General features: G+C 35.6%; 1 protein-coding gene across 2 annotated transcripts; it reads left to right on the top strand.

Annotated features, from left to right (window-relative positions):
* Positions 1-42,045: 42,045 nt before the first annotated feature.
* LOC145108745 (putative serine/threonine-protein kinase At1g01540) lies at positions 42,046-44,904 on the top strand. 2 transcript variants are annotated; one of them, XM_079045852.1, is made up of 7 exons: positions 42,046-42,867; positions 43,041-43,145; positions 43,249-43,371; positions 43,448-43,618; positions 43,910-44,039; positions 44,108-44,326; positions 44,505-44,904. In XM_079045852.1, the coding sequence occupies exons 1-7, from the start codon at positions 42,200-42,202 to the stop codon at positions 44,637-44,639; spliced, it is 1,551 nt and encodes a 516-aa protein (XP_078901978.1). In that variant the 5' UTR covers positions 42,046-42,199; the 3' UTR covers positions 44,640-44,904. The 2 variants fall into 2 exon arrangements, with proteins under 2 accessions (XP_078901978.1, XP_078902048.1); XM_079045922.1 differs by having other exon boundaries at positions 42,047-42,867; positions 44,117-44,326.
* The last annotated feature ends 27,185 nt before the right edge of the window (positions 44,905-72,089 follow it).

Below are 72,089 nucleotides of genomic sequence, written 5' to 3' on the forward strand. Positions count from 1 at the left end.
CTTCTCCCTGTACTAGTTATAGTATGCTCCTCCCTATACTAGTTATAGTATGTTTCTCCTTGTACTAGTTATAGTATGCTCCTCCCTATACTAGTTATAGTATGCTCCTCCCTTTACTAACTATAGTATGAACTGAATCCCTAAACTATACCTATTATAGTTTACTAATATGTTTGTGTGAACTGTTATTACCTTGAAATAAAGACTCATTTATCTACTAAATTGTGATTGTACTTTAAAAACGGAGTTTTATAAACCATAAAGTAACATAACTTTTAAAAGAGTTTTTGCAATGATTTGATCACTTATAAACACATAAGCAATCCTTAAAACTGATGTTTATCACAAAACATTTATACAATTAATATTGTGTTCAACTTGTATTCCCCCCCCCCCCCTCCTCCCCCCCTTAAAAGAATTTAAAACATTTAAAAGATTGATTATAGGGGCATGAATTCACCTTATGTGGGTGATTCAATTGCAGATTCGCGTAAGGATGAGAAGTTCCACGAATGAATTCCCGAGACCCAATCGAGTCCTAAATGACATATAATGGCATTTATAGGTATGAAATTAGTGTTTTACACAACTAACATGCAAGAAAACACCCTTAGGGACTAGGAAACACTTGAACTAAGTGTTACAATCACATGTGATTAACTAAAGAGGATTTATGGATATGCAAGGGAGTGTACGGCCAAGGGGTGTACGGCCATGGAGTGTACGGCCGCACACTCAGAGGAAAAACATACTAAAAGGGGTGTTTGATCCATGGGGAAGCTAGTATGACAATTGCACAACAAGTGGATGAACCAAGCTTTCATTTTGGAAGGACTTGAGGTGTGTACGGCCACACCAAGTGTGTACGGCCATACACACTCCAAAATGGTTGCATTTTTGGGTCTTAATTCAAATGGATTCAAGGGTTCAAGATTTATTATGGATAACAAGAATTTTGCAAGTGTTTAAGGCTTTAAATTATGATTCTAACAAGGGTGTACGCCCATAGATAGAGTGTACGACCGTACACTCTTGATGTTCTTGAGTTTGATGATGTTTCAAGGCTAGGAATCAAGTGTTTCTCAAGCTTAACAAACAGATAGAAGAGATACTCACACTTTTGAAGGCTTGTAATGAGTTCACGGCCCAATAACAAGTAGGTGTTCTTGGTGTTCTTGGTGAAAGTTAAGAAGACTTGAAGATCTAACCAAAAGAGAAGATCTCATGGATGAAAACATGGATCTTCACTAGATAAAGCCATGTATCAACTAATCAATGGAAGGAATACTTACGTTTCTGAAGAACAAGGTGAAAAGCTTGATGATAGTTGAGAGAGAATTGACTTTCTTGACATGGAATATGAAGAAATGAATGAAAAATTGAAGGGATGGCTTATATATGGGCATGGGTTCACGACCATCTTGAGTGTACAGCCGTACACCCATGTGTGCGGCCGTACACTCCTCTTGGTGGAGTGTTTGGCTCGAGTACAACATGCAGAACCTAAGTTGACTCATCGCTAAACCCAAAACTTGAATGTACTAGGCTTAGAACACTCAAACAGACCCTAAACAATGCTAAAAGATAGCAGAAACGAGTCTGACTCTTGGTTGATTGGCTGGACTTACAAGGCAAAAAATTTTGGGTTGTCACATTATCCCCCCGTTAGATGGAATTTCGTCCTGAAATTAGCTTTCTTAGCAGTAATATTGGGGTTGTGCTACTTTGATTGGCAGAATACCCACTCGTAGACCTGGGCAACTTTTCCCTAATGTCCATGATAGTATTCATACCTGGTCCATCTATCATTACCTCGTGTATACAAGTCGTATATAATTAAGAATAGTAAGACGGTCGGATGTGCGACTCTGCCCCAGGTCCACAACCAAACAAGGAACAGGAGATAGGGTGGAAACACACATACTAAATCTACATAATCGTAATTATATACCTCCCTCGCATATACACTTAATAGTGATAGGTGGGTTGTATTCGTCCTTAGCCTCTATGCTTGAACTTGATCTGTTGGACGAGTGGTAATTCAGGAAGGTCTGCGAAGTATACGATGCTAAGGTTTCATAGGGCAAGGTACTCCTCGCCTGAGTACTTCGGGGTTTAGAATATGAGGTAGACAATTCTGAGGTCTGGGTCGGACTGTCGTTACGAATGAAGAGGGTTTCATGAATTTGACGGTTAAGGTGATGGAATCTCGAAATATATGAACTTAGTATGGTGAGGACCATGCCAATCTATAACGACTGATGATAACAGTCTCTTTACCGAAACAAAAGTTAGGCTGATTTAAAAGAAACGCTTGTTATACGACGGTGTATCCCGAGTGTGTTCGGCAATGTACTCTGTGTAAACGTTCTAGTGCTTTCTGTTTTCTCCTTGATATTACCACTGCCATAAATCGTACCGCGATGAGCGAGTACTAATAGTGCAAGTGTTTTGATAACTAGTGTCGGTACTTTATGTTTCGATCCTCTTCGGTACCTCTATGATCGCCTGGCATATACAAGTTATGTATAATTAAGATGAATAAGACGGTCGACTGAGTGACTCTGCCCTAAATCCACAACCAGACAAGGAACAGGAATTAAGGCAGAATCACTCACTCTAAGTCTGCAAAATCTTAGTTATGCACAACCCTGATGTACATACTAAGCCATCATAGTTTCCCTGAACGGATCTTTATTTCTCTTGTGAATGTTGTGTCTTGTTTAGATGAGTGAGTTATTATAATTACTTTTAAATGTTTTCCCCAAGTTTTAATCTTATATAAATATAATTTAAAATTTTAAAGTAATTCTATTTAGGAGACGTACCAAAAATTTCAAAAGCGGGGTTCCTCGTTGTTCCCTTATGTCTTGTCGTTAGATTCCTCCTTCTCCTCTGTCACCTCTCTCTGTTGGGCAGTCTCTCTTGGCATGTGCCATTTCACCACATGCATGGCATACCTGAAATATACCAGCATCAGTGGTTGAAGTGATGTGCTGAGTCGGAGTTCTACAGAAGCGAACTCCTTCGTCATTTATCTCTGTTGGACATTCCTTCCTGAAGTGTCCAGATTCGCCGCACTTGAAACAAACCTGTTTTACTTGGGAGATTGGTTGTGTCGGCGCCCTGCAGAAATGGGCAGTGTGCCCCTTCCTGCTGCAGTTGGTACATTGCATCTCTTGGCAAACTCTGTTGTGGTGGTAGGTGCATTTGTCGCACTTTTGGAGATTTCCAGCATATCGTTTGACGGGGGTTGGTGTGGCAGATGAAGTGCCAGATGTTGTAATTACTGTTGTGACCGCAGAGGTAGCCACGGGTTGTCATCTCTTGTTAAAACCTTGAGCCAACTTTGTCCCCTTTTTATCCCAGAATTTTCGTTTCTTGTTCTTAGGTTTGTGGTCTGGGGTGTCCTTGTCAACCAACACTCGCTGTTTCCCTTGATTGTTACCGCGATTAGTATAACCGGCACCACTTCCGCTTCTGCTGGTGTTATTAGCATTTAAATGTGCCATGACGGCTGTCACAGTAGCTGTGACCGCAGCCTGAAAAGTAGTGGAGTCTATCTGCTTGAATTGGTGCCTCGCCTGTTGGTTGGTTTCCTCCTTGTGAAGACATGATTCTGTTGCATAGTGAAGAATGATCTCGTGAGTAATGATGGTCATCACTAGATGTATCCCATCAACTTAAATGTATTAAACAATTTCACGCTTTACTGGATTACTCTCAATGTTTCTGTCAACATTTCTGAGATATGTCCATAATAGTAAGTAGAAGTGGGTATTGTACGAGTGATATTTGAACTAAGTTATCCTTGTTTCCTAGTGTATCTGGTTCTGAATTTCATAGGGTTCTGGAAAACAATTCATAATGGGATTCTATATATAAAATAAACTTTATGAACCAGAAGTTGTTATCCTTGAATGAATTTCTATGAACTGAATATCTGTTACTGGCTACATGAAAAGTAGTAATCTTAACACATAGTGTGAGTAGTGTATTCACTAACTCACTAAGTCAATTAAGGTTATTATTTATTAGTATGATGCATAGGAAGTTTTAGTTTCTCTGGCTTATCACTCTTTGAAAACTTCTCATGAGCCTGCTCTTGTTCCTCCATGACTCTTATGTTGACCGCTATGAGGAAGTGATTACATTTATCTGGGTTTGTCGTGCGAGAATGGAAGTGTCTAAAGAATTCATGAGTTTAAGTAAAACATTATGGGGTGATCCTTTCCGGGTCCTCTTATAATTGCGCAATGTATACAAGTTGTATATAATTTAAGATTAAATAGACCTTCGAATAAGTGATCCTACTCCAAAACCACAACCAAACAAGTAACAGGAAGTGGAGCATAGATCACAAATTCTAAGTCTATAAAATCTCAATTATATAAAAACCTTGGAAGTATACATTCCGAAATCAAAGACCTACCAGAAGGGACTTTTAAATTCTCACATAAGTTGTTTATAGTGCCTAAAATACTCCTATAGTATTTTAATGTATCGAACTTGGTATGTTTTAAACTTGTTATTGTCTTATAGTATCATAAAATACTCCAATCGTATTCTAACTTCATGTTCTGATCTAGAAATCCCTTGAATAGAGTTAGGTAAGTTTTAAGACCGTTGCAACATCACATCACTCCCAAACACATGTCGGTCACATCTCGAATGAATATAGTTGATCAGGCTATATTGATCCTAGATATGATTACATAACTGTCCAGGTTTGACCGCAGTGTTCAACCCTTAAATACTTCTTGTTCTGTTCTTCTTGTGATACTTCTTCTAGTATGTATATATGTATAAGCAATTATGTACACTTTTGTAAGGTATTGTTATATTTTTAAAATATATTATTATCCAGAGCACTTCAGCCCCATTGCATTTATAGTTGTATATCTTTTATAGGTTGATATACTTAGTTCACTATAAATAATGCTTTGATACCAATCTGTCACACCCCCAAACCAGAACGACGGAAACGTTCGGGGCGGAGGACGTCATGTTTAGTATCACAAAACACGCATCATAGTAATCAAAGTAACAAACAACCATTGTATTAATATTAAAGTGTTTACAAAGTAGTGATTCACAAATGATTGAATCCAAAAGTAAATAACAGACAAGACATGAAACTACAGTACTTCATCTTCTGAATCTCGGTGCGCGTACCTGTCTACTGGTTTCCTGATAATGCAAGTTATTTTGAAAGAGTAGGTCAGCATTTAAGCTGGTGAGTTCATAAGTATTTTAGTGATGTATTAGTATGTTGTAAGTTCTTTTAGAAAAGTTCGCCTGTTTCCTCCAGAAGATCCTATATCTTCTGATATGATGAAAAATAAGTAAAAATGTCTCTACAATCTTTTCTATGAATGCTAAATGGATACAAATTATATAGAATTCAGATCAAACAAACAATTGATTGTGTGAATCTGCCCTAAGCCCACAACCAAACAAGGAACAGGGAATGAGGCGGAAGTCACACATCCCATTGTTTGTTAGATCTTTACTGTATATAACCCTGGTGTATTCATTTGGTACTCACGGAGTTAACTGTAATACTTCCTTTATATTTGAAGAAAACATTCTTTAAGAATAACCCTTATTTCCTTTAGTAAAAATGGTAACCATAATAGTTCCTTCTATAATCACTTAGTTTATACAAGCTATATATAATCTAATATCGAATGGATAGTTAATTGTATGAATCTGTCCTAAGCCCACAACCAAACAAGGAACAGGGAATGAGGCGGAAGTCACACATCTAACTACCTATCGGATATTAATTATATATAACCTTGATGTATAAACTAAGGTTTTATAGAACTAACCAATTAAGGTCCTTTAAGTTGTACTGGATTAATAAAATGGATTAAACCTTTCACTGACAAGTTTCTAGTTTAGTTTACTCAATGTTCTATCTGAAAGTATGTTTTTGTACTAGAAAACAATGTATTGAATTTGTATACTATGACATGACCTATACCTGGTACTCCTTATGATTACTTGGTGTACACGAAATATATATATAGTTAAGATCGAATAGATAGTAGAGTGGGTGCATCTGCTCTAAGCCCACAACCAAACAAGGAACAGGAAATGAAGCGGAAGGCACACATCCTACTATCTACTGGACTCAATTATTATATATCCCTGATGTATCTACCGAGGAATCATAAAGTTAGCATTATAGGACCCCTTCTAACTGAATATTCATGTTACGAGTAAGTTATGTGGCGTTGTTCTAATATTTGGAAAATTACTAGAAGTAATGAAATTTTGTACTCTTAACGCCTCAGTCGATACTGCTGTGAGTTTTGTATATATTTTTGTGTTTTATTTATTATTTTCCGGTACTTTGTAGATGTACCCTTTATAAATAACTCCAGTATCATACTCGTTTTTGCTAACCCTGGTACGTTGTATTTGTACCTTTGTTAGTGCAAACCCGGTATGGTGTATTACCTCGTGTGTTGCTAACCCTGGTACGTGGTATTCAAACCTTTGTTAGTGCAAACCCGGTATGATGTGTTATTACCTCGTGTTTGCTAACCCTGGTACGTGGTATTCGTACCTTTGTTAGTGCAAACCCGGTATGATGTGTTTTGTATATATATTTATGTGTTTTATTTATTATTGTCCGATACTTTGTAGATGTACCCTTTATAAATAACTCCAGTATCATACTCGTTTTTGCTAACCCTGGTACGTTGTATTTGTACATTTGTTAGTGCAAACCCGGTATGATATATTACCTCGTGTTTGCTAACCCTGGTACGTGGTATTCGTACCGTTGTTAGTGTAAACTCGGAATGATGTGTTATTACCTCGTGTTTGCTAACCATGGTACGTTGTATTTGTACCGTTGTTATTCCAAACCCGGAATGATGTTATTACCTTAATTTGTTATAAACAATGAGTTAAAGATACGATATCTTTCTAGGATACTAGGAATATATAGTATAAGTGTGTAATTCATGATTTATTCTTCTGTTATAGTTATAGTATGTTCCTCCATGTACTAGTTATAGTATGCTTCTCCCTGTACTAGTTATAGTATGCTCCTCCCTGTACTAGTTATAGTATGCTTCTCCTTGTACTAGTTATAGTATGCTCCTCCCTATACTAGTTATAGTATGCTCCTCCCTGTACTAACTATAGTATGAACTGAATCCCTAAACTATACCTACTATAGTTTACTAGTATGTTTGTTTGAACTGTTATTACCTTGAAATAAAGACTCATTTATCTACTAAATTGTGATTGTACTTTAAAAACGGAGTTTTATAAACCATAAAGTAACATAACTTTTACAGAGTTTTTGCAATGATTTGATCACTTATAAACACATAAGCAATCCTTAAAACTGATGTTTATCACAAAACATTTATACAATTAATATTGTGTTCAACTTGTATCCCCCCCCCCCTTAAAAGCATTTAAAACATTTAAAAGATTGATTATAGGGGTATGAACTCACCTTATGTGGGTGATTCAATTGCAGATTCGCGTAAGGATGAGAAGTTCCACGAATGAATTCCCGAGACCCAATCGAGTCCTAAATGACGTATAATGGCATTTATAGGTATGAAATTTGTGTTTTACACAACTAACATGCAAGAAAACACCCTTAGGGACTAGGAAACACTTGAACTAAGTGTTACAATCACATGTGATTAACTAAAGAGGATTTATGGACATGCAAGGGAGTGTACGGCCGTACACTCAGGGGAAAAACATACTAAAAGGGGTGTTTGATCCATGGGGAAGCTAGTATTACAATTACACAACAAGTGGATGAACCAAGCTTTCATTTTGGAAGGACTTGAGGTGTGTACGGCCACACCAAGTGTGTACGGCCGTACACACTCCAAAATGGTTGCATTTTTGGGTCTTAATTCAAAGGGATTCAATGGTTCAAGAGTTCTTATGGATAACAAGTACCTAGCAAGTGTTTAAGGCTTTAGATTATGATTCTAACAAGGGTGTATGGCCATAGATAGAGTGTACGGCCGTACACTCTTGATGTTCATGAGTTTGATGATGTTTCAAGGCTAGGAATCAAGTGTTTCTCAAGCTTAACAAACAGATAGAAGAGATACTCACACTTTTGAAGGCTTCTAATGAGTTCACGGCCCAAGAACAAGTAGGTGTTCTTGGTGTTCTTGGTGAAAGTGAAGAAGACTTGAAGATCTAACCAAAAGAGACGATTTCATGGATGAAAACATGGATCTTCACTAGATAAAGCCATGTATCAACTAATCAATGGAAGGAATACTTACATTTTTGAAGAAAAATGTGAAAAGCTTGATGATAGTTGAGAGAGAATTGACTTTCTTGACTTAGAAGATGAAGAAATGAATGAAAAATTAAAGGGATGGCTTATATATGGGCATGGGTTCACGACCATCTTGAGTGTATTGCCGTACACCCATGTGTGCGGCCGTACACTCCTCTTGGTGGAGTGTTTGGCTCGAGTGCAACATCAAGAACCTAAGTTAACTCATCCCTAAACCCAAAACTTGAATGTACTAGGCTTAGAACACTCAAACAGACCCTAAACAATGCTAAAAGATGGCAGAAATGAGTCTGACTCTCGGTTGATTGGCTGGACTTACAAGGCAAAAAATTTTGGGTTGACACATCACGAGAATGCGATCTCAATGTTGGCAAGTTTCCCAAACTTCCAACTTACATTACCCTCAATCCATACAGCCGCTTGGGCCACCTTTCTTCCTGGCATGGGTGCGAAACTTATCCCAGTTTCAAAACTGCTCCTGTTTCTGTTTACATGATCGTTTCTCCCCCACTTAGTTTTGACTAAGTCTTTATGGCACGCGAGAATCGTAGGATTCCCATTCCTTCCTTCCTTATACGATAAACATGCTACTACCAACGCATAACATTTCTAGCGATCCTTTACTAGCCTACTCCAAAGATCGCACAATCACTGAAGACTAGATGATTGCTTTTTGAAATCCTAATACGAATGGCCCAATTGCTTAGTCTGATTTCCCCCCCTCAACCTTAAAGTCCAATTAGCCGATGCTCAGAGCAGCTTCTTCAGCGATAGACTACTTCTCTTGATGCTTCCAAAAGCTAACCCTAGCACAGAGACTGGACTTCACCGAATCTTGACGATGGTGGATAACCACCCTGCTGAACCTTGACTACAGACTGTCACGTAATGCCCGTGAACCGATCTTGACCCTAACCAAGATAATAATGAACGCTTCCGAACCAGCAAAAAGGAAATGACTTACACTAACTGGCTACTCTAAAATTCACGGTATGCAGATGGCATATAACATTTCTTGAGAATATAATCCAAATACAAACAAGGAGAGATAGACCTATAGATACACTACACTCAACCAGTGCGAGGAAACAAATCTCTAAGTACAGATAGTACTAAACTGAGTACAAGATACCAAGCTGCCACACGGCCTGCTAGAATCCTGATCTTCCTCGTCTGTCACCGCAAAGCCCTACTCACTCGTCCATCAGTAACCCTCAAGGTAGCCGGGACAGACGCACTCCCTGCTCCTCCCCTCACCGTCGGTAGGCCTGGCAATAGAGTGGGTTTTGACCCTGATTCGATCCAAACCCTTAATAATTATATGGGTTTGGAGCATACTTTTTGATCCGTTTACCCGTTAACGACCCGTACCCGCTAACCTTTTTATTAAAAGGGTCGGGTATGGATCATCACTGATCCGCTCCGTTTATAACCCGCCCCGTATAAATTTTAGAATTATAAATTTATATTTTATACAACCTAAAGTTTACTTTTAATTCTAATCAAAATTCTAAAGAAGAAAGACTAAAGACTAAACTGTTTGTACAAAGGAATCAAGGACTCTAGACTTTCAGTATTCTAGCAAGAAACATGATGTCATTTCATTTATATTTCATCAACCAAACAGTCATTTATTAATCGGAAGAAAGTTTGAAATTGTTATTCTCTATCAATGCAATCGACAGTCAAAAACCAATAAGAAGTTACTACGAAAATGATTTTAATTCCAATCGAAAGTCCTCGAGTACGTAATGTGTTATTTAAATCAACATTTGTTTTATTTATTAAATGTTATTTTGAGGTTTAAGTAAAATGTGTTTGATTATTCAAAAAACTTATGGGTTACGGGGCGGGTTTGGATATCTGTTGATTCAGCGGATAAGGGTATGGGTTTGATTATTTAAAATCTTGCGGGTTACGGAGCGGGTTTGGATCGGAATTTGAAATGTGTTAAACAGGTTTGGATCAACGTTGATTCGCCCCAAACCCGCCCCATTTCCAGGTCTAACCGTCGGGCAGTCGGCCTTCTTGTGGCCCACCTGGTCGCAATGAAAACACAATGGGCTTGCTCCCTGAGGGCAATCCCTGGTGACATGACCGACACTGCCACACTTATTGCAGCCTACACCCCTAGAATGACAAACTCCCTTGTGCAGTTTCCCGCACGTGTTGCACTGACTCCGATCATGCTCACCTTTCGCATGTTGGTCAGAAGTCTTGGGTCTCTTCCCGGGACCCTCTAAAGTATGCTCCTGATCTGACCTCCTCTTCTCAATGTTCTCCAAGTCAATCTCTCGTTTTCGGGCTCTAGAGATCATATCATTCTGGGTCTCGCACCCTGAAATACTCACGAACTTCCTAATGTCATCCCGCAACATGTCGTGGTACCTGCTTTCTTCATCTCCTCGTCTGCTACATACTGCGGTACCAACAAAGCCCTCTCCCGGAACTTGGCAGTGATCCCTGCCACAGTCTCCGTAGTTTGGCGGAGATTCAAAAACTCTTGCACCAACTGTTGTACCTCGTTCGCTGGTGCAAACTCAGCTTGAAATCTGGTCGAGAAGTCATCCCACGACATAGCATCGACCGCATCATCACCCAACTCACTACCGACCTCTTCCCACCAATCACGTGCCCGATCCTTCAACAGGCAGGAAGCATATCTGACCTTTGCCTCCTTGGGGCAGAAACTCGTCCTGAATGTGTTAGCCATATTTGCTAACCACTTCCTACTGATAATGGGATCCCTCTCCCCATGAAACGCAGGAGCTCCACAAGCACGAAACTCTCGTAAAGTTATTGTGCAAGCTCCAATGATAGCCATAACCTCCGTACGAAATGCACTCAAGCACTCATCCATTATCTCTGAAACACAGCGAGAAATCTCTGATGTAATGAAATCTCGCAACCGCTCACTAATCGGCTCAGCATCTGCACCTGAGCCAGAACCCGAACCTGGACCATCTCCCTGAGAGCTCATCTCCAACTGAAATACGACATTCCAAAAGTCAAAACATAACCAAGGGTCCTTTCCAATAAGCTTCTTAGATTCTCCAAGACTCTCACCGATTCGAGTATGGATCCTGTGCTTTCAGTAGTACGGGCCCAATACTACCTTCCACGCCTATCCATACTTTCCTCAACAATCATCTCGAATCCTCTAAGTCACTTTCTCAATAAAATCACTAAGACTCACTACACCGCACCACTAGGCTCACTGAAGCATATACTAGGCTTTCCTAGGTTCCCGAACCCACCCAGTCCTCAGCTACTGAAAGACTTTTCATAATGCCAATTAACCACTACATGAATACCATCACATGTGATGAGGCTCGGATAATCCTTCGAGTAAAGGACTCGTCCCCACAACGGTTAGACTCAAACGAGAGTTGCGCAATAGGGTCAAATCCAACACTCTGAGATTATTCAACCCCGGTCACATGTGACTTAACGTATTCATCTAATAGCTAATTCCCATCACTCAAAGTCTCACAAAGCACAGAGCAAGCAGCACTCAGACAAACTTAAAATCTAACCAAAAAAGCCATTAGATCCTCTTATCAGGAATCTATACTAGCATGTAATTCAAAGGCTCATATAATCAGACATAACCTAAACAGGCTATCCTACCACTTCCTGATCAGTTCTAGCATGCAATTCTACAAGCTCATACAAACATACAAGGCATCTTTACTAGATCCTTAGCTCTAATCTAGCATGAGAATCACATAATCATATCATATCACATAACAAACATGTATTGGTATTTTGGAACCCACTTACTTGACCTCGGCCGATTGCATGCATCACATCCCTTTCTTTTCAAAGTTCTTTTCTCTTTTCAAATTCCTTTCAAAATTCTTTTTATATAAAAAAATGATTTTTCTTTTGAAAATTTTCATACCAAGTCCTCAGTTTGAGTACAAACACACCCGAGAGTGTGCCCGGGTCCCTCAAACCAAGGCTCTGATACCAACTTGTAACATCCCAAAATTCAAGACTAAAAATTTCATTTTTAATATAAGGAAAACACTTAATAACTTTTTTCTGGACATTGAAAACATTTCATTTTAAATAAATATCAGAGTCTAATCCTAAAGATCACATAATACGGAATAATATGGGTGAATGCGATGCGATCGTCCCGAGCTCCTTTTATTGAAAACTGAAGATACCTGAAACCGAAACTATAAATCATAAGCACGAAGTGTCACACCCCAAAACCAGAACAACGGAAACATTTGGGGGTGGAGGACGTCATGTAGAGTATCACAACAATGAATAGTAGTAAACAAGCAACAACATCATCCATTACATTAATAATATAATTTAATACAAGTGTGTTCTGTGAAGTGTAAGACACTAAAAATGTAAATCAAAATAAAAGATGAGTCTTGAACGAGCACCATCATCTCAAAACCTGGCACTGGTACCTGTCTACTGGTGACCTGAGAATACAAGTTATTTTGAAAGAGTTTATCAGCTTTAAAGCTGGTGAGATCATAAGTATTTTAGTGTCATTGTTTGTATGAAAGTGTTTGTAAGTACTTGATGTATAAGTTTGTAAATGTTTGTAAAATGTTTGTAAATGTTTGTAAATGTTTGTAAATGTTTGTAAATGTTTGTATCTCCTAGAAAACCCTATGTTTTCTACTAAAAGTAGCCTTCTACCAAGGCATCAAATGAAATGAATGAAAATGTTTGTATCTCCTAGAAAACCCTATGTTTTCTACTAAAAGTAGCCTTCTACCAAGGCATCAAATGAAATGTATGAAAATGTTTGTATGTGTATCTCTTGTAAGAGTATGTATTTTCCCAATTCTGACTATCATTAACCAAAAATATAGTTTTTACATTACTGTTCATTGTAGGAAGATCACAAAGTGAATGCAATGGGGAAATAAAATAGTATTCTAGTGTTGTATTAAGTAACTACTGCTGTACTAACTACCTTAAACCAATTGTTATTTAAAGTACCATGTGATATGCCTGTACCACACTACCAACTAAAAACACGACGATGAAAGACGTCGGAAGAAATGACATTTGGCACCCGTAGACTTGCAAGTCCCACTGTAGCGAACAGCAAGGTGTAGGATAGTCAATCCAGTATAGATCTATACACAAATTCAACGCTCTCCAATTAAGGAGACTCTGGATACAAAACGAGCCATGACAGGTGATGCCATGCCCCGTTACGTGGCTCACATAACTGTTGTAATGTACTTGTATATGTATTGTGTGTACTAGTTGTATTGTATGTTCTCTCTGTCTAGTATGTATGTATGTTCTCTCTGTTTCTCATAATAGTATGTTCTCTTGTATAATGTATAGTATGTACTAGCTGTATTGTATGTTCTCTCTGTCTAGTATGTATGTATGTTCTCTCTGTTTCTCATAATAGTATGTTCTCTTGTATAATGTATAGTATGTACTAGTTGTATTGTATGTTCTCTCTGTCTAGTATGTATGTATGTTCTCTTTGTTTCTCATAATAGTATGTTATGTTTGTTTCTCATCACTATATGTTATGACTCATGAATGAACTGACTCATTGTATGTTTCATTGTTCTAGTAATAATATTTGTAACTTCCTAAACTATACCTATTATAGTTTACTAGCAATGTTGTTTGTATAAATGAACATGTTTCTATACCTTTGCTACCCAAAGGCATTGAACTGAAAGAAGGAACTTTTGTATCTATATACATATACATAATATATAACTAAGATTCAAACGACCTTCGGACAAACAACCGATACCCTAAGACCACAACCAAACAAGGAACAGGAGGTAGGGTGAGTTATCAGTCCTAAGTCCTTTGAATCCCACTTATATAACTATATCTAAATAGATACACATTTAACAAAATATATTAGTTTAAAAAACAAAGAAGTTTTGTAAAACCTTTTGAAGAGTTTAAATAAACATTGATGACTTATTGTCATTTCATAAAATGATTTCAAAGCAGTTTGGCATAAAGAAACAAGTTGGATAAAGAGTTTAACATGTAAAGGAGTTTGATAAGCATTTGAAGTAGTTTGTTTGATAATACAGTTTGAAAAGTAAGAAAATCCATATGTTTAATAGTTATTAATCACATGTGATTGATATAATAACTATAATAGTTCAACTTGTATCCCCCCCATAAAAGCATTTAAAATCATTTAAAAGGTTGATTAAAGGGTATGAACTCACCTGAAATGAGTGATGCGAATGTAAGATCGGAAAAAGGATGCTAAGTGTCAAGTGAAGACTTGAGCACACACGGATCCTATTTAGCATATAAAGACACATATATGAATACAATTAGTGTTTACTCAACTAATCAGGTAAAGAATAACACCTTAAGGACTAAGAAATCCTTAAATGGTAGTGTTATAATCACTTAGGATTGCATAAGAGGGTTGTAAAGCCACTTAAGGGAGTTTTCGGTCCAAGTGGTATGTTTCTTGGAGTTTTCGATCCATATGGTTTTCGGTCCATATGGTTTTCGGTCCAAATGGTTTTGACCGAAAACCCATGGTCTTTGATGCATAAGGTGACTTTCAAGGGCTTTCAAGTATGTATAGGGGTTTTAAGTTTCATCCAAAGCCTTATGTGAGTTTAAGGTCTTAAAGGCACCTTTCTTTAGGGTTTTCGGTCAAGGGAGATGCACTTGACCGAAAACACCTATTGTTCTTGAGAAATAGATGTTTTCAAGGCCCTAAATCAAGTATCCTTACTAGATAACAAGTATAGGAGATAGATACTTACAATATGGAAGCAAAGAAGGGTGTTTTCGGCCCAAAACACTAGTGTGTGTTCTTGGTGTTCTTGAAGATCTAACCCGAAAGAGATGATTTCATGGATGAAATCAAAGGGTTGTACTAGATAAAGCTTTGTAACAACAAATCAAATGGAAAGAATTCTTACAATTTTGAAGATCAAAGTGAAGAACTCGATGATACTTGAGAGAGAATGGATGTTTCTAGCTTTGAAAAGGAAAGAATGATCCAAATGATCATGAAATATATATGTAGGATGGGGTTTTCGGTCACCTTGACCGAAAACTCTAAGGTCTTGACCGAAAACTCCTTTTTGAGGAGGTTTTCGGTTTGCTTCATGACTAGAACTTCAACCAATTCATCCTAACACTGATTCCTTTGATGTACTAAGTTTAGAATACTCGAATAGACTCCAAATAGGGCTAAAAGTTAACAAACAAGACTAACTCTGATAAATTTGAATGTTTATACAAGCTAGAAATTTCGGATTGTCACACGAAGCTTAGTGAGTTCCCCAAATACCACATACCATACATATCTACTAATCCATACATATCAAACATATCCATAATCAAGTAAGATGCTATGTGTCGCACATAGTCTTGTCGTTATGCCACGGGCCGCCACGTGGTCTTTCTTGCCAAGCTGGGGGCCACCCCTTGGGTCTTACAGACAAGTTCCAAGAGTCGCCTCCTGGTCTTCCATGCAAGTATCACAAAGACAGCTAGCATACATACTACTCTACTTAGATAATGAGCATATAATATGTCAGGAGCCACCTCCCAGTCTATCATGCATATTGCCTACGGCTAACCCCCGAGTCGTCCTACCATACATAATAACATATTGTGTGCCAGGAGCCGCCTCCTGATTTTTCATGCATGAAAATGGTCTTAACTCTTTCATGAGCCCATTAAGACCACCAAGATGACAACTTTCTGTCTTGGGGAGTCATTTAGCACCAAGGGTGGCAACCCTTAGTCTAGGAATCGGATTTGGACCATAAAGCTTCATCCTTGGGACCAAAAAGATCCAAAACTCCATCATAATAGATCTAAGCATTCAAGAGACAAGTTCAAGACTTTATACCTCAAGAAATCCTGAAATGAAGCAATAACCCTAGATCTATATCTTCTCCTTTAATCTACCACCTTGCTTTGCTCTTCACTTCCTTGAAAAATGGATCCAAACCACCAAAATGCTCTCTAATGGCCTTATAAGCTCCAAGAACACTCAATGGAGAATTAGCGTTTCGTGGAAGTTGCTTTAGGGTGAGAGGAAGGCTGATCCTTGAAGCATTATGTTCTTTATATAGTGTCAAACCCTAAAATTTAGGGTTTTGGTCTGAATGGAGTACGCCCTGCGTACCTCTCTATACGCCCGACGTACTCAAGAACCACCCGCGCCCCTTTAGCCTTATACGTTGGGCGTAACCTAGCCAACGTTGGGCGTTCCCAACCGGACACGTGCATGCACCCCTTGCATGCATGGGGTTTATCTACCAAACATCCCCATTAAGGGCCAAAAGTGACAATAACTTCAAAGTGCTATAACTTCTTCGTTCTAAGTCTGTTTCCGACGAACTTTATATCCATGAAAATGTGGTGAAAAGCCCTACGCTCCCAGCTACACACTCGAGCCCTTCAACCATCCGAATAAGACACGAGACCCATAAAATACCGAATCGCCACATTACACCTATATCCTTGTCCTCCGAAGCCATAACCGAGTCCTTTCAAAACCGGGTGTTACAATTTGAGTTCTGGTTTGATGGGAATGGAGCAAATCTTAGGGTAGCCTAGGATTTGAGTTATGCGATAGTTTGTGAGATATGTTTTGTTCTGGGTAGAATTAAAGTTATTAGGTAGAGCCTTGGGAAGGTAAAGGTAGGTGTGGAAGGTAGTATTGGGCCCGTACTACTGAAAGCACAGGACCTGTACCTGAACCAATGTTAAATCTGGGAGCTCTAAGGAGACCAGCATGTAGGAATACCTTTAAAGATCCTGATCATTATATAGTATATTTTACAGTTCAAAATGGTGGTGACACGTCATGGAGCAGGGGGATCAAGATCAGGATCGGGATCGGGGTCAGGCTACGATACCGAGCCCATTGACGAGAGGCTGCGCGAGCTCATCGCTGTCGAGGTTACGAGGGGCATCCTTGACGCTACCGCAGTGATTTTCGGGACCGTCAAGGAAGGGATGATGGAGATCATGGAGGATCGGCTCAGGTCTTTTCGAGCCGAGATTGCTGCGGGCCAACTTGGGGCCTAAACTCCCTCGTTTCAGGAGTTCAAGGCGTGCAGAGCACCTGAGTTCTTCAGGTTCAGGAACCCCATAGCTAGTCGACGTTGGGTGGCAGACATGGAGAATGCCCACTGCATGAGCTTTTGCCCCGAGGCAACAAAGGTGGGGTTTGCCTTGAGTATGTTGAGTGACCGAGCCAGGGATTGGTAGGAGGAGGTGACTAGCCAGGTGGGATCAGTCGGTGTGGATGAGATGTCATGGGAGGAGTTTTTCAGGCTCTTTGATCTGGAGTTTGCACCATTTATTGAGGTGCAACGGTTAGTGAGGGAGTTCCAGGAGCTACAGCAGACCGCCGAGACTGTGGCGGAGATCACCGCCAAGTTTCAGGAACGAGCACGGTTGATCCCGCAGTATGCTGCGGATGAGGATATGAGGAGGACGAGGTATCATTCCATGCTGAGGGATGATATCCGTGAGTTCATGAGCTTTACGGGGTGCAAAACCCTGAATGAGATAGTGGAGAAGGCTCGAGAGCGGGACATGGAGTTGGAGCTTTGCACCAAGCAGAAGCCAGAGCAGGTTCAGACAGTTGTAGGTCAGGCTAAAAAGCCTAAGACCCCTGATTCTTTCAGTAGGGGCCAGCAGGGCTGTGGCTGGTGGGCCAAATGTGGGAGATCGCATGGTAGGGTTTGCTGGGTGACGGGCCCGGTGTGTTATACATGTGAGGGTTCCCATGGCAGTTAGTGAAAACCATGTGGGGGTTCCTATGGCAGTTAGTGAAGACCATGTGGGGGTTCCCATGGCAGGTAGTTAAGACCACGTGGGGGTTCCAGTGGCACCCGGTGTAAGACCTTGGAGGGTTTCCATGACATCCTTATATTTTTGTATGTATGGATTATGTGGTTTATGTAGCTTATATAGCTAATATGGATTATATGATTATGTGGATTGTGTGGGGTATGCTCTGGGGAACTCACTAAGCATTAGCTTACAGTTTGTTGGTTGTTTTAGGTACTTCAGGGTCTAAGGGCAAGAGCCCGGTATGATGGCGCGGCATGCACTCTCCGACGTTTTATTTGGGGACACTCTGATATTATGAATAAAAAGTTTGATGTTATTGATTTTGAAAACAATTGTGATTGGGATTTTATATTTTACGGAAATGATTTCGTTACTTAAAAATGAAAAATTTTATTGGAAATTTGGGTTGTTACAATCATTGTCTTGAGACAACTTCAATGACATGGATAAATTATTATGGTGCTAGTGACCACATGTGCTTCAACAAGTCTTCAATTTTCAATGTTCAAAAACTCAGCAATCCTTATCAAATAAGTTTTCCTAATTGCCAACAAACAAAAGCTTATGAAGCTGGAAGCATCACTTTAATTGACAAGGTGATTTTTCACAATGTTTTACATGTTCCTTTGTTCAAATAACCTTTTGTCCATAGGAAAACTTTGCAAACAGTTAAAGTCTTTGGTTATATTCTCTGAAAGTTTTTGCTTCCTATTGCAAGGCCTTTCTCAGAAGAGGCCAATGTCTCTTGTTAAACATCAAGTTAGGCTCTATTTCTTCCATTTAAATCCAAGGACAAACAAAGGAATTGTTCTTTCAATCACTTCAGACACTTCTCTTAATTCTTCTTATATGTTGATTTCTTATTCAAGTTATAAATCATTATATACAGATGTTCATGTTCCTGTATGGCATAATATACATGGAAATCTTCATGTGTACAAGTTGAAAATTCTTGGTTTGTTTAGTAAAGAGAATGATGATATTGTTAAATCTTGTGATGTTTTTTTCTAAAGCCAGACAACATAAACTTCATTTTGGATACAACATTATTCAAACTTCATCTCCTTTTGAACTCATTCACATTGACGCATGGGGTCCTTATTACTCTAAAACTTATAATAACCAATTTTATTTCATAACCATTGTTGATGATTTATCAAGATACACATGGACTCATTTACTTACCACAAAGAGCAATGCATTTGATGTGATAAAAGGATTTATTCAAATGTTAAAAACTTAATATGACATAAAATTGAAGATAATAAGATCTGATAATGCTCTTAAGTTAGGATCAAGTAATGAAGCCAGATGCTTTCTGAAACAAAAAGGTTTAATACACCAAAAACGTTGTAGTTATACGCCCCAACAAAATGGAGTGGTTGAGCGTAAACATTGAAATTTACTAGAGATATCCAGAGCACTCCTCTTTCAATCAAAGCTACCTTGAAAAATTTAGGGTGACTGTGTTCTCACATCTATATATCTTATCAATAGATTTCCTTCAAAATTTCTACATGACAAGACACCATTCTTTCTTCTTAATGGTAAACACCTATTATATTCTCAATTAAATGTAACACTTGTTTTCGAAAGTATATCAACTAAAGTCATAATAGGGTCAAAGTTGGGGTTTTTGGAGAAAACCATGTGCCACGACTTGGGGCATGGATGACCACGACGTGGCATGGCTTTATGAAACACGCATCAATCTTGTGAGCCATGACATGACAAGCTTATGGTCACGACGTGGCGGCTACCTGAGTGCTTAACCATAATTTCGGGGTTTGTGTCCCTATTTAAGGGAAGTGAAGGATAGAGTTTTCATACGCTCAGCCTCCATCACCTCCCTTTCACCCTAGAAGAAACCCTAGCCTCCATTGTTGAGTTCTTGAAGCTTTTGGTGGTGTTTTTGGTGTCTTGAAGGAGAATAAAACATCCTTGGTGCATACATCCAACTTGCAAGTATCATCATCATCTTTTAGCACTTAATCTGGACCATTGTGAGTGTTCAAGTTCCAAGATTTATGTTCTATGCTTCTAGATCTAGGTTTTTTTGTGCATTTTCTCCATTTTTGGGAGAGTTTGAGTGGATGGATTCCAGAAAGTTGGCAACTTTATGGATCCTTGAGGTCCCTTTGAGGTTTAGTGTTCCAGATCTAAGATTTGATTGGGTTTTGGCTCATGCATGAGATTATTTTACCTCAATTCCACTATTTTTATGACTTACCTTAGGAAAGACATGCATGACTATAAAGAAAATATTTTTTTGACTTATTGTGTGTAAAGAAGCCTTTTGGAGGAGATAAGTGTGTGGCTTAATAGATTAGGGGCTTAATCCATTAAGTTGTCCATGATCAGTTCGCACGACGTGACAATACGCCCATCACGTTGTGCCATATGAGGTTCTCACGACTATTTTGTCCGGAGATTGCCACAACGTGGCAAAGGTTGGGCTACGATGTGGTGGCTAGTAAAGTTGTCTTTTGGGATGTTGACTTTGACCGTTGACCGTTAAACATTGACTTTTTGATCAATTTGACATTTGGTCAAACCTTTGTAGAATTGAGTGTTTAGCTAAGATCTAGTCTCGGTTTGGTGCTAGGTAGCTTAAGTTAGTTGTTCAGATTGATGAGGGTTGTTGTTGAGCTTCTGCTAGTTAGCTCAGGTGATTTTTCTCACGATACTTTGTACTGCAGTATGTATCCTTGTGTGTAGGATGTTGGTATGTTGTAGTGATCTGTTTAATTGGTAAATCTGTTATGATTACCTATATTATCGGTTATTGTTTCTTTTTTTTTTATGTGCATATGTCGACATATTGTGGTTGGTTGGGTTGAGGAGGTCCTGCTTTGTGTTGTAGGCCAAGATACCCAGGTGGTCCAATGTACAGTAGGCCTTCTGAGGCGGTCTAGTCAGACTGTAGGTCCAAGGGAGTAGTTCAGCTACTGTAGGCCTTGCGAGGCGGGCCAGTAGACTATAGGCTCAATAGAGTGGTCTAGGCATCGGGAAGGTCTTGCGAGGCTGTCTAGGCATATTGAAGGCTCATGTGTGCATGCATTGTATGTGTATTATTGTATGAGGTATTTTGGGGGAAATCACTAAGCTTTGGCTTACAATTGTGGACTAAATGTTTTTCAAGTACTTATCGGATGGCAAAGGTGGGATTGTACACACGCACATCAGTCATTTTATGATTTGAGATTCTGCAATATTTTCCTGATACTCTGATTTTAAATTATGATTTATGAACAAATGGTTTGACTCGAAAGTAACTTCATCAAAAAGCGTGTTTTTCTCTTTTAAAAATGAAAAAATTTACTATGGTTTTTGGGACGCTACATTAAAAAGCATATGGTTGTCTATGTTATGCTAGTACTTTTCAATACAACATAAACAAATTCAACCAAGATATGTTCCCAGCATCTTTATTGGGTACCCACTTGGAAAGGAAGCTTAAAAACTTTACAATATTAAAACCAAAAGCAAAATTATTTCAAGGGATGTCATTTTATATATGTACAGTCCAAATTTCCAAACCTAATTTTTCCATTTTCAAATTCATATAAAAACATTGTTCATAAAAACCATTTAAATAAAATTACAAATGTCAATACAAAGCATTGCCAAAATATCAGAGTGTCCCAAAATATCACGAATCATAAACTGCAGGCAAATGTGTACAATCAAGCCTTCTCCTTCCCGCAATCCTCAGAAGTACTTGAAACACATATTATCAACAAATGTAAGCATGAAGCTTAGTGGGTTCCCCAAAATACCACATGCAACACATCACAAAATAAACAACTATGGGTTATTAGCAACCCCGGAGACTACTAAAAGTCTTAGAGGGAAAACATCACGCCTTGTGGGTTATCAACAACCCTAGAGACCACCCGAAGTCTCGGCACACACAGTAACACATATCATAGTCATAGCACATAGACCCAGCTGCTCATCATATATATAAATATATTCTACCACACAAGTAAGAATAGTGAGGAGACTCACCTTGGACATATGACTGATATAAATCACACCCGAACTTCCAAAACTAGACTCTGCCTAATAATTACACCAATTAACCCTAATTAATAATTAAGGTAATTATACAAACTCAACTAGTCCAAAACCGAGTCGAATCCACAATTTGGGCAAAAGACCATTTTGCCCCTCATAAAAACCAAAACCCTCACAGTTAACCTTGGTCAAAAGTCAACCTTGGTCAAAAAGTCAATGGTTCATGCCAATTGGATAGATCACGACGTCGTGGCCTCTTTGTGCCACGTTGTGGGCACTCTACGACAAAACAGTCGGGCTCCCCCAGTCGCCACGTCGTGGCACCCAACTCCATGTCGTGGGAACTGGGTTCCAACAGCCTAACAGATTTAGCTTTTAATTTGTTAAGCCCTTCCCTTCCAACCCTCTAGAATCCTTCTTAAGGTCTAATGCATTCCAAAGATCATTGCTTTTTCATACATGTATTCCCAATACAAGTCTAGATCTAAACTTAGGCCCAAAATGAAGAAATATCACTAAAACCTCATGCATGCAACTCAAGATAGCATCAAACTCCAGATCTACAACATATGATGGAAAGGGGACCTTAATAATCCATAAAGTTGTCAACTTTATGGACTCCATGCATTCTACTCAACCCAAAATGAAGAAATATGGACACAAACTTAGATCTTGCATGCTTGAAAGAGAAAGGTAGGAACTTGAGGACTTACAAAGTTCCAGAAACAATACAAGATGATGAGGAAGAGACTTGCTTGCAGAACCACAACACCAAAAGGGCCTTCTTCTTCAATAATAAGCTAAAGAGACACCAAGAAGCTCTCAACGTCAATAATGAGGCTAGGGTTTGGATAGGGTATTTACTCTGGGAATGGAGGCTGCCAAATGAGGCAACCCTAGAAGTCAGTGCCCTTATATAGGGCACCAACCCCGAAATTAGGGTTTAGTCCCAAAACTGTCCCCACGTCGTGGCCACATACTACCACGTCGTTGGCATTCTAAATGATGTGCGGCCAATCCTAATATCGCCACGTCGTGGACACTACTTACCACGTCGTGGTCGTATATTTGAAGGAAATAAAAATAAGATTCAAACATACCTTGAAGATCTGGGTGTTACAATTCTCCCCCACTTGAATCAGACTTCGCCCTCGAAGTCTTTAGTCGCAAACAGATAGGGGTAATGCTCATGAATCTCATCCTCGGGCTCTCAAGTCCACTCAGAGCCATTCAGATGTTGCAATGAACTTTGACCAAGTTCACTACCTTATTCCTCATGGTCTTCACCTCCCTATCCAAAATTGCTATCGGTCTCTCGATGTAAGTCAAGCAACCATCGACTTGAATGTCCTCCAAAGAAACCACAGTTGTCTCATCGGCCACACACTTCCTCAACTGAGAAATGTAGAAATGTAGAAAGTGTCATGAATCTGACTCAACTCCTTAGGCAGCTCTAACCGGTATGTCACCTTGCCCACTCGGGCTACCACTTTGAAAGGTTCGATGAACCTGGGGCCCAGCTTTCCCCGCTTCCTGAATTGGATAACACATTTCCATGGTGATACCTTCAGGAGCAACAAAACCCCAACCTGAAACTCCAACTTAGAGCGTCGCCGATCTGCGTAACTCCTCAGGCGGCTCTAGGCCGTCAACAACCTTTGTTTAACCTGGTGGATAAGTTATGTCGTCTTGAGCACTATCTCAATGCTCCCCATGACTCTCTGCCCAACCTCCCCCGACAGATAGGATTCTGATACTTCCTCCCATACAAAAGCTCGAAGGAAGGCATGCCAATGTTGGCATGATGGATGTTGTAGTAATAAAACTCAGCCAATGGAAGGTAGGAGTCCCAGCTCCCACCAAAATCAATGATGCAGGCCCACAACATATCTCTAAGCGTTTGAATAGTCTGCTCACTCTGTCCGTCTATCTGCGGATGATAGGCAGTGTTGAAATGCAATCGGGTACCCAACTCTTCATGAAATCTCTTCCAAAATCTGGAAGTAAAACGAACATCCCGTTTTGACATAATAAAAGTCGGAACCCCATGATGAGCCACCACCTCTCGGACATAAATCTCGACCAATTTCTTAGAAGAAGAGCTCTCACAAATAGCAAGAAAGTGAGAACTCTTAGTCAAACGATCCACTATCACCCAGATAGCATCAAAGCCCTTCGCAGTTCTCGGAAACTTCATAATGAAATCCATCGTAATCTGCTCCCACTTCCACAGTGAGACCTCCAAGGGCTGCAATTTTTCGTGACGGTGCTGATGTTCGGCCTTGACCTTCCAGCGGGTCAAGCACCGCTCCACCAACTACGCCACATCCCTCTTCATACACGGCCACCAGTAGTTATGTTTCAGGTCAAGATACATCTTCGTAGCCCCATATGAATGGAGAATCTCGACTTGTGGGCCTCATCCATCAACACTCGTCGATCCCCACCATCATATGTTACCCAAACCCATCCATGAAGAGTCAATAACCCCCCGCTATCGATATCAAAGGCTAAAACCTGGCTGACCACCCTCTTACTCTTCTGATTCTCCTCCTTGATGGCCTCCAACTACGCAGCTCTGATCATCTCCAAGACTAGATTCATCACAGTCATCCTCAAACACACATCCCAAATCGGGGCACCGACTGCCCTTTTGGTTAAGGCGTCGGCCACCATATTGGCTTTTCCCGGGTGATACAGAATCTCATAATATTAATCCTTTACGACATCGAGTCACCTCCTCTGTCTCATGTTCAGATTAGGCTGATCCATAAGATACCGCAGACTCTTATGGTCTGTGTAGATGGTACATCGAACCCCCTAAAGATAATGGCACCAAATCTTTAGGGCGAAAACCACTGCCCCCGGCTCTAGATCAGGGGTGGGATACTTTGCCTCATGAGGCTTCAGCTGCCTTGAAGTGTACGTAATCACATGCCCTTTATGCATCAACACATCACCTAATCCTGAAATGGATGCATCGCAATAGACCAAAAAATCCTCAAATCCCTCACGAAGGGCAAGTACCGACGCCTCACAAAGTCTCTGTCGAAGAGTCTCAAATGATGCATGCTGCTCAGGCTCCCAACTAAACACAACATCCTTCCTCGTCAACTTACTGAGAGGAACTTCAATCTTGGAGAAGTCTCGAATGAATCTCTAATAATATCCCTCCAAACCAAGGAAACTATGAATCTCAGATGGGTACTTCATGAACCTCCCATCGCACAACCGCATCTATCTTGTCTGGGTCAACCAAGATACCGTTTTAATTAAAGAGGTGCCCCAGAAACCGAAACTCGTGCAACTAGGACTTACACTTGGAGAACTTGGTGTATAGCCTCTCCATCCTCAAAACCTCAAGAATCTCGCATAAATGCTCCTCATGTTGCTATTTGGTCTTCGAATAGACCAAGATATCATCGATGAAGGCAATCACTGACTGGTCCAACATAGGCCTACAGACCCGATTCATGAGATCCATGAACGATGCTGGTGAATTGGTGAGCCTAAAAGGCATCACCACGAACTCATAATGCCCATAACAAGTTCGGAAGGCCGTCTTCTGAATATCCTCCTCGCGCACCCTCATCTAATGATAACCAGACCTCAGATCGATCTTGGAAAACCAAGATGCCCCTTGCAACTAATCGAAAAGATCATCAATCCTCGGCAACAGATATCGGTTCTTCACTGTCAGCTTGTTCAACTCCCGATAGTCAATACACATCTGGTGCGAACCATCCTTTTTCTTGACAAAAAGGATCGGTGCTCCGCACGGCGAACTACTCGGCCGAATAACCTCCTTTCCTAACAGCTCATGAAGTTGATAGGATAACTCCTACATCTCGGGTGGCGCAAGGCGATACGGTGCCTTAGAAATCGGCACCGCACTACGGATCAGGTCGATCCAAAACTCCACTTGCCTCTTGGGAGGTACACCCGGAAACTCCTCTAGTAAATCATCAGGGAAATCACGCACAATGGGAACATTAGATATGGAAATCGATCTCTTCTCGCCAACCCGAGTATCCACCATATATGTCAGATAACCCATGCACCCATGATGTAAAAACAACCTCGCCCTGGCGGCAGAACAGAAATCCCATCCCGTCCTAGTACCCTTGTCATAAATGGTAAGTACTCCCCCACTTGGGCCTCGAACCGTCACCAACTGCCGCTCACAGTCAATCAGAGCCCCAAACCGGCTCAACTAATCCATACTCACGATAACACAGACATCTCCCATCATAATAGGAATAAGTTCTATTGGATACCCAACACCAAAAATCTCCAGTACACAACCCCTATAGATGTCAGTAGCGGAGACCGCATGCTCATTAGCTATAGAAATCCTCAGTGTCCTACTCAAGGCCTCACGTGCAATGCTAAAACCATGACAGAAGGATGATGACACAAAAGACCGACTCACACCCGAATCAAACAGCACTAGAGCAGGTACAAAATTCACAAGGGAAGTACCTAATAGGAGTAATATCATAAGCAAACATAAAAAAATCAACATGGATAATAAAGAAACACATACCAGCCACAACGTCAGGTGTTGCTCTGGCCTCTCTTGCTATTAGCTGAAACGCTCTCCCTCGAGCCCTCACGGCCACGGTCTTCCCCTGCCGGCCATCAGTAATACGCAAGGTCGCCGGAGCCGGAGCCTGAACCGTCCTAGATGCAAGTTGAGGAAACTCGGACCTAATGTGACCCTTCTGGTTGCAATTGAAGCAAACCTGAAATCCCTTGGGGCATTTCTTCGCCATATGCCCCTCCTTTCCACATATGTAGTAAATAGTCCCTGACCGATAGGGTCCATCATGACCCTTTCCGCACTTTGCTGCAAGTGTGGCCCTTCTGGCCTCCAGCTCTCGAGTCAGTGAGTTTGAACTGCTTAGTCGTCGGCTGCGACTACACTGTCCTTCTATCTCTCCCCTGACTCTCCCTCTCTTCTCTCGTTTGGGTCTCCAGCTCAATCTCCCTCCTCATGGCATTGGTCTACAGCTAAGCCAATGACTGATATGACGTGTTCACCACGAACTAACAGATATCCCTCCTCATGATACTCAGATACCAACCCACACGTGACTGCGCCGAAGACACGTGCTCAGGGAAAAATAGGGCCCTCTCATGGAATATCATGGTGATCGCAGTCATCGTTTCTATCTTCTTCTTGAGAGACAGGAACTCCCAGGCCAACCGCTCTTTCTCTCAACCACTGGCACAAACTCATATCTTAACATCTTAGTAAATCTCTCCCAATTCAAAGCAGAATGCTCCACAGGAGAATAGTCGGCCATCACAAACTTCCACCAATCCTTCGCTCCCAAGCGAAGCAGGTTCAGCGCAAAGCGAGCCCTCAAATTCCTCGGATAGGAGCAAGTGTAGAAACAACCCTCAACATCATTAATCCATCTAATCTCGGCAATCGGGTCTTGTGTCTTGTCAAACTATGGTGGCTTCGTGTTGTTAAATTCTCAGTACCACAATGAATCACCCCCTGCATTCTCGCAGCAACAACGGCTACGGTGGCTGCGACAACAGCATCCTTAGGGACGGCTACATAGCGCTCTTCAAAAGTCTCGACCATAATAGTCTTAATAGACCCAAACATCTCTGGTATGGCCTATCTAATCGTCGTGGCCACCTCGGCGGCAATGATCCTACGGATCTCATCATCACTGGCACTCGGCCTCCCGGGGTCGCTGGAGCCTGAACCTCATTTAACCAACATACTGACCCACACAAGAAAACTACCATAAACATGCTAAAGTGATTTTACAAACACTTACACACTCCTGAAAGTTCCTCAGTACCTTAAGATTCCTTCTTGACTCACGTACGAATCTGGTGCTTTCAGTAGTACGAGCCCAATACTACCTTCCACACCAATCGGTATTTGCCTCAAGCCGTAGTCTCAAGACCCTAAGTCACAAGAACTCTATTCCTCAAGGTTATCTATACAATCACACTGCAGATTCCTCAGAACCACTACTAGGCATCTAGTCACCCATCCTAGACTACTCCCCAACACCGCTCCGCCTCGCAAAGATATTCGTTATTCTCGCCATTTACTTTGCATATGCTAATTGCACATAAAACAGGACTCGATAGACATTCGAATAAATGATTCTAACTTAAGTCCAAAACCAAACAAGGAACATGAAGAAAGGATAAATCAGGCATTCTAAGGCTATAAAATCTTATTCATGTATAATCATGCAGCATACACCAAGCAAATTGCAAGGATATGTTCAATCTTATAAAATCATCCTCCTAGGCTAAAGGCATCACAAATCAAGTAGCTCTATCACACACTTCCTAAGGGATCCTTAGACTATCAACTAGCATGCAGTTCTATCAGTTCATAAGATAACAGCTCGACACAACATATAAAATAAGTAGAGATATTTTGGGAAAATCACCGCTCGAGCTCTGGTTGGTTGAAAACACTACTCATCCGATTTTCTCCTTTGAAATTCTTTGTTTCTTTTTGAAAAGTTTTTATGAAAATCCTCAAATCCTTAGTTTGATTTTGGATTCACGCAAGTGTTCATCCAAATCCCTCAAACCAGGGCTCTGATACCAATTTGTAACATCCAAATTTCCGACCCAAATTTTTTTCATTTTTAAATTCATATAAAAACATTTTTCATACAAACCATTTCAAGAAAATCACAAATGTCAATACTGATCATCGTCAAAATATCAGAGTGTCCCAAAATATTATGAATCATAAACTCCAGGCGCTCCGCCTTCCCGCGATCCTCAGAAGTACCTGAAACACATCTTATTATTAACTATAGGCATGAAGCTTATCGAGTTCCCCAAAATACCACATGCAACACATCACAAAATAAACAGTTATGGGTTATCAGCAACCCTGGAGACTACTCAAAGTCTTAGTTGGCAAACAGCATGCCCTGTGGGTTATCAACAACCCTAGAGACTACCCGAAGTCTCGGCACACATAATAACACATATCACGGTAATAGCACATAGACCCAGCTGGTCATCACATATATAAATATATTCTATCACACAGTTAAGAATAGAAAGGAGACTCACCTTGCACATATGACTGATAGAACTCATACCCGAACTTCCAAAACTAGACTTTGCCTAATAATTACACCAATTAACCCTAATTAATAATTAAGGTAATTATACAAACTCAACTATTCCAAAACCGAGTCTAATCCATAATTTGGGCAAAAGACCATTTTGCCCCTCATAAAAACCAAAACCCTTAGAGTTGACCAAAAGTCAACCTTGGTCAAAAGGTCAATGTTCCATGCTAGCTGGACATATCACCACGTCGTGGGCACTCCACGACATAACAGTCGGGATCCCCCAATCGCCACGTCGTGGGAACTGGGTTCCAATAGCCTAACAGGTTTAGCTCTTAATCTGTTAAGCCCTTTCCTTCCAACCTTCCAGAATCCTTCCTAAGGTCTAATGCATTCCAAATATCATTTCTTTTTTAGACATGTATTCCCAATACAAGTCTAGATCTAAACTTAGGCCCAAAATGAAGAAATATCACTAAAACCTCATGCATAGAACTCAAGATAGCATCAAACTTCAGATCTACAACATATGATGGCAAAGGGACCTTAATAATCCATTAAGTTGCCAACTTTATGGACTTCATGCATTCTACTCAACTTAACATGAGGAAATATGGACTAAAACTTAGATCTAGCATGCTTGAAAGAGAAAGGTAAGAACTTGAGGACTTACAAAGGTCAAGAAACGATACAAGATGATGAGGAAGAGACTTGCTTGCAGAACCACAACACCAACAGGGCCTTCTTTTTCAATAATAATAAAGAGACACCAAGAAGCTCTCAAAGTCAATAATGGGGCTAGGTTTTGGATGGGGTGTTTCTCTAGGAATGGAGGTTGCCAAATGAGGCAACCCTAGAAGTTAATGCCCTTAAATAGGACACCAACCCCGAAATTAGGGTTTAGGCTCAAAACAGTCCCCATGTCGTGGCCACATACGACCACGTCGTGTGCGTTCTAAATGATGCGTGACCAATCATGATATCCCCACGTCGTAGACACTTCTACCACGTCGTGGCCTTATAGTTGAAGGAAATAAAAATAAGATTTAAACATACGTTGAAGATCTGAGTGTTACAATATATGAATATATTTCCATACCAACTCAAAAATTCAACCCAAACACCTTTATTTCCAAATGACATAAATACCCCTCATATTGAAGAAACTCATATACCTAATATTCAATCTGATTCTTCCCTATCATATGTGCATTTTCATCATTCACATCTTCATGACATTCTCCAAACTTCCACTCAACCACACATTGATTCTCAACCTTTCCATATTTATAAACCAATAAAAAGGACTACCATAAATAACACAACCCTTGCTTATTTGCAGGATTATGTCTGCAATAATGCTTCTTGTGATAGTTTTTATAACTCATGTTCCTTATTTGCCTCTTGTATGCATGTTATTACCCAAACTATATTGCATAAACATGTTTGTTTTAGCACTTTATCTAATAACAGTAAACAAATGACATGCAATATGGATATATTAATTGAGCCTTCAACTAATGAAGAAGCAGCTTCCATTCCTGAGTGGCAAGAGGCGATGACAAAATAATTTGAAGCATTAGAGGCAAATAATACGTGGACAATTATTGATCTTCCCAAAGGGAAGAAACATATCACTTGTAAATGGGTATATAAAAGTCAAGTACAAATCCAATAGGGACATTGAAAGATACAAAAGAAGATTGGTTGTAAAAGGATTTACTCAAAAAAAAAGGAACAGATTACACTGAGACCTATTCTCCTCTTATTAAAATGACAAAAATTAGAGCTCTTATAGTTATTATTGTTAAAAAGGGGTGGCCAATGTTTCAGTTAGATGTCAACAATGTTTTCTTAGATTGTGATTTAAATGAAGATATATATATATATATATATATATATATATATATATATATATATATATATATATGAAACCATCATCGGGCCTCAAGATATCAAATACTAATCATGTTTGCAAGTTACAAAAATCATTATATGGTTTAAAACATGCTTCTAGGCAATGGTATGAAAAGTTATCTTCTGTCTTAAAAGAAATGGGTTATCAGCATTTTAAGAATGATTACTCCTTATTTTACAAATGTGTGGGGTTCATATAACACATATATTGTTGTTTATATTGATGGTATTATGTTTATAGGCAACAATAAATCCAAAATTACAAAGATCAAAACTTTTCTTGATAAAACATTCAAAATTGAGTATCTTGATTCTCTAAACTTCTTTTTAAGGATTGAAGTTTTATACACTACTTATGGATTTTTCCATACATAAAGGAAATACGCAAATGATATAATCATAAAATTTGAGTATACTAGAACATCTCTTAGTCCTCTTCCATCCAATGGGAATCTGGACAAGGAAAAGTAATAGAAACACCATAACTATACAGGAAGCTAGTTGGAAAACTTAATTTCCTTGTTCACACTTAACATGATCTTGCCTTTGCATTTCAACACTGGAGTTAATTTATGTCAGATCCTAGACTTCCATACTTTGATGTTGCTAAACATGTTCTTTGTTATATCAACAACGATCTTTGTCAAGGTTTACTAATAAATAATGAATATGATTTCTCTTTACAAGATTTTTGTGATTCGAATTGAGCTGTTTGTCCCCAATCCAAAATAAGTGTTAGTGGTTATGTTATACTTCTTGGAAATATTCCCATTTCTTGGAAATCAAAGAAACAAATCATTATTTCTTTGACTTCTACAGAAGCCGAATACCGTAGTATGCAACATTTCACATCTGAAACTTCTTGGTTAACCAGTTTATTACATGAAATATGAGTCCCCAATGCCATTCCTATCCCCATTCATTATGATAGGTAATAAGCAATTCATATTACAAGGAATCATGTATTCCATGAGAATACCAAGCACATGGAGTTGGACTACCATTTTGTCAAAGAGAAGTTACAAGATGACCCCATCTCTTTGCAACATGTTCCAACCGGCTAAGCTCAACCTTTCGAGTTGTTTACAAAGAATTTACCAAGCAGAAAACTTTGGGAGTTGCCTACTCTCCAACTTGAAGGGGGTGATTATATATATATATATATATATATATATATATATATATATATATATATATATATATATATGTGTGTGTGTGTGTGTGTGTGTGTTAGTTAATTAGTAAGTTAGACCACATGTCTATCACGTGTATGTCTATTACAAGTTGTTAGGTAGCTAGATTGCTTCTAGCTTCTTCTTCTCCTCTGTATATATAACTTATCTTGGTTCACCATTATAACTTAATGAATTCAATACAATGAAATCTTGAAAACTCTTTCATCTTTGCTTTCATTTCTTTAAATGCAAACACCCTTTACTCCCAATGTTTCAACATTTTTCTTGAAAACATGAGCATTAAGTGTTTTTGTAAAAATATATGTCGTTTCGCCTTACGACTTGCTCAACAAACATCTCCTTCACTCCTAAGTACCCACAAGAAATGATATCGGTTTCGGATATGCTTTGTCTTCCATGAAGATTTGGATCCTTTATAACCGAAATAATTGAATTATTGTCACAAAATAAAGTTTTTCGGTCGTAGGATTCTCTTGAAAGCTTCCCATTGATTTTTGAATAAGGTTACTCTACAAATCTATAAATCTATGCACCAAGTTAACTATATATATATATATATATATATATATATATATATATATATATATATATATATATATATATATATATCGCTTATGCAAGTTGGATACATCAAGATTTGACAAGTTTTGATTCATATTCTCTGTATAGCTTCAAACTTATGATGCATGGAGTAGTGACCACTTTTGTTTATCAATTTTGAACTTCTTAATAAAACCTTTTGCATAGCTTTCTTGTGAAATAGATAAATGAACTTCAATGCTAATAAAAGTATGAAGTTCTCCGATATTTTTTGTTCCATGTTTTTTCATCATCTTGTGCTTAAATTTAGTTATCATTTTCAATAATTTCCTGTTGAAATAAGGATATTAACATAAATACTAACATAAATGGATCTACAGTGATTATCTCCTTTGACCTATGGATTACGCTCATATGGACATTTGAAAATCAATGTTTCTCACAACAAGAATCGATATGGTTGTACCAAGCTCAATATGATTGTTTAACCCCATACAATGCTTTATTTAACTTGTATATTTTGTTCTCTTTTCCTTTCTTGACTAATCCAAGTGGTTAATCAATGTGTACTTTTTTAGAACATCATTTACAAACACAAATTTCATGTCTATTTGAAACAACTTCCAATTATATTGAGCTACAAGATCTGAGTAATCTAATAGTCTTGAGTATTGAAATAGGAGAAAATACTTCGGTAAAATCTTCCCCTTCATTTTTCTTGTAACATTCAACTACAAGTTTTATATGTGTGCTTGTTGATAATGTCACCATGATTTTTCTTTGTTTTGTATACCTATTTATTTTACTCCACTATAATTCTTGTGTGGCGGAAAATTTGTAAGTTCAGATTTATCAATAGTAAATATGACCCAAAATTTCATTTTTAATTTAAATAAAACAGTATTCCAAAAACATCATCAATATAATCCAAATAGAATAAGTGTATCAAACATCATCTCAATCAGAGTAAATCACAAAGGCGGAACTATGTGGTGTGTGCAATGTAGTCATCCCGAGCTCTTCCCCTTGGAACCAGAAGTACCTCAAACATATACTGAAAACCGTAAGCACAAAGCTTAGTGAGTTCCCCAAGATACCGCATACCATACATATAACACATATCGGGCCCCACCCATAGAGTATAACGGGCCCCTCCCTAACTTGCATAACGGGCCCTGCCCAATGAGTATAATGGGCCCCGCCCTAACTCGCATAACGGGCCCCGCCCAATGAGTATAACAGGCCCAGACCTAACTTGCATAACGGCCCCCATCCACATACAATTCATACTACATAACAAGTAATAGCGTACAAAGTAATCATCGGGCTCCGCCTAGTTAGCATACAATCACATACACATACTAGTGTCACACAGACAACGAGTATTCTAACATAACAGATCATGGGTCGTCATTGGTGCCTTCGACCCGCTAAACACAGTGAGGAAACTCACCTCGTACGGCTGAATCACACTGATAATCCTTGGTTACTGGTCCGACAAATCCCCGAACTATCAATATCAAATAACACCCAATTAACAATTAGAGTCAAATCTATATCGTTCAATCCATACTTAGGGTAAAAAGACCATTTTACCCCTTACCTAGTTTGATCCAAGACTAAGGCCCAAACTTTCAATCCAAAAGGTCCAAAAACTAATTAACTATCCAAGGCCCACATATGGCCCAATTTTCCAAATTGGACCCAAATCCCTACATGGGCCTTACCCTAAGGCCCACCAATTTTTCCTACTCCAAACACATGCATTCAGATGGCCCAACAAGGCCCCAAGCAACTAAGCCCAAAAGATAACCCAAACTCGAAGCCCAAACATGCGAGGCCCAACAGACTGGGTACGTGGGGTGTACTCAGCACGTACACATAGCGTACTCGCTTGAAGGCTTGTACGTTAAGCGTACCTGCTTTACGCACAACGTACTCACCCCTTCAGCCCAAAACTTGATTTAAATACTTAATCCCTTAAGACAAAGCTCCAAAAACATAGATCTGACTTCCTTGAGTTGGATTATCGCGTAAAGTTGCTAACTTTACGTTCATGCATGGCTAAATGAAGCTCTTAAGCTTAAAAAGGAATTAATAAGTGACTTAATGCATGCATGTGACCAAAAATCCCATAAAGCTTGCACATTTATGCTTAAGAAGACTAATACAAACTCAGATCTAAAAGAACAAGCCCTTAAAACGTCTTAACTCTTCAATCAACCCAAAAAGGGACCAAAATCATAACAAAACAAGTTATAAGGAGATCCAAACATCTACAAGCCAAAGTATGAACTTGATACCTCAAAAAGATTGCAAAAAGTGTGATGATTCTGGATCTATGACCTTCCTTACAAGCAAAGCACCTTTAATCTTCAAAGCTTCCTTCACAATGAGTAAATAACCACTAAAAATCCTCTCAAGGGCTGAAGAACACCACCAAGAAAGCTTAAAGGGCGATTTAGGGTTTTAGGAGGTTTGGGGGCTGGTAAAGAGGCCATCCCTAGGGTCTTACGGTGTTTATATAGGGTGCAACACCCTAAATTAGGGTTTCAATATGACTCACGTATGCCCCGCGTACATAGATGTACGCCCGGCGTACATGTATGAAGTCCCGTTCCCATTTCGTATGAGTACGCTAAGTGTACCATGTGGTACGCCATGCGTACTACACAAGGACCAAAAATGCAACATTTATAACAACAAGGGCAATAGAGAAACATACCAAGATTCAAGTGTTACAATAGCTTTCTCTTATTACATAAATTTAATTCATTTTTCTTCTTGATAAGCATCATTAAAAGAAATTTGATCTTCTCTTCTAGATAAAGCAAAACTATGACATCATTTTACTTGACTTCATCGGCTTATTCATATAAATCATGGATGGTTATTGTTTTTCTTATCGGGTTACTTAAGGAAGAACCCTACAAAGAACTTGGGGATGAACATTGAGAAGTAAGAGGATTCCCTCGCTGATTATCATTTTTAACATTTTCAACGACTACCACTTTTTTCATCTTGGAAAGGGAAATCTAACAAATATCATTTTCCAACCTATCTCCTCAAACATGGAATTTTCATCAAATCAAACACCTCAACTTAGCATGTTTCTTAATCACTAAATTATACAACTTGTACGCCCTGCTTCTTTCAATACAACCAAAGAAAATACATTTCTCCGGACTTATAATCCAACTTGCTTATTATTTCATTTGGGATACCACTTGTTAGCGTATTATATTTTTTGTATTTATATTTTAGTCCAGTGAATACGTTCAGCCCTATACTGTTTTCTATTGTATCATGTATATATTGAGGGTTCCAAATCTGACGTTTTTGATAAATTTGTGCATTTTCGGTCGTTTGTCAACAAACAATTTGACTGATATTAAAACTTTCAAATGTGATAATGGAGGTGAATATGATAATAACAAATTTCATAATCTTTTTGCTCAAAATGGTATTAAAATTTTTTTCACTTGCCCTTATACGTCTCAACATAATGGCAAATCTAAATGTATTCTTCGTACTCTCAACAATGTCATTCGCACTCTTTTGTTTCATGCTAAGCTTCCTACCACCTATTGGACGGAAGACCTTCACATGGCGGCTCACCTTCTTAACATTCTTCCCACCACCACTCTTGAAAATGACAACCCTTTTCATAAACTTTACAATAAACTCTAACCTATGATCACCTTCAGGTATTTGGCTGTCTTTTCTTTCCACACATCAATACTCCACATAAACTTTCACCGAGATCCACTCTGTGCATTTTTCTTGGTTATCCAACCAATCAAAAAGGATACCATTGTCTTAATCTTGACACCAATCAAATCATCATATCCCGTCATGTGGTATTTGATGAAACCGTCTTTCCTTTTGGATCTGTGACACCACATATAGCCCCATTTTACTCTTTTCTTGAAAATTATGATATATCTCATCCTCTTACTGATGGTGCTCCTCACGAACCCTCCTCAGATTCAAACAATAGCACTTCCAGTCACTCGTCCTCTCATGAAAAGCCCTCTCCCGTATACATCTTCATATTCAGATTTCTCCACCAACCCAAACTCGCCTCCACTCGTCTCTCGTCAGTCGTCTTTGGTTGCATCGAGTCCTCAACACTCCTCCAACACTTCTACTTTTGTTCCTTCTAATTCTACAGTTTCTATTCTTACTCCTCCATCTATCATTCCTCATTCTAATGTCACTCAGTCTCAACATCATATGGTCACTCATACGAAACAAGGAATTTTTAAACCTGTTCGCAAACTAAATCTTCACATTGATACCTCATCTCTTGTTCTTAAAAATTATTTGCAGGCTTTTAAAGATCCAAACTGGCTCAATGCAATATTTGAAGAATATACTGCTCTTATCTCTAACAAAACTTGGGTACTTGTTCTGAGACCTGCTGATGCTAATGTTATTAACTGTATTTGTCTGTTTAAAAAAGAAACTTAATGCATATGGGTCTTTAGCTTGCTATAAAGCTCGTCTTGTTGCTAATGGACGCAGCAGTGTCCCGGTATTGATTGTGATGAGACATTTAATCTTGTCGTTAAGCCCACCAACATTCGCATTGTTCTTACCATTGTTGTCACTCATCAATGGCCTATTAGACAGCTTGATGTGAAGAATGTTTTTCTTCACGGGCATTTACAGGAAACTGTATACATGCAACAACCTCCAGGTTTTAGAGATTCCTCTCGACCCGATTTTTTGTGTCTTCTTTAGAGATCTCTTTATGGTCTCAAGCAGGCACCTCGAGCTTGGTTTCAACGGTTTGCCATGTTCATTTCTCGCATTGGTTTTGTTCATAGCAGGTGTGACACTTCTTTATTTATATACATACATGGATCTGATATGACATATTTATTACTATATGTGGACGACATTGTTCTTACTGGCTCTTCCCTTAAATTATTGTCTCATATTATCTCTTTGTTGAGTGCCGAGTTCTCTACGTCATATCTTGGGGATCTACACTATTTTCTGGGTATTACAGCTACTCGAACGTCCGATGGATTGTTCTTGTCTCAACACAAATATGCCACCGAGATTCTTAATCGAGCTTTTATGTCTAATTGCAAGCCCGCTTCTACCCCTGCTGGTTTATCTGCAAAACTAGATGGATATGGTCCTCCTATTGATGATCCCACTTTGTATCGTAGCTTAGCTAGTGCATTACAATATCTTACATTCACTCAACCTGATATCACGTATGCTGTGCAGCAGATATGTCTATATATGCATGACCCGCGGGAACCTCACTTTACTGCTCTCAAACGTATTTTACGTTATGTTCGATGTACTACTGCTTATGGGCTTCAGCTGTATTCTTCGCCCAGTCGTTCACTCACTGTCTACTCCGATGCTGACTGGGGAGGCTGTCTAGTGACTCGTCAATCTACATTGGGCTATTGTGTCTTTTTAGGTCACAATCTTCTCTCATGGTCCTCCAAACGTCAGAATACCACATCGCGGTCGATTGCTGAAGCTGAATACAGAGGTGTTGCCAATACGGTTGCCGAAACATGTTGGCTTCGCAATTTACGTCTCGAGCTTCATTATATGCATGCCAAGGCTACCATTGTTTATTGTGATAATGTTAGTGTTGTTTACATGTCATCCAATCCAGTTCATCATCAACGCACCAAACATATAGAGATTGATCTTCATATTGTTCGTGACAAGGTCGACATCGGACATGTTTGAGTTCTTCATGTTCCGTCTTCTTCCCAATATGTTGATATCTTCACTAAGAGACTGTCGTCTCCTTTAGTTCTTGATTTTCGATCCAGCTTGAACGTTCGTGCTCATACCCTCGTTCAAACTGCAGGGGGTTGTTAACATATTATATTTTGTGTATTTGTATTTTAGTCCGACCCATACGTTTGGCACTATATTGTTTTCTATTGTATCATGTATATATCGAGGGTTATCAAAGATATTGTTTTTACGGGAAATACAACCAATTTCACCAGTAATGCAGGATGAAAGGATGACTTGTAAGGAAGATTTGGGATTATGTGTTTTAAGTCCATATCATGCATCGTATTATTATTTTTTGGGATTTGAACTTATTTTAGTGTATACTTTTATTTTCATTTTTTTGTTAACCGGAAGGAATAAAATTTCAATGATGATGAATGAAGGGTTTTTTTTTAATATATAAATGTTTTGTTTTTTAAATACATTATTTATGATGCCTAACTATGCATAATTCATTAGGCCAGAGTGAGTGGCCTTGCCACCCCTCTCGCCAAAAAGTCGCCAACTAATGTTAAGCCACTCCTTTAATACTCGCTAGTTGATTCGCTAAGTATGGATCGTCATGGACTCAGCAAGAAGTGAGAGAAATATTATTAGGTTGTTATTGGTTGTTTACTTTTTAACTACAAAACTATTGGTTGTTTGTTTTTTTTTTCTTTTTCAAAATAAAACTTATTTAAAATCAAACACTACCACTCCTTATATTTTTTGTGTTATACATGCTAAACCTATGTGTCATAAAAAAACTAAAAAATCCTAGGTGGCATGTGCTAAGAGTGTTTTCACTCCTTCCAGCCTTAGGCCCTACCCAACGTATTACATTTTGGCATTGACTAGGTGAAAAGTAACCTAACATATTATACTTTGATATTATTTATATATTATATATTTCTATGATAAATGCTTCATTTTATTATTTTTTGGTAAACAAACATTATTTTTTGGGCAAATACCATAAAAAGTCACAATATTTTCATGTATAATTAAAAAAAAATTTATGATTATTTTTTTGTCGGCTCTGGCCACAAGTGAGACATAGGGTTATAACTCTAGCTCATTTAACTATTTTTATGATTAACTCTGTTATTTTTACTTTTTTTTTGAAAAATCAATCCTAAAAGTTCAAATTTGGTTCTGTAGTTTGCAAAAAATTACATAATATGTCCAAAACTCGTTTTTATGTTTTTTAACTTCTTTATTTTCATTTATTTTTTATTTTTTAGTCAAAACTAAACTTGTTTTTATATTTTTTTCGTTTTTTTTTGTATATATTTTTTTATATTTTTCGTTTTTTTTGTTTTTTATATTTTTTAACTTCTTTTTTTCTTTTTTTATATTCATTAATTTTTCATATTTTTTTATTTTTTTTTTGTTGTTTTGTTTTTTCTTTATTTTCGTTTTTTCGTTTTCTTTAGAAAACCAAAAAAAAAAAACTTAAGCACCACAAATGTAATATACTTTAATATATTCATACACTTTATACTTTTTAAAAAATATCAAAAGAAACTATCAAATTGACGAAAAACAAAACGTAACAAAAATACGAAACAAAAATACGAAACAAATACGAAAAATATAAAAAAAAATATTCATACATTTTACACTTCCTGAAAAATATCAAAAGAAGTTATCAAATTGACGAAAAACAAAACTTAAAAAAACTAAAAATAATATATATATATATATATATATATATATATATATATATATATATATATATATATATATATATATATATATATATATATATATAAAAACAAGTTTAGTTTTGACTAAAAAATAAAAAATAAATAAAAATAAAGAAGTTAAAAAAATATAAAACCGAGTTTTGGACATTAGGTGTAATTTTTTGCAAACTACAAGGACCAAATTTGAACTTTGAGGACTGATTTTGCAAAAAAAAAAAATAACAGAGTTAACCATGAAAATCGTTAAATGGGCTAGAGTGATAACTATATGTCTCATTTGTGGCCAGAGCCAACCAAAAAACTAATAATAGGGCTTTTCTTAGTTACGCATGAAAATGTTATGGCTTTTATGGTATTTGCCCTTATTTTTTCTATACCGCTGCAGTGTTTCATTCCATTCATTCGTGGTGAGTAAATCGTGAAATATTAGCAATATTTGGACTTGCCAAATTTTGAACCTTAAACCTTCTTTATGGAATTCCACACTTCAACTATTATGCTCACATGATCATGTTATACTATTTATCATCTTTTTTTTGGTTGAGCAAATTAATCTACTCCTAAATTAGCATCACCTATGTCTCCAACGAGACTTAAACTCATTACCTCTCAATTGATAAAATCACTCCTTACCGCTAGGTCAAAAGCCCTTTGATATTTTTAACACCTATAGCATCATATTTTGCTTTGTTTTCTTTATTTTGTTTTAGCTTTTAAAACCTTCATTTGACTTTCAATAGTTTGTTATTTTGATCATTTGACTTCATTAACACATATTGGTCAATATGTCATTTTTCTGCCATATTTTCTCAATAAGACACTGTACTTTAGCTTGCCTCCCATTTCAGTTGAAATTGTCATCTTATGTCTTCCATTTTCTTTTTAGATATATAATATTCCAATCTTGCGTCATTTATTTCATTTATTACTTTTGTTTTTCACTATCTCACCCCTTTAAACATATGGGCTTTAACTATATTGTAATGATAGTTAAAAACATACTGTATTATTTATTTTAATAGTATTAAATCTAAATTTATTTATTACTGATTATTATAATACAATTATTTGATCAATTGTGTTTCCATAAGCTTTCTTATATTGTTTTCTTATAGAATATTTATTATACTTTGATTAACTGACCTAATTTTTTATTGCATTTGGTTTCAAGACAATGATTAGTTTCTATTTAAGAATATGTGTACTCCACTCCTAAAAAAATTATATTCGCAAAACATCTACCAAAAGTAAAAGCAATATTATAAATAAAATAAAACCATCAATATTTACACAACCCAATAGACCATCGATTAAAGTCGCATGTCACATCCACATATTTTAACATCAACAGGTGACTAATTATTAAATTACTGTTAAATCAAATTATACTTACAATTCATATATTTTTAGTCAGCTTTTATTTTGATAATATATTTTAGAAAACAATATTAAAAATATGTAAATATTTATAATTAAATCCACAAAACATAGTAGAACATTATTTTAGATAATTAATTCTACTATTCAATTATTAACTTTTACATCATAAAATTATTAACTTTACATCATAAATCTTTACAGACTTTAAATTAGGAAACTATCTAAATTTAATTTTGTATAGAGTGGGGTCGCTATATGTCTAGAAGTCCCATCAGTCCAGCTTTAGCCCTCCCCACCCTTCAACTCCCAAAATCCCCACTCAATTTTCTATCCATTAATACTACCACTACCATTAGCCTCCTTTTTTGTCTCTCTTCTTCGTTATCTTTTCCAATTGTCTCTTTGTAATGTAGCATCATCGTACTAAGGTCATCACCGCAAACCAAAGAAGAAGAAAGAAGAAGAACAACAATAATGTCTGGTTTTCTAAACGATGAGCTCTCGAAGAAAACCTCGATTTTCGGTTTAAGATTATGGGTTGTTGTTGGAATTTGCGTTGGAGCCGCTATTGTAATCTTGATGTTCTTAATTTCACTCTATTTCACCTCAAAACACAACAATTCCTGCAAAAAAACCAAAACTTTACCTCAAAAACCCACAATTCCAAACATCTCTAAAGAAATTCGTGAAATCCGCATCGACCCGACCCGAACTCATATTCAAGAAGCCCCAAACACCATCCATAAACAGCATCATCCCGGTCAAAACCCGTATCCCGAATCTGATTCTTTAGCTGTAGTTGATAGGCATGCAGATGATGAGAGTAAATTAAATGGGTACCAGAAAATTCAGATAGATATAGGAAAGAAGCACCGGATTTCTTACCCGGAAAAGGGCGGTGGCGGTGGTGGCGGTGGGTCTTCTCATGAAAGCGGGTCCGGCGATCAACTGGCACCCATATCGGTCCAACCCGAGGTTTCCCATTTGGGTTGGGGCCATTGGTATACTCTTAGAGAGCTTGAAATTGCAACAAATGGTTTTGCAGATGAGAATGTGATCGGTGAAGGTGGATATGGGATTGTTTATTGTGGAGTTTTAGTGGATAAAACCACCGTTGCTGTCAAGAATTTGCTCAACAACAGGTTCAATTCATATATTCCATAACATGCATATAACAATTTGATCAAATTCCATTAATAAATTTGTAGTCTTGATTGTGGTTTTTGTAGCATATATTGTCGCACAATTTTGTTAATCTTTCCAATTTATGAAAAAGATCACAACATACATGTTTTCGTGCTTTTGTTATGAACAGAGGACAAGCAGAGAGGGAGTTTAAGGTTGAAGTAGAAGCAATTGGACGCGTACGCCATAAGAATTTAGTCAGGTTGCTCGGCTATTGCGTTGAAGGAGCTCACAGGTACCCCACAAATAATGCACTTCGTTTCAAAGTTCAACAGTTTTTTTTTTTTATTGTTTTTTTTAATTCAAACTGCATAATTTATGGTTTCTTTCCTATTTAGGATCCTTGTTTATGAGTATGTAGACAACGGGAACTTAGAACAATGGCTTCATGGAGATGTAGGACCAACAAGCCCACTTACATGGGAGATACGCATGAACATTATACTCGGAACAGCCAAAGGGTACATTCTTAATTCTAAATTTTCAATCTTTTTTCCATGTAATTTGAAACCCTTTATGGATTATGATAATTCATAGGTTGACCTATTTGCACGAAGGACTTGAGCCCAAAGTTGTTCATCGTGATATCAAATCAAGCAACATTTTGATCGATAGGCAATGGAACCCAAAAGTTTCGGATTTCGGCTTGGCCAAGCTTTTAGGCTCAGAAAGTAGTTATGTCACCACCCGAGTCATGGGAACATTTGGGTATGTCATTACTTTTTTCAAATTTATGGCCCCGAGTTTCAGGGTTTGAGTCTCAGCAGCTATAATGTAAATTTTAGTTCCACATTGGATTAGGCTTTTGTGGGCACTACGCTATTATGTTAGACGTCTAGCAGGCCACTGTTTACCTGATTCACATCTCACATGATGCTTCTGATAGATGTGGGCCAGATCAGGGTGGTTTAAATAATAACCCTTTTGCAGAAGCTCTTGACATTTATAGTCTTTTATGTTTCCTAATGATGAAAAAAAAAATATGATTTTGATTAATAGGTATGTTGCTCCTGAGTATGCAAGTACTGGCATGTTGAATGAAAGAAGCGATGTTTATAGTTTTGGGATTCTTATTATGGAGATAATTAGCGGTAGAAACCCTGTAGACTATAGCCGACCTCAAGGAGAGGTTTGTTTGTGTCAATTATTTTTTATTTTATTTTTATGTTGTTTTCACTTATTGGATTCTAATTAAAGTTGACACAGGTGAACCTTGTTGATTGGCTTAAAGCGATGGTAACAAATAGAACCGCTGAGGCAGTTTTGGATCCTAAAATCCCCGAGAAACCGTCTTCAAGAGCATTGAAGCGTGTTCTTTTAGTAGCATTACGCTGCGTTGATCCAACTGCTCAAAAAAGGCCGAAGATGGGTCACGTTATTCACATGCTTGAGGCCGATGATTTTCCTTTTAGAGATGTAAGTTTGTAGTGTGGGAGTTACAATTCCAATGCTACGGAGCTACTGTGTACCTGACTTAAATCTCACATTATGGTCTTGGGGCAGACTGTGTGGGTCAGCTCAAGGGTTGCTGGAAAACTGACTGTTTTATTTTATTTCTTTTCATAATATCATAATCTTGGTGTCGATGTTGTAGGAACGGAGAGGGTCTCGAGAAACCGCAAGGGAGAGACCGTTTGAGAAACGACATGTTGAGTCGGGTGATAGTAGTGGATATGAAAGTAGCATTCAAACAAGCAAATCGGTATGGAAAAGGGAAGAACAACTCTAGAATCTACTCCCTTAAGTTAAGAGTTGACATTTGTGTATAATGTTGTCGATTCGTGCCATTCATGTAAGTTCACACGTTCACGATTACTCATTGTAGAGATTTCATAGCATTAGCATTTGGTTTTGAGTTTTCTGAGTTGTTATGCTCATAATGCGTGTTTGTTTGATTGATTGATTTTGTGTTCTTGGTTTAATTTGATCGGTGTTGCGTGCAAAAACAAGATAATAGAAAACGAAAATTAGATTTTATTGTGATTGAATTGATACTTGGTACTCTTCTTTACCATTTGCAACTTGTTTCTTTTATTTTGGTTAATTGCAAAATTGACTTCCAAACCATATTATATATCCGTAGGTAGTGGTGGTCCTGGTGGATCCTTTTTTTGGTGGCGAAGTTGTGGTGTGAGACGTAAAAGTTGGGTATATTAAGGGTGTGTTTAGGTCAACTCCAAGGGCAAACACTAAAAAACACAAAAATGGTGTTCTTTTAACACCAAAATACAATTTATATTCCAACCAAACACTAAAAGTTTACACCAAATATATATTTTCATATTATTATAATAAATAACATATGTGAATAATATTAAAAGCAATGCATATATAATAAAATAATGCATTTATATTGAAAAAGTGATTTGGTGTTGGAAGAATGCTCCGCTAAATATAGCGGCCAACAAATCTCCCCACAAAAATAGTGATACTTTTACAGGTCCATTGGAGTAAAATATACTGGCTTTCCACCAATTTGAAGTCCGATTGGAGTTGGTCTTAGGACGGAGGTTTTGAAATATTTTATAAGATTTTAGCTTTTAAAAAAAAACTTGTAAAAAAGAAGTTTGTTCGATAGTAAGAGCTTCTAAAATTTTATTTTAAACAAAAAACTTTTAATCCAAAAATTACTTCAAATAATTTTTGAGAACTTTTAGTTTTTCTTTTTGTTCTATGTACTTTTACATTTTAAAAAACTAGCAATTACTTTAAAAGTTCCAGCAAAAGAGACATTAAATAGATTAAGATAGAAGATAAAACATAGAACTTTTTCTAGCTTGGTGGTTAAAGGTTCAGCATCCATGGGGGGTGACCCGGGTTCGAATCCCTTAGCCCCCCACTTCGTTTTGTTTTTTCCCTTTGGCTTCTTTAGGTCAAAACCGGCTAGGGGCTAAAAACGAACAAATTAATGCAAGTTTGAGGTATAAATGAACATAAATTTCAACTTTGGGCAAAACCAACAATCCCTTTGGCTTCTTTAGGTCAAAACCGGCTAGGGGCTAAAAACGAACAAATTAATGCAAGTTTGAGGTATAAATGAACATAAATTTCAACTTTGGGCAAAACCAACAAAACGCTGCAAACTTGAAGGTTTTTATGACACTGTAATGATTTCGAACCAAATGATAATATATATTAAAATCATATAATTTAATGGTCGTTACTCGCAACTGTTGTAAATAAAACTATATATAATTCTCGATTTAATGTTATTTTTAAGATTATGTATAATTACTTTAGAAATTATTTTGTTGACATTTTATATAAGGTAATGTAATGTAATTTATAACTTTATGTTATATTTAATTATTATTGTTGTTAATAGATCCAATTATTAGGAGAAAAAGAATAGTCATTGGGGTTTTAAATAAATGTGGTGCAACTAAAAATGTCTTTTGGTGCAACTAAAAATGCATTTTTTATAAGTATATATAGATGTAAAATGATAGATATACATAGATAGATATAGATATATAGATACTCTTCTATTTTCTCTCAATTCCTTTCCAACCTTCTTCAATTCCATTCATTTTTGCTCTATAACCTTTCAACAAAATGAATCCAAACATCGAGAAAATAGTAATAGAAGATAGTCCATATAGTACTTCATCTTCATCCAACGATGAACCTAGCAACGCTAATTTGTTAGCTTATTATCTATCGTACTACACAAGTTTTGTTTTAGAGTAATGTATGTTCAAACAACATTCTTACGAGAAACACAATCCACAAAGATCGTATAGAGACTTGATAACTACTAATCAAACATTACTTTGCTACTGATTCAACTTTTGCTAACGAGAAATTTTTGAGAAAGTTTCGTATGAGAAAAGGTTTGTTTATGTGACTTATTGGTGACCTGGAGACGAATTATCCTTTTTTCAAACAATATGGGATGCAAGAAATCCAGAGAAGTTTTAGTACGCTACAAAAATACGTCTCAGAAATATGTCAAATAGCGTACGGAAGCAACCCGAACTCGTTAGATAAGTATCTAAATATGTCATAAAGAACTTCACATGAAAGTCTTAAAACTTTTTCTATGGTGTTGTCCAACTGTATAAGGTCGGATATTTACGATGTCCAACGTCCACTGGAATTCAACTTTTGTACAAAACTAGACATGGATTCCTTTGAATGTTTGGTAGCATTGATTGCACACACTGGAATTGGAGGAATTGTCCAACGAAATTGAAAGGCCAATACATGAGGGTGATCATGAGTATCTAACAATGATACTAGAAGCGGTGACGTCACAAGATTTATGATTTTGGCATGCATTTTATGGTGTAACCAGTTCGAACAATGATCTTAACGTCTTTACCAATCGTCATTGTTTGAGGAGAAATATCATTGAACAACCCCCGAGTGTTCATTTTATCTGAACGGTCAAGCACTACAAGCATGGTTACTATCTTGAAGATGGAATATATCCAACATAGGTTGTATTTGTGAAGTCATATATGCATCCAATAACAAACAAGAAAAAACGGTTTAAGGCGGCACAAACAAGAAAGGATGTAGAACGTGCGTTTGGGGCCCTTAAAGCACGTTAGGACATATTAAAATCATCGACATAGTCTATGTCAACAAAGAGAAACACTTGTGTTATACTCAACAATATGATACTGCAAGATGAGGGTGCTATGATATCTCGTGTATACCAGTGTGATCCCCCCAATGACGGAGCTTTTAACCCAAAATTATTGCATGAATTGTGCAATGTTGAAACCCGCCACCAGCTTCAATTTGATCTTTCTAATTACATTGAGCATGCCTACATTCCGTCTCTGGATAACTAGTTAGTTTTAATTGTCGTTTTACGATTTTAATTATATTGTCTTTTTTTAATTGAGTTTTTTTATTTATCGTGTTTTTTAATTGTATTAGTTTTTTTAATTAATAAATATTATGTTTTATTATGCATTATATTTTTTAATTTAATTAAATTAAAATAATAATATAGAAAATAAGTTGAATGGATTGGAAAAATGAGTTTCCGATTTATAATGGGTTGGGGAAGATTTAAAAAAAAATTGATACAAAAACTAACTTGACAAATAGACGGAAAAGATGGGAAAAAATAGATACCTTTCATACGAGCCTCTTTTCTCTTCATAGCTACCTGTTGGCTCTATCCTATATTGTTGTCATTTGTTTGTTTTTCTTAAAAAAATAAATAAATAAATAAATAAAATAAAAAAAAAAATGTCCCAGTGAGTAGGAGAGGTAATCTCTAAGGTGGTGTTTGTTTTTTGTCTGCAGATCTACGTGGTCTCTTCTGTCTGCGCCGCGCAGACCACGCGCAGACATTAGCATTGGCAGACTGTTTGTTTTTTTGAAGACTGCAGACCTAAAAATGTCTGCGCGCCCTCTTCTTGGCGCAGATGTGGACCATAGTCTTCTAACATCTTCAGACATCTTCTAGCTTTAAAAAAACACATATATCTTCATTTTTTTTAAGTTTTTTTTTTATTTATATTTTTTCCAACTTTATTAATGATAAATAATTTGAAAAAAAAATTACAAAACTTAAAAAAAAAAACGTTCGACGATATAAACATGATATTTTTGACAAATTTATAAATAAAGTTTTATTACAATAATAGTCGTTGAAGTTGTTTATATAAATATGAAAAAAAAATCATAATATATTCTTATATTTTTTTGTCAAATTTTGTAAAACATTATTTAATACAGTATCGTCAATTTCCCGAGAAAATATTTATGGTACGTTTTTAATGGATTTAATTGAAAAAATTGAAGTTTATTTCCATCCATTTATGTATCAAATTCTTTGATCCCTAATTATAATGTTTAGTTATAACTTTGCAACCAAAGTTGTTGGTTTTTATTAAATATATACGTTAATTCATACCATTTTTATTTTTATTTTTATACAATAATAGATAAAAGTTGATCTAGATTTGTTAATTATTTATAACAAAGTCATAAAAATATTAAAAAATCACTTTGAAGTTTAAAAAATTAAGTTCATTTAGATTTCAGTTTATTTTAGTAGCCCGCAGATGTTAAAAAAACAAACAGTCTTTTTTTTTTCAGACTGCAGACGTTTGGTCCACCTCTTCTATTGCAGAGGTCTACAGATGTGGTCCGCAGACTGCATACATTTTGTATCAGAAAAAACAAACAGCACCTAACTGGCTAGGAGTATTAACTTCATATTTGTGGGTATTGGTAGGGTAAATAATAAAAAAAACAAATTTATTTTGTGATAATTTTAAAATAAATAATATCTACATGTCAATTTATGAGTTCTTTTAATTTTTAAAATTAAAAAGTCACATAATACTTATAGTTATATGTCTAAAGTATCAAGTGTAATAAATATTATACTAAATTGCAATTAATATGTTTCTTCATTCTTTATTTCAAAATTTTATTTTAAAAAATACTTCCTATTTACATTTTAATATATATATATATATATATATATATTTAATTAACCCGTGTAATACACGAGTTTTACACCTAGTTAATTAAAATAAAACAATAAACCCTTATAAATTTAACTTTCTAATAGAAATAATTTTCTATCTTGAAAAGTAATAATTTTTTTCAAATGCCTATTTTTAGATCTGTTATATCAATTGTGAAGTTTTTTCATTTGTATAGAATTTTTTTTCAAAAAAATATTTGATATTATGTTCGAAATATCCATTTTAAAATATGATATTTTTGTTTTTTTAATTAAATTTGATTTTAAGCACTTATATAGTATATATTTCCTATTACTATGTGTTTTTAACTTTTTTTTTAGATTTTAGTAAAAAAATGTTTTCTTAAAATTCCGAAAATATTCATCAAATTTGAGACTTATTCTTTAAATTTAAGAGTTTTTTTTTGAACTTTGAATTTAGTTCATAATCAAAATGACATTTTTCTATACAAGGACCAAATTTGCCAACATATGAAATTAATGTGGCCAAAGTTTAAAAACCAAAAGCTTTGTAATAAAAACACATAAAGACATTTTCTGTAAATTACAGGGAGAGCCTTTATAAATGTATTTTCTATATAGAGACCAAATCTGTCAACATACAAAAGTATTGTGGCCAAAGTCTAAAATTCAAATATAAAAAAAATACCGCCTTTTTGATAAATTATAGTGATAGTTTTTGTAATTTATTTTTTCTACACAGAGACCAAACCTATAGAGCGACCAAATCTGCCAACATATAAAAGTATCGTGACCAAAGTCTAAAACTCAAACGTAAAAAAAATACACACATAAAACTTTTTTGTAAATTACACAAGAACCAAACATGCCAACATGCGAAACTATTGTGACTAAAGTCTAAAAATCAAAAGGTTTTGTAAAAAAAATATATGTAGGGATATTTTCTATAAATCATAGTGAAAACTTTTGTGATTTATTTTCTATACAGGGATCAAACTTGTCAATAAATGAAAATATAATAGTCAAAGTCTAAAACTCAAACGTAAAAAAAAATGCATAAAGATTTTCTCGGTAAATTTTAGGGACAACTTTTTATAATTTATTATTTCTATATAGGACAAAACCTGTCACTATAGAAAACTATTGGCGACAAAATTCTAAAATCTAAAAATTTACTATTCATGATGGTTTTTATTATATATAATAGTGTTATTAATTTATTAAATATCAATTTATGATATTTTTGTGATTTTATTATGAATTCCACAAATTGACGTTTCCTATGAGCTACACTATAAATAAGACTTGAGATTGTATTTCAACATATTTCATGTTTCCATATCTTTATTTAATATTTTCCCAAATCATTAGTTCTTATTGCTGTTAAAAATTAGAAAAAGGTAAATACATAACATAATGTAAAGTGATTATGTTGATTAAAATGCCAATTGAGGTTTGTGATTGTGTTGATTAATGTAAAGTGGGCGTGGTGTATCCCCTACCAGGCTAACAACATTTGGACCACTTTTACCAAATAAAATACTCTAAACTTTGTCCTTTCTTAAGAGTTTTAAGTTTAAAACTTTAAATATTATATTTCCTTATATCACGTAAAAAGGATTTTAGGTCTGACCAAGTTGTTAACTTATATGGAAGAGAAGCTTCAGCTCCAGCCAAGGTGGGGCTTGATTCAACGAGCCATGTGACTGGGGCTTCACCCAAAGCAACAATTTACTCCACCTGTTAGTGGACTAGTGGCATATATCGGATGATTAGGAGTAACATTTATTAATTAAATTAGGTTAAAATCCTATTAGGGGTGTTAATTTTAAATAGAATTAAAAAAGTGATTATGTAATAAAATAATATATCATTAATTTAGAAAAACTTAGAAAAAACTTATGAATTATAATATTGTATTTTTTTTTAATAATTTTGGAATTTGTAAGTATTTAATTACACATGTAAATTCACTTATTTTATAGAAGTCATGAGTTTGTATAATGCAACATAATATCACTTTTGGAACTTTATTCTTATTAAATACATGGAAGTTGTGACGCATTCACAAGACAAATGCATGGATTGTAAAAAAAAATTATTCTTATTAAACCTTACTTTTGGTGCATAATTCTTGGAAAAAAAATTGTCGGCTAAAACGTCGCTTTTTCCGTTGTAACTTACCACCCAAATAAATCATAAAAATGACATTAAGATATGACAAATTATATATGCCCGTAATGTAATAATCATATATAAACCCAATAGAATAAATTATAAATAATGTGACTAAATTTAGGAAAATAAAATAAACAAAGTAAATATATAGTTCATTTCATGACTAATAAAACATCATGGTCTACAATACAATCATAGAATTACCATAAGTCATGTTTAAAACTTCTGCCTTAGATGAAAATAGATATGACATACAACTTTTTTGAATTTTCTATTATCTAATATAAGGTAATATAAGACAAATAAATGAACACATACATTAAAATAAAAAACAAACAACAAAACATCCCTTACAATAAATAAATAATGAATGTATATTATGAGTTTTTTTTAAATGAGCCGATCGAAAATAGTTTAATTGAACTTTAAACATATGTGTATGTACTCAAAAGTTAACAATTACACAAGAAGTTAACAATTACACAAGATAGTTTTTAGAAAAGATTTGAATACATAAAAAACTAGATGTTAAATTTTTTTGATATAAGCCAAAAAAATCGGGTATTGTTTAATCCGGGATACTTAATACGAAAGATCATATAAATAATTATTATTTTGAATAATTAAAAAAATTTTATAATATAATTAATACTTTTAAAAAATTAATATAATATATTGTTAAATGATTCAATTATTTTATAAAGGTAATAAGATCAAAACATTTAAAGAAATATGAATTCCAGTTCGTCGAGTTTGACATGTATCTAAATTACTTTATTTTCTTAAAATTTTATTAAATTTAAGAAAATTATCAATAATATAATAAAAAATCTCTTAATTTGAAAAGTAAGTGAATCAATACGTACAGGACTATTCTGGAGCAATTCATTATTATATAAAATAAGTAATCGAACCTAATACATATTTTTTGATTTCTACAATTTCATAAAAATATAAAAATATTATTATATAAGATATTCTAAGTAGATGAACAACAATAGAAAATTTTAATATAACAAAACAATGAATTAATTTAATTTTAGTTAACAATTAATAAATAATATTGAAAAATTCAATCTATACGAATAAAATACCATTTGCACTTCTAATTAAAAGTCTATAACTTTATATTTCTTATCTATTACCGTCACATTCAAAACAGAAAGTCACATGATCTTACTAACTTTCACATTAGTTCTTATTATGGAAAATAGAAATAAATGCTATTTTGCACACAACTGTTTGAGGCAAGAAAGGATTGATGCTTTATTGGTGTAGTTAAAATAATGGTCAAGATGCTTAAGCTATTACCACATATCCAAGCTACAATATCAATGTTTTGCTACACTAACATAATTTTTGTTTACTTATTTACCCTCTTCCTTTTTGTTTTAGGTATGAACAAAATGGTCAGTAATCATATGGACAAGCTATTTGAGACAAGTGATTCTGCAACTATTGTAAATGAGCTTGAGATCCAGCATCTTGCAGCAAAAATATTGGTTTTGGCAAGAAAAGCACAACAGGAGGAAAGTGATAATGGAGTAAATCTTGTAGTTTCTTTTGTAGGGTAGCTTCTCCAGGGTGTAGAAGATCTCAATAGGATGGCACTGCATCCTAGTGAAGTCATCATCAGATACACAAAGTATACGTAGTTATAGCATACATAATTACAACAATGTACTTCTATTTGTCTAGTAATAAGAAAAAAAAATAAAAGAACTAAGAAATACAAATTAAAGTAAGATGCTAATGCAAACAAACAAAAAAAAAATCATAGTTATTTCTTGCATTTAGGGCAATCAAAGGCTAATTTCAAAAAATAACAATGTGCTTTCATTTGTCCAAGTGCCCCTTATGAAAGGACTACGAATTAATGAAAAACCGGTTCCAAAATTACCTTAGCTTGTATAACATTCGTTCCATTGTGAAAATTAAAATAGAAGAAATAATAAATTTACTCAGATTATAGTAATGTGGTTTGAAAGTACATTGCTATAAAGGGTATATATGTTTTTTTTTTCAAAAAAAGAGGATCACACACAAACTACCTTTTTAATTGATCAAATGGAAAATTAAATAAGAACTATTATTCAGATTATAGCAAAATGCTTTAAAAGTACATTGTTATAGTTGTTTGAACGGAATATGAAAAAAAAACATAACATACGTAACACTGAATCTGTTGCATTGTGACAATAAAGATGTGATGTTGACCTGTGACTGAATTATAGACTGACGGTGGTGTTACAGTTAAAATGATTGCATTATATGAACACCACTACACAAGTTGGAGCTAGCCCACTTGGCTAACAAGGAGGTGTTAAACTAACAGCTAACTAGGAGGTCTCGGGTTCAATCATTGGGAGAGGAGAAAAAATAATTATTTGTCGTTTAAAAAAAATATGAACACCACTACCACAGGTCTAACTGTTGGATTTTGATACGAAATAAAAGTTTGTTTTTCACAAAAAACGGCAACGGAAGACTTTAAAAAATAACAAGTTTATTTTTAGTTCATAACAAAACCGAACCATCAGGGATCCATTTATAGAGGTTAGAATGAAATAAAACCAACCATAGGATGTTTTAGAGATAACCTTTGAAGCCTTTGAACCCACTTGGTTTTGGGGTGTTGATGAAGATGTAAAGATCAAAGAGCATGATCATCTCTACAAGTATCCACCATCAAGAGTAAGACACCATGAAATGCTAGTTTCCTTCTTGTATGACTTTGATTTTCAAGCCTTAAGTGCTTAAACAATTAAGCACTAAAGGGAGACACAAAGTGAACACCAAAATACAAGCACCATCTTCAAAAGACGGAGAGAGAGAGAGAGAGAGAGAGAGGTATCTCTTGGTGCTCACGGTTTTGGGAGAGAAAAGGGAGAAGAAGATGAACAAAAGAACTAGCCAAAATGAACCCCCAAGACTCTTCTTATATACACCATGTAAAGAAACACCTTTTGATTATAATACTCTAACATATTATAAAGCAAAAAGTCAAAGGGGACAACACATGAATTATAATATTTTAAAGTATTATAAAGCATAAAGTAATAAGGGACAAGTGTGGGAATGAAGACAAAAATTGTCTCCAACTCTTTTAACCATGGTAGAGTAAGTTCTTAACTTATCTATGGTTAACCAAAAGGCCCAAAACTTTGTACATGACTTATTATATGATACCATATCATATAATAACTAGTTTGTTCTTTCTTTCATTATTATTTTCATAAAACAATAATTATTCTCTAATTAAATACAAGAGTTGAATTGTTTATTAATATCAAATACTTAATAAATATTCAATAAGTGTCAACTTGATAAAGGTGTGACCCTATAAGATCATATATTATTAGCAATATCACTCAATAATGATTCTTGGGCATATATATTCAACACTAACACCCCCCAATATAAGTAAAATTGAAACCGCTGCCTTGTAGAGTTTTAATTTACAGAGTATAGTGTGATGAAGGAAGAAGGGCAAAGAAATACATAAACTTGCTGATGTGTTTAACTTTAAAGTAGAAGGGTATTTGAAGAGTTGATCAAATTCCCAAGAAAGACACGTCAAAGGAAAAAATTACCGAAGGTTAGAAATCGATTATGTGTATTTATATTGTACCAAGTAACAAGTTAGAGGAAACAAATCATTGCAGATTTATTCAAATTATAGAGATTATGCTTATCTTTTGAATGTTTGACTTCATAGAGTAACTAATTTTTAGCCTTAATTGCAGGATTCCTTATTCGTTACTGAAATTCGAATTCAAAATAAATGGAAGGTATAATCGATTCAGCATAAATGGATGGTATAATTGGATTTTATTTGATGGTATAAATGGATGATAAAATTTTTGGTAAATGCTTTTTAATGGTATGCAATCAGAGGAAGCATGGGCAATATCAGAAATTCACTTAGATGCTATTGGCGGGATAAATCGATTATGAATAGTTTTTTTTCAACCGTGGTTTCCCTCTCACTTTGATATATGAAAGAAAAAAAATAAAGGGCTAAATGCAAGATAATTAATCAAAATTGGTTACATTGGTACATAATTAATATGTTTGTAACTCATGATGTTTTTTTTCTGGTTTAGGATTAGATCAATTATGTTTAAAATAGATTAAACAAAAACCCCCTCACGCTTTACTATCTTCCTTCCAAGCAATTCAAATCCATCATACATTTACACTGAAATAATTAAACTTAATTCATGTCGTCATAAAATGATAGAAATAATTTTAAAATTTAAAGCACGTGTAAAAGCATTGACACTGAAATTAATTATGAACTAAAAATTTACTCTTTAGCTTATCTCATCTTTGTTTAAGACATACAACCAAAATCAGAGTGGACACACAATCCATACCCGATATTCTTTTTGAGTTTTTGTAGTCTTTGGCATATAAGTTAACCCACTTCTTTACACGTCTAAAAACCCACAAACAAATTTTAATCAACAATAAAAAAATTAAGCAAATATTTGGATTAACATGTAATAACTTAGTTAAATATTCAAAGTAGAATGCTATAATAAGGAGAAATAAAAATAAGATGCTATAATAAACAAATCAAGAGAAGTACGTTGCTATTTCTTGCATTTAACTCGAAAAACAAATTAGTAAACAAAGATAATTTAGATAAGTACTTAAAAGTGGTTACTTTTTGGAGCTTGTTATAGAAATACATATTGAAAAAATGAAAATTTCCTTTTATGTTTTCTGATGATGTCATATATTGAAGATATCTTGCCAAAAAAAAATTAAGAAAGTCATGTAGGCTACTTGGACATATTTTTGAAGTGTATATATGTAAAATACTTTTTTTAATTGTTAAAAGTTGAAATGATAAATTTACCGTATATAAAAGTTCATGATAGTTGATGAAAGGTATGCATGAGGAGTCAGACAAGTCATATCTCTACATATTACTTCAACTGAATCCTGGTCATCCCTGTCAACTCATAAGCCAAGGGTAAATGGTAAATAAATGGAAATATGCATAGAACTGTAACAAATAATTCTGTTAAGTGATAAATATCCAAATTATTAGAGGAGATTATGTGGTTTACCTTGAAGGGTAGTAGACTATAACTTCTTGCATACCAAAAACAAAAAAAAATTACATCAAATACATTAAATGTATCAGATCATAAAATATTTTAAAAAATGGGAAAATGTATCAGTCATCTAATATTTCTACAACAGGCTTCCCGTAAGCTGATAGCTAAGGTGAAATGAAAAGAAATATATGATGTCGGTTTTATATAAAAGGATTAAAAATATATAGGTTATATGTTTTTGACCTTTGATAATTCAAGATGTTTCAAACCTGAGTTATCAATTGTTGTCCACATAAACAAGGGTGAAAAGGTCATTTGATCATGAAAATAGAATGGGACTGACTTACATCTCTAGGCCTGGATTTTCTTGAAGGCGGGTTGTAAGGAGCATATGACCTATCAAAGAAAAATAAATCTTAGAATAAATTTCATTTTTGATCCGTGGGTATAGTTGATTCTTTTAATTTTGGTCTTAAAAGTTTTACCTTGCAGATTGGGAGTATGCTCTAACTAATCTTTGAGGCTTAACACATCTTTTTCTTCGAAAGGGTCTGATGGAGGCTTAGCAAACTAACCAACCATTCTTCCTACATGTTTAATTAAAAATTCAAAATCATAGTTCAATCATATACACCATTCCCACTTCAGTCTATAAACCGAGTGATACTAGTCACTTTGAGTTTAAAGAAAAAGATGATAACTTTATTTTTGGATGCCAATTGTAAGTATGAAACTAAAGAAACCATAATCCAACTTGGAATTTGACAGAGAAATCATTTGTTTTCATGTTTCACTTTTCTATACAAATATAGTTAGAAATCATCGAACGTAGATCCAATTTTCACAAATATAGACCCTTATAACGAATAGATTTCAAATGTTAATAATGGTTGGCAACATCAAGGAAGAAGATGATCAGCTGGATGAAGCTTTTAGATTTAGTTCTACTCTTTCTCTCTCTCTCCCTTTCTCTCTCTCTCTCTCTCTCTCTCTCTTTAAATCTGAGTAGAGAAAGAGCTCTTCGTGATGTTGGCCTACTCTATTCCAGGTGTTGGTCCTCATTTTTCTCTCTTTAAATTTGAACAAACTACCATAAATTTGACTAGAAGTAAAGACCAACAAAGTAAGGTGATAGTTGAAGAACAAATGCCCTTTCTTGATAAATAATCATAAATTATTCAGTAAATTTTATATTTAAACTGTAAACCCCATTATTTAGGGAGACCTACATCTTGATAATGACCTGATTCAAACTTCCCAATAAATCACGCTTATGCACCCTGCAGGCTAGTACCAGAACCAAATCCTTGATCCAAAAATAAAGAAAAAAATAGCCATGTTTGTATGTGTGTGTTGGTACTGCAGAGACAAAGAAACAAAGGGAATACATGAAATTGATTCAATGTGGCATTTTGTCAAACATTTGGCATGCATTGATGAAAACGATGATAATACCAAATTACAATTCGATCTTATACATTAAAAATTAAAACAATGATTTATCACTAAACCATAAACTATTACCTACCACACAACTGTAGACGAAATAAAGGAAGAAATTGAAACTATTGCATAAAAGCCAACCTTGACGATTGATTGAACATTGATCGAAGGAGAATTGTGGCATAGTAATCGACTGAAAGAAACTAAAACCTTCGATTGATGATGACCAATTGCATAAATGCTTTATATGGGACTGTTTTATTTCGTTTTTTCCATATGCTTTGACTGAATGTTCTCCAACCATTATACAATCAAAAGTTCCTCTTTACTCTGGTTCATTTTCATCTAGATCAAAACCTTCATTTAAACCCTAAAGATGACATACCCATGAGATTGTGAACTCGAATCTGTTAAACCAAAACTACCACATTCAGAGAAATTGATGAAGAAATTAACCTGTGAAACCAAATCCAAAAATCTTCATCGAGGTGGTGGCTGATGGGTCTAGGTTACATAGAAGAAAAAATGTAGATTAAATGAGTACCGAATCACTACAGATTTTATGGGATTACATCCCTGATTTATGGAATTTGGGGGCTGATTTATCGCTTGGAAACTCTTAATTGTTTCTAACGCCAGAGCGAGAATTAAGGCGGATGGGGTATTAAGATGAAGAAAGGGCAATTTTGGAAATTCACATAGAAATTTTCAGTGGGAAAATTCGATTGGGGGGGGGGGGGGGGCTAAGAAACTGCCATGTGGCAAAATTGGTTTTATATATTAGATTAGGGGATAAAAGGGCTCATCGCAAAAATGATCAAATAGAATATCATGTGATAACCTTATTTAGTAAGGGATGGAAAAAATACTCCTGTCCAATGGGGAATTCGAAATCCACACTCAGTTTGACCCGGAAATCCCTAAGTTGATCGGCGATAAGGAATCCCCAAATAAAAAAAATAAGGATGGAGATATCCTTAGCCCTGACCCTGGTAGATATTAATATATATATATATATATATATATATATATATATATATATATATATATATATATATATATATATATATATATATATATATATATATAGAGAGAGAGAGAGAGAGAGAGAGAGATGTTTAAAAATGAGAACCCAAAAAGATTAAGAACTCTAAGAACCCTCATTTTATAGTTATTAAATATGTGAATGCTTATTAAACATGTAAAAATTCTTTTTTTTTTGTCTTTTTACTTTTTTGGTAAAAAAAGGGCAAATTCATAATTTTTTTAAAGTTTAATATTTTCATTCATATTTTAACACCGTGTGCATATATATATATATATATATATATATATATATATATATATATATATATATATATATTACATAATTTAATAAAGTCCATTATAGTTTAATAGACAAAATTCACAACTTAATACAATCCATTTTACAATAATTCAAAATTTCAACGAAGTCAAACTCGAACTCTACCATCACCACCTATTACAACATGTTGCCACTAGCCACTTGTGTCACCGTTGCAACCATCCTTCCTTTTAAATCAGATATGCATGCATATAAAGTCATGTATTGACATCTTAAATACTATATTCATAGTTTAATAAACATATTAATTTCAGTTATTTAGAGTTTTATACAAAACTATTATAAAACTACTACATTCTTACATATTTATACAACGCAAAAAATAAATATATTTACAAGAAATTAATACAAACATTCATACATAAATAATTCTTATTTTAACTCAAAATTAATAAAAAAAAAAGTTGCAGCTTAATATAATTCACAGTTTAATATAGCCAATTCACAGTTTAATACATAAAATTTACCATTTAATACAATAAATTCACAGTTTAATGCATATAAATGTTATATTCTTAACTTAAAACTTAAATTTATACCTATAGATATGGACAGTCAATTCACAACTTAATGCAGTCAATTCACTTAATAAATTCATAGTTTAATACACAAAATTCACAACTTAATATAGTTAATTCACAGTTTAATACACAAAATTGACAACTTAACATAATAAATTCACAGTTTAATAAACAAAAATTATATATTAGCAGCCATATTCTCAACTTAAAACTTATATTTATAAGTTCATATGTAGAGACATTTCTATGTATTAAACTATGAATTTTTTATATTAAGCTGTGAATAAAATTCACAGCCTAATACACAAAATTTACAGTTTAATACACTACATTCACACCTCATTTACATGTATAAAATTCAGATGTGGATAAAAAAAATCAGAATTCACAGTTTAATAATTCATTTCAGACACTAGTTCAAAGCTTAATTCAATATTTCAAACACAAAAATTCACAATATAATACATCAAAAAAAATCAAAGATCATAGTATAATATACACTTTAGACACAAATTCACAGCTTAATATAAAATTTTAAATACTTATTCATAACTTAAAAAACTTAAAAACTTACAGATCTCGTTGAGGCATTTCATCAAACACCTTTAGTGCTTATTGTTTTTAGATATGATTTGATTTATAGATCTAAGATTCTCATGTTCCTTAGAGTCTTTGGATATTCGAGATCTAAGTTTGTCACCTTATAGATCATCGTCGGAGCAGATCTGAAGCAACGTGAAGGCGGTGTTTGGAGGAGAAAATAACGGTTGTAGTGGAGCATAAGTGAAAGGATGAGGAGGAGGTGGTGGTGGAACAGATCTGATACGGTTTGTTTACTCTAGAAGTAGAAGGCAACATTGGGGGAGGTGACGGTGGTGTAGCTGTCGTCTATGACGATGTTGGCGCTATCAGATCTAAAGAAATCGCACCAAAAACAACATATCTGATCAGATTAGATTGACGTCAGAAAAGCATAGATCTGGAAATGTTGGTTGCAGATCTGAAGGTGTTGGTTCTAGATCTGAAGGCGGTGGTTCTAGATCTGATGGTGGTGATTTTAGATCTGAAAAATCGCAACAAAAAACAGCATATATTATCAAATTAGAGTGACGTCGGAGAATCGTAGATCTGAAAGTGTTGGTTGTAGATCTGAATACGGTGGTTCCAGATCTGAAGGCGGTGGTTCCAGATCTGAAGGCATCGGTTCTAGATCTGAAAACGACGGTATCAGATCTGAAAGTTGTTGTCTGCCGTCGACGATATTCTACTGGTGGCGGTGGTACCGACGGTAGCAGTGGCGGTCGGAGGTCGTAGGAGGCAAGAAAGAGAGTGAGAGAGAGAGATAGAAAGAGATGAAAGTGTTTGAGTTTGAATAATTGGTGATAAAAATGAAACTCATCTTTAGTTTGTAGTATTTAGTGTGTTTTTAATGTAAATAATTGAAATGACACAAATACCCTTAATGAAAAGAATCTTAGATGGTTCTTAACCTTTAGAGGTTCTCATTTGATCGTGTATGTGTATATATATATATATATATATATATATATATATATATATATATATATATATATATATATATATATATATATATAATACCTAAAATTTAATCCAAGTAACCTAATTTATTAGTAATTACTTTATTGATACAATATTCTTACTCGTTTATCTAACTTAACTCATTGTATAATTTTTTCTCTTTGGTTTATCTATTGTTATTTCAAATATCACTCTTATATTTGTTTTCTATTTAATTTTTCATATATGTATTTAAATTTAGTAGAAAATTTGTTTATATTTTTTATGTAATTTATGAATATTTTTATTGTTTGCAAAAATTTTAATCTTATGTTGGTAAAAGTGAAATTTAGAATGTTTATTTACGCAAAAGTTGTCATATTAAAATAGAAAAAGAAATCTTTGATTCCCCGATGGGGATCCTCGGTCTCCGTTGGGGGTGGGGATGATGATTCATTTATATTCCTCGTTGGGGGTGGGGATTGAAATAAGGATTCGGGAATGGTGATATGAATTGAGTCCCTGGGGATATGAATTGAGTCCCTGTTGTTCCCCAGCTCCAATCCATCTCTAACCTTATTTGATAAGTTTAACATATATATTTTATAAGGTTTTATTTCTACAAAATAGCTAATATTTTGTTTATTTTCATTTTATACTTTTTTTTTCCAAAATAAACATAACTTTAAAATGTTCCTTGTTATTTCACTAATTCAACTGGTTAGTAACATGATTTATTCTATAAAATACTTTATATTTTGTTTTCTTCCGTTTTAGACCATTTTTTTTCAAAATAAACTCAACTTTAACCTAATCTTTGATATTTTATTAATAGAGTTAGTTACCAACATGTAACTCTATATCACCCTAACTCACATACGTCCTAAACATCGATCACCTACAAAAATATATATTCTAAAAAGCTATGTCGTATTTCTTTTTTTTCTTCTTGTACACCATATTGGGTCTCCTGAAATGACTTTTTCCTGGAGCATTAGGAACAGAAACTTAGTATAGACTACTGAAATGGAAATATGATATTTTGAGGATGAAGCTCATCTATTTATCTCATGTTCCAAGACTATTTTTATAAGAATGAGTTTGTTTTCAAAGGCTGTCATAATGTTATTTTCACAATGATGTTATGTTCCTTTTTAAAATGTATTGTGATTGTTTTGCAAGTAAATTATTATTTTGACTTTTAAACTCATTTTGTCAGAAGTATGTTGCGTATGAGAGTGTTAAATATCAATGGTATGTTCAAATACATTGTTTTGCAAGTAAGTTGCTATTTTTATCGGGAAAGAAATATTCTAACATGCAACATACTTAGGTAAAAATTGGCTTAAAGGACAAAAATAAAAACTTACTTGTAAAATAATTTTAATATATTGTTAAAATAAACATATCATTAAATCTTGTGAAAATAGTGTTGGAACAGCCTTTAAAAACATACTGATGCTTGTGAAATAAAAATTAAAAATTATAGATTTTAAAAAAAAAAACTTAAGATTAAAAATAAGTAGAAAAGTTTCATCCAAAAATCTAACAAAATATAATAACTATTATGTAATTTAGTTTTTAAAATAAGAATCCGAAAATCTATGCAAATAGTGAATATTATATAATTTACTTTTTTTTAATAAGTATCTTTAAACAAAATTCTAAAACAAATAACTATTAATGTGGGGATATAAAGAATGGAAAAAAGTAGCATAAGCATGTGAAAAAACATCCATTATTATCACATAAATAGTGTCCCGTTCCCACAAGACCAGACCATGCATGGGTCTTCCCTGTAATCAATCGGAACATGGATTTTTTTTCACTGTTCTACTAATACAACTTTGTAAATAATTCTAGTTTAAATTTATTTTCTACTTATTTAACAATAACGACCTACTATTGACGAAATTAATTGTGATTCTTTAGTTTTTCTTACCGCCAGGTTTTTAAGAGTTTTTAGTTTTGATCATTTCATGAAAAAAATTATTTTGAACAAAAAACTTTGTTTGATTTGATTTGAGAATATAAATTTTTAGCTTTTAATTTAAACAAAAAGTTTCAAATCTGAAATTACTTTTACTAGTGTTTAGAAATGTCAATTCATTTTTTCTAATCAATTTCCAAAATTTCGTTTTTATTTATTATGTTTTACCTTTAGCTTTGTAGACATGTGTCATTTTATGTAATTTTATATATTTCAAAAGTTTTCACATATTTTTCTCAAATACTCATACAATCAATAAAAGCGATATATTTCGGCTTAAAGCTGCCAAGTAGCAGCTAGTTCTACCAAACACATGCCTTATCTTATCTTATGTACAATGTATTTTATGTATAGTAAAATCATATTCTACGGATTAATGCCGGATCTATCAATAAATGATTAATCACAAATACTTCAAAATAAACAAACCAATGAGCATCATGGTCCAAGGATGGATGGGCCAAAAACAGCTTGGACAAACCATGCTTTGAATTAAGAGAAGACAAACATTGTACAAGATCTTTACATTCACCCTTACATGTTTGGTGCATGGATTACGCAATCATGTCATATAATTAGTCATCGTTTCATGTTTGGAATTTCCGCTATAGTTTTCACTTTTCAAGAAAAAAAAATTCTAAACACATTTATTTTTAAGAGTATTGGGTATGGGTCCAATGTTATAACACCAAAAACATGTCAAACAACAATAACTAGAAATGGGGGTGGTGTGCATATGTTATAACATGTTGAGAGAGAGAGAGAGAGAGAGAGAGAGAGAGAGAGAGAGAGAGAGAGAGAGAGAGAGAGAGAGAGAGAGAGAGAGAGAGAGAATGATTTGATTGGTTGATAAAAGCGTTGCATTGTGTCGTCTTTACAACAAGAAGCACCATAACATGCCCTTAACAAGCAACAGGGGTCGTGTTCATGGTGTTATAATATTGTTTCCTTTGCCACATCAACCATAACGAGAAGCACCGTAACAAATACCATGAGCGTTGTTCATGGAGTTCATGCTCTAAAAGGGTCATTTGGTGAGCGTAAAACAAATAAATTAATATATGTTGTTGCTGGAGAAAGCCTTTGTCATGGACCCTCTTTAATTGCTTTTGTCTGCCTATTTTTGACATGACCAAACCTCATGCATTGATGGAATTGAGGTTTCCCTTTTAAGTAGAAATCATTTTCCACATGATTTGTTATCTAACAAGTTCTACATGGAGAACAACACTTTTCTTTTGAATTTTTTCTTATATGATTACAAATGAAATCTCAAGTCTCCAGATCGACGAACTCTTAATTGTTTTCTTGAGATTTTGGCCATGTAATTACAAAGAGTTCATTAGCTTTATCATAGTAAGTTTGGATAAATCCTTTGATTATTCAATTATAGTGGCAACTATGACATGTTGGTCAAGGGTGGAAGAACTTTGTGCACAATACTTGCATCGTGGTAATTAAGTTTTCATTTGCTTCACAACTTCTGGTAATCTATAAGTCTACAACTTTTTGTGTCTTTCATCATATCTTTTAATTGTGCTTAAATATACTAAGTGTACGTTTGGTTGTGGAAATTTTTCCAAAAAAAAGAACGGAAATTTTGAAAACGCGCTTGGTTCGTTCAGTTTTCAAAGAAAATGAAAAATTTTATTTTTTTCAAATTGTATGTAAATTGGAAAAGTGTTTTTTCTGTTTTCCATAGTTTTCATTTTCTAAAGAGTAAATTACACGAATAGTCCCTCGTTCAGGTGCCAAAGGGCACGTTCAGTCTCTATTTTCAAAAATTAACTCGGACCGTCCCTCATTTAGTTTAAACTTATACGTTTCATTCCTCGTTGGTTTATATATACACATTCATCCTTTACCATATATCAAATGACTATACTACCCTTATTAGTTTATTTTGTATTAATATAAAAAACAGAAAAATAAATTCTAACCCCTTATTTTTCATATTTATTAGTATCTTTTAAACAATTAAACATATAACCCCCACTCACTTCCACCCAGTTACCTAGAATCTAGAAGTACCCTAACCCCTCCCTTCTTATTTATCCACCTTCATCTAAGAACCTAGCCGCCCCACGAAGTTAATCGTCGTCATCGCCTCTAATCTGCCATCGTCGCCTCCAAGCCACCACTGTCCTCCCCGTAAGCCATTGACTTCGTCTGCGGGTTTCAGGTGAGGGATAGGTTTTCTAATCCACCACCACAAGACACTGACCCCCCCCTCATCGCAAGTGAACGCCACCATTACCACTAAACTCTTCCATCACCACGTTTGAACCCACTGTCGTTGGCTACTCCTTCTGGTGAACCTTCTCTCTTCATCCATCACCGTCTCTATCCCACTCTCTTACACCCTCACTTACATATTTGCTTAATATATACACAATCGTCGCTCAATTTATGCAAGTGGGTTTTCATATTTGAGGGCTAGGTTTTTCGATTTTATGTGGTTTGATTTTAAGGTTTGGGATTTTAGATTTCTGGTTTGATTTTAAGGATTGGGATTTTAGATTTCAGTTTCTATTTTGAGATTTTTGGTTTTTCAGGTTTCTGGTTTCATATTTGATTTGGTTTGGTTTGGTGTTGATTATAGGCGGTTGATGAAAGTAGAGCATGGAAGTTGTCGGAGGTAAGCATGGTGGTTGTTGGATGTGTTTTCCAGAGCTTTAGAAAGAAGACATTGAAGAGAGAGAGAGAGAGAGAGTGAGATATGACATGATATACTGGATGACAAGAGGTGGTTGGTGGTCGGAGGTAGCTGGTGGTCGGACATGATATATTGACATTGTTGACCAACATTTTTCGATGACCTAGTGTAACGTCCCGAAAAATCATGACATAAAAAATTTTGTTTTTAGATTAATAAATCGTTAATACATATCTTTCCCATAAAACTAGAGTAACTAAGTTTTAGCAAAACATCGACAAATAAGAATAATTCACAGAAGGCGGAAACATGCGGTGTGTGCTCTGCAATCATCCCGAGCCCTTCCATTTGAAAACCGGAGTACCTGAAACATAAACTAAAAACCGTAAGCACAAAGCTTAGTGAGTTTTCCAAAATACCATACAACATACAACCACAGATTATCATGCAACATACATATAATTGCCATGGGCTCCCCTCATGGTCTTTATTTGGTATGTCATGGGCTCACCCTATGGTATTTTCCTAGAATGTCACGGGCTCCTCCCATGGTCTGATAACCAATTGCCACGGGCTCCCCCTGGGGTCTTCCATGCAAGTATCACAGAGAGAACTAGCATACCATATAACACGTAATGGGTCGGCATTGGTGCCTTCGACCCATGGATATAGACTCACCTCAGACAGTTGAATCCCACAGATACTCTATGACTACAGCTTCGCTAAAATCATCGCGCTATCAAACAAATAACACCCAATTAACAATTGGGGTCCACACCTAATCCAATAATCCATTCATGGGGTAAAAAGACCATTTTACCCCTCACTTAGTTTAGTCCAAGACTAAGTCCCCAACATTTCAACATAAAGGCCCACCAACGAATAATTATCCAAAGCCCATTTATGGCCCAATTTTACAAATTGGGCCCAAACCCTTACTTGGGCCTTACCCTAAAGGCCCACTACTTATCCCTAATCTAAAACACACCTTCTCAAATGGCCCAACAACTCCCCAAGCAACCAGGTCCAAAAAGGTAGCCCAAACCAAAGCCCAAATACACAAACCCACTCAAACCGAGTAGGCGGGGCGTACAAGCACGTATTCGCTTGGAGGCTTGTATGTTGCGCGTACCTGCTTGTACGCCCAGCGTACTCACTTAATCAGCCCCAACTTGATTTTTCCCACTTAATCCATTAAGACAAAGCTCCACAACACAAATCTGGACTTCTTGAGTTGGACTAACACATAAACTTGCCAACTTTATGTCCATACATGGCTAAATGAGGCTCTTAAGCTAAAAAGGGACTTAATGGTTGACTTAATGCATACATGACACCATAAAACACAAAAAGCTTGCACCTTTATGCCCAAGGATACCAAAATGAACTTAGATCTGAATGGACAAACCCATAAGCAAACTAACTCATCTATAAACCCAAAAAGAAGACCAAAACTACAATAAACTAGCCATGAAGAGATCTAATCACACATAAGTCAAGATGCAAACTTGTTACCTCAAAACGTTTTCCCACAAGGTGATGATTCTGGATCCAGGGTCTTTCCACCAAGCCAAACAACTTCAAGTTTCTCTTATTTCCTTCCCAAGGGCAACATGTGCACCAAAAACCTTCTAAGAGCTCAATAACACCATCAAGAGGCTACAAGATTGATTTAGGGTTTTTAGAGGGTGGGGGATGACTTAGAAATGAAGGAAAGAGGCTAACATTATGCTTATATAGGGTACAACCCTAAAAATTAGGGTTTTCTCACAACCCTCGTATGCCGAGTGTTCTCCTCGTACGCCCAGCGTACGAGGTCTCGCACCCCGCTTCTAATCTCGCAGTACGCTAAGCGTACCTCTCATTAAGCATGGCATAGAACCTCTCGCATCAGTACCTTTGGTATGCCCCGCGTACTAGGGTTTTCCCCAAACCCTAATTCATTCTTAAGGTCATAACTTTCTCGATACAACTCCGATTTCTACCATCCTTATATCCATGAAGAGGTATCGAGATGCTCTACACTATTATCAACTCATACTCACCATAAGATATCCCGAACGAACATCAACTTTCCATAAAATCCCGAGCTGACAAATTACTGAAATGCCCTTTGATTCCAAAACACAAACCGAATACCCGAAACATCCGAATTACATTATCCAACTCCAACTTGGTCCAAAACTCAAATCCTTAAGGATTCGAAGCCTGCTAATACCCAATCCCTGATCACCATCCCCAACATAGGAACAATTTGAAACAAGGCTTTGCAACTCTCCCCCACTTAAATTATATTTCGTCTTCGAAATCCTTCCATGCCATCTCCGGTATGTCCCTATAATTTGAGCAACATGGCCATAACCCCGAGCATACTTCTGCCTTGCCAAGGCAACGAAAATCGACCCTCGCGTCGCTTTACAAACCTGAAGAAGAACGAACCTTAAACCCTTGCAGAAAACCACCTCTACCTTTTGTTGGATTAATGTCTAAGTCCATAACTATAATTTGTAAGACTTGACCCGACCCGGCATGGTCCATTTGGGTTGCATGGCATCATGCATTTGGATAGACTATAATGAGAGAAATAACACTTAAGGTTGGTTAATATATTATAAGTTCTAATATATTAATAAGGTTATTTAATTAGTATTGATCAAGAATTAATTTGGAATTAATTAAGTGATCAAAAGGAGACTAATTAAATATATGGGTTGATTGTTTAAATCATTCATTCTTATATATGTGGGCTTGTGATCCAAGATTCCTTATGTTGGACTAAGTCCATGGGGTGACCCATGGATACTCCATGGAGGTTAAAATCCATGGAACATAAGGAATGGGTAAAGTTATGAGTTACATGGTGTAACCCTAATAGCCACCATATAAAAGAATCCCATGGCTCAAGAAATCGGGCACTAATGTGTGAGTGTGAGGGCTAGACGATTTTAAGGAGTGTTCAAGTTTCTCTCAAGTTATTCCAAGTGTATTTGGTGTTGTGTGAACCATTTGAGGTGTCACACTTGGGGCACTAGGCACTCAAGCTTCATGAAGACATTCTACATCAAAGAGGTATGTATTCTATCTTGTTATATTTATTATTTTGTATGTTAGATTAGGATAATACCTTGGATGTTCATAATTGTATGTATAATAGAGAAAACATAGATCCAAGGTATTTAGGGTTGCATGTACACTTAGGAGTGTTAGAATGCTCATAACCCAACAGTGGTGTCAGAGCCAGGTTTGTTTTCTTGTTATACTTGCAAAAGTAGCTGAAAAATCGAGTTGGATGCATATATTCGATTGTTTTGGCTGGAATTGGACTAGGAACATTACCCTAAGATGTTTTTGGACTTATAAACTTGTTTTTGATGTGGTAATGTTCATGCTAATCTAATTTCTAAGATAATTGTCATAATTTCAAGATTTGTATTAGTTTGTATGTTCATGCTAATTTCTTGAAGATTGATAATTTGAATTATCATGTTCTTATGAGGTTCTTAGATTAATAGAAAAGTTGTGTGAAATAGTTGTTTTCAATCCATTTTAATCTAAGAGTTGATTCCAAAGTGTGTTTTTGTAACTTGTCCTCAAGTTATATGAAAAGTCACATTTAAGAATCATAAAACTCATAAAAGTTGGCAAAGGTTACAAAATGAAGAGTCTAGTTCTAATTAAATGGTTTTATGACTCCATAACTTGTCCTCAAGTTATGGAGGTTCAAGAGTCTCTTCATTAAATTAAAAAAAAGTGTAACCTTAATTAGTTCCATAAGTTACAATAAAAAAAAAGTTATTTTTTTTATTAATTAGTTTAAAGTCTTCCATAACTTGTCCTCAAGATATGGAACTTGAAGAGTTTTTTTTTTTTTTTTTTTAATTAAAACTACTTTAAACTCATAAGTTATGGAATTAATTAGTTTTGAATAGTTTCAAAACTTGCCCTCAAGTTTTGGAATTTGAAAAGTTTTCACTTATGAATACTTTAATTCCAAGTTAGCCCTTAGAATTTTAAAAGTTAAAATTCAACTCTTATACTTTATAATATTATAAGTTAATAATATTTATATATATGTATAAGAGTAAAGTCAGTCTTACCGTTAGTAGGCCTCATTCACGAAGCCGGTCTATAAGGGGGGTATAAGGTTACTGCCTATAAAATGGCAGTTTAATGGGTGTCCACTCTCACCCACCGCTCCCTTGACTGGTGGATGGTCGTTAGCCGAACGGGTAGGACAAGGACTATAATTCTCCTTTCATTAAAAATATTAATGATAAATACTAAGTAACTAAACTCTTATTAATACCCAATCTTAGTTACTTAGGAAAATGTGAATTTGGTGCTAACCCATGAAATTACACTTTGCACTTTGCTTAAGTCGTTAGTGGAGCGTGTGTGGTTAACCGGCACGCTAACCTGGACTTAACAAGGTAGGCAAAGGGTAACTTAATATTTATCATAGTATCGGTGGAGCATGTGTGGTTAACCGGCACACTGATTAAGGGGTAAATATTAAGGGTACCAAGTATATTTGCATGGTTATTCACACCTTGTTTTGTGATCCTCGGCATCCCAATCACAAAACCTGAAGGGCACACTCGAGATTGAAACATGCCTTTGAACAGTTCAATGAATCTCAAAGATCTAGGACTTTCAAATCCAATTAAAACCTAATAAATTATTTCGTTTTTCATGGTGGAAATTGGTGAATCGTCATTCACCTACCTTCAAATATTTTATAGCTTGGATTACGGCATCCCTCTTCTAAGTTATAAAATAGTTTGTTGGGTCCTAGCCTTAATATTTCATATTGGGTGTCATATTAAGGACTTTAAATCAACTATCTTGAATATCTCCCAAAAAGATGTCGGGTCTAGACATTTATGATCTTCCCAAATCTCTTGAAACAAGCTTTCCTAAATGAAGATGATGTCCCATGGATATCATACTTCTTTCACCTCCTCCAATTATTCTCCCTAACCCACAAGTTCCTAAAAAGTTTAAGGTCACTCAAGCCCTATTGGCAAGGCAAGGTCTAGGTGTGATCACATCTTGGAGATGTAGTCACATATTGACAAGCCGGGAGAGTTGGGTGTCAAAGTCTTGAGAAAGTTGGTGGCTCAACTACTTTCTAAGTCACATAGTGAGTTCTTTTGGAAAGGGATCGGCCATAGTTGACTATGGCCGATCCCTTTCCATTGGGAACCGAGTTGACTATGGCCGATCCCTTTCCAGTAAAGCTCTCTCTTCCCAATGGAAAGGGATCGACCATAGTCAACTCGGTTGACCCAATGGTAAAGAGAGAGGCGAAGTCTGAGATAGTCCCATTATCAAGGGTCCATAGGTAACTATTGCCAAAGGAAGGGGCATTGGTTACGAAGCTGCCAAATTTACCTAAGGATGTTAAAGTCAATAAGTTTGGCTCTACTTTAGGTAAAGTCCATTGTCTAACTCTATTAAGTACATGCTGATTCTGATCGCGAAGATGGATTTCAATCGCATGGTTCGGTGATCAGAATTTTGGGCTATTACTTAAGAGTTATGATATTTATATTGCTTAGAAATAGATAACAACAAGGTTTTCATATGGATTGTAAGGATAAATTTTTCCGCAAAGTTTTAAAATAAAAGAAAAAGGTTTTGATTTTATTTATTTTAAGTATCCTTACAATGGCATTTGTGAAAAGTTGTTGCTTATAAGATTCCATTGATAGCAATATTGGAAAAATGGATTCGATTCTTTCGGTTGTGGTAGTGTCTAGTATTACCAAATAAGGAAAGATTCTCATCACCCAAGGTTCAATTGGACCGAAACTTGGAATCATGCAAGTTGTATAGTATGATGAATGAGAACTTTCAGCTTGGAAAATTAAGACTAATTCCTTATGTGAATAAGGAAAGGACTAAGGGATCGAGTACACATTCTTGTGCACTGGTCAAGTCCACCACAAAAGATCAAGAAGACTATTCGTCATGATTTACTTAAGTTCAGTAAATATGCTTATACTTATAAG

This window comes from Lactuca virosa, chromosome 1 (genome assembly GCF_052849685.1).
Source record: "Lactuca virosa cultivar CGN04683 chromosome 1, Lactuca_virosa_CGN04683_v6, whole genome shotgun sequence".
In the NCBI taxonomy this organism is placed as follows: domain Eukaryota; kingdom Viridiplantae; phylum Streptophyta; class Magnoliopsida; order Asterales; family Asteraceae; genus Lactuca; species Lactuca virosa.

What these genes read in the sequence shown, in the direction of transcription:
- LOC145108745 (XM_079045852.1), top strand. Translation starts at nt 42,200, where the DNA reads ATGTCTGGTTTTCTAAACGATGAGCTCTCGAAGAAAACCTCGATTTTC. An exon ending in ATACTCGGAACAGCCAAAGG is followed by an intron (nt 43,372 to 43,447) that starts GTACATTCTTAA and finishes GATAATTCATAG; the next exon opens with GTTGACCTATTTGCACGAAG. An exon ending in ATGATTTTCCTTTTAGAGAT is followed by an intron (nt 44,327 to 44,504) that starts GTAAGTTTGTAG and finishes TCGATGTTGTAG; the next exon opens with GAACGGAGAGGGTCTCGAGA.